Source organism: Thermobia domestica, chromosome 15 (assembly GCF_964235325.1).
Source record: "Thermobia domestica chromosome 15, izTheDome1.hap1.1, whole genome shotgun sequence".
NCBI classification, from domain to species: Eukaryota; Metazoa; Arthropoda; class Insecta; order Zygentoma; family Lepismatidae; genus Thermobia; species Thermobia domestica.
Genome location: NC_137468.1, coordinates 129,237,382 through 129,298,329, shown reverse-complemented (window position 1 = coordinate 129,298,329; position 60,948 = coordinate 129,237,382). Strand labels below are relative to the sequence as shown.

Below are 60,948 nucleotides of genomic sequence, written 5' to 3'. Positions count from 1 at the left end.
TAAATTGGAAAGTTTTATTGCTCTTTAGAAACAAATGCAAAGAATTTACATGAATCGGAAAATTTTCATCACGTTGTAGAAACAAGTGAAAACACTTTTTTAATCCGGACAGTTTTGGATATTATGAATAGTGATGTTAGGTGGAAAATTTTCCACTATATTTAACTGCGCATTGAGATATACAGGTACGATTCCTGTAGAGGAAAATTAGACAACAACAAATTTTCTAATATTTCAAGTTGGGAAGTAAAAATTTACATAGTGTTTGTCTCTCTCTCTCTTTCTTTCTCTCTCTCTCTATTATATCTACTTATTTATAAATGTTGCAGAATGTAAATCGATAAAAGTAGTAAAGCTATGAGAAAACCGTCTTATGCGTATTAAATTGACGAAATCTAATGTAAGAACAAAGGGTGATTCTGAGGGAAAAACGCATTGAAGTTTTTAAAACATTCTTGAAATGAAGAATCGTTAGATTTTCACTTCATGAAACTTTGTAAGACAATACTTATTACCAATAAATTCTGTGGCTAAACAACGATGTAGGAATAAGTGCAGTATGTTTTTATGAATCGGAAAACATTCAAGACTTTTAATAAATTGAAATTTTAAATAATGGAATTGGTTATTTGTACTCTACGAACTCATGTTCTCTGCACTATGCATACATACACACACACACACACTCACACTCACACACACAAAGAAGAGAGAGAGAGAGAGAAGAGTTGAGTAGCTTTCGAGTTTAACGTTCCTTTCAGCAGCGAGACTATATAAGACGGGACCAACTGATTAATGTGAAATCCGAACTACATTAGCTCCCGCTGGAAATCGAAGCCAGGTCTTCCATGCCAAAGGCGCGTATGCTAACTGCTTAGTAACGAAGGAGCTCGCAGATGAAGAGAGAAAGAGAAACACTGTGTAGAAGTTTACTTCCGAACTTGAAATATTAGAAAATTTTCCGGTTCCCGAAAGCTAATTGAAAAATTATACTTTGGAAAATTTTTCACCTAACATCACTATACATAATATCCAAAACTGTCCGGATTATGAAAAGTTTTCTTCCACTTGTTTCTGCATAGTGATGAAAATTTTCCGATCTATGAAAATTCATTTCACTTGTTTCTGCAGAGCAATGAAACTTTCCGATTCACAAAAAGTTATTTTACTTTTTGCTTCAAAATGATGACAATTTTACGACTCATAAAAAGTTCTTCAATTTTTTCATATAAGACAGAAAATATTTCGATTCATGAAAAATTGTTTAACTTGTTCCTACATACTACTGAAAATTGTCTGTCATGAAAATTTTCAGATTCTTTAAACGATCTTTTACATTTTTACATTTCTGTACATGAATTCAACCAATTTTATGATTGCTGAGGAATTGTTACTTGATTACTGACATTTTTTGGAACGGAAAATTTTCCGGAAATATATAACGGAAAATTTTCCGAATTGGAAAATTTTCCAACTCACATCACTATCCACGGGTCAAAAATAGGCCAGAAAGGAAAAACAAGATTTATACAACTACCTCAAGCCCCATTCTTTAGAAATAGTTTGATCCTTGTTACCTCGGCTTTTGTAATTTGAAGGGATCCTCCCCGCTGGTTCCACCTACCTTTTTTATTTCAAAGTTTATCTTGCTATTTAGTTTTATCTAGTTGTTAAAAATCATTTTAATATTTATTTATTGAAAGGATGGGTGTTAGCGGACTTAGGTAATTTCATCACCGGAATTTTTGTCACCGGTAATTTTGTCACCAAAATATTAGCATGCAGGAAATTTTGTCATGGTTATTTTTTCACCTTTGTTGAACTAAGTAGAGACAAAGTAAACGACCGAAATAGCTGACCTTATCTTAATCAAAGTTGGAAAAAGAATTCAGTTGGTGTTCGACTCTGGAAAATCAAAGTTTCGGATACTCGAAGCAAGAACAAACACCAGTAAAATAACATAATGTCAGTTTCAGCAAATGTTAAAAGCACAAGCAAAATGGGTCAGTAATGGATTTATATATCACTATTTAAAAATATTAAGTTTTGGCAATATTAAAATTTCAGAACAGAAAATTAGCAAACAAAATATAACTTGTATTAATGAAATAAATGGTTTACATGTTCATTTTCTACTATTCATAACATTATAGGAAACAACAAGCAACTTTTTTCAGTTCAACTGAAACAGTTCTTCATATGAATTTTTTGTCTTGGTGTACATTAGGGCGTATACCTAGTAAAGGAAGTCACACCTCAAATAACATATACTATTTTTCCGCCATTGAAAAGCTGGCGTTCACCATCCATGTTACACTTTTTAATAGCTTCATAAGGCTATATTTAAAGGAAACATCCAGAAATATTTATACGTTTTTCTTCCTTTATAGAAATTTGTTCTCTTCACATATATCCAATAACAATTTGCCAATGTTTACTCAGAGTTGAAATATAATATAATTCTTTTAATAGCTCCTAAAAAAAAGGCCACTCTTTTCAAATGACTCTGATAACTTGGAAGGCCCAAGAGTTTGGGCTGAGAGAACCGTACTAGAACGATGAAAATTGTCGTCTATTCTGCGGGAAAATTAACAGATTGGCGAATCTTCCCATATTTGTTTGCTATTTTCTGTTCTGAAGTTTTGATATTCGCGAAATTTAATATTTGTAAATAGTGAATAATGAACCCATTAGTGCCCCATGTTCCCTGCGCTTTTAACATTTGCTCAAGCAGACATTATTTTCTTCTACTGGTGCTTGTTCTTTCGTCGAGTACCAGAAACTTCAATTTTGCAGAGTTCAATACCAACTGAATTGTTTTCTAAGTTTTATTAAAATAACTTAAGCTGTTTGATCGTTTGCTTTATCTCTATTTAATTCACCAAAGGTGAAGAAATAACCATGACAATATTTCCTATATGAGAATATTTCTGTGATAGAATTACTGGAAACTTTTATCTCTTCTCTCAAATACGATATCTAAAATATGTAACTCTTTATTTAATAATAATAATCTATTTTGATTATGCTGCATAGTTTTGCTTCAGTTGAAGATTAAAGAAAACAATTTCAAAAACTTTTTCGAGTTCATTCATTGTACTTGTATTATGTTCTAAAAGACACTGGTGCGGAAATTATCGTGGCATTATTTTCGGTGACGAAATTACTTATATGGTAATATTTTGGTGACAAAATTACCGGTGACGAAATTGCCGTGACGAATTCCGGTGACAAAATTACCTCCGCCCGGTGTTAGCATGCGGGGTCAGGTTAAATTCAGTTCTACTCTGGTTTTCGTTTATTGCCAGTTTATCAGTGTTTATTTTCATGTTTTCTTTAAATGTAGTCTTTAGTAATTTACTGTATTAAAAATGTTTTAAACACTTAATGACTTTTTTCTTCGTTCTTGTTGTCGGGTATGTGACATGAGGGTAAAATCCACCCGAACTTGAGGGTTTCCACACATACATACAAATCAATTGAGGAATAGTAAGGGGAACTCAACATCGAATAATTTTCTTTAAATTCGAGTGATAAGTTTCTAAACTTAATACTTTTATCAGATTTCCAAGGGAAGGTTTCCGAATTTTCTTCCTATCCCCCAAAATAAAGGAAGTTCACTGATAGATGAAAATAAAAAAGGCAAACGCGATTTTATCAAAAATGACTAACGATTCTGCTCGTACATCAGTATTTCATTACCACTTTTATTATCTGGCATAAGTTATTTCTGTGGTAAAAATACAAAAAAGTTAGTTTACTCTTGCCTGTGAGTTTTTTCGAGATATTTTCTCAAACACGAGTCAGTTAATTTTGTTCGTAGTTGATAAATAAATGGTTTATTAATAACCGGACAATATGACATAACTAATTTTTCCTGAAAAGATCCACAACGGGTAGTTTACTCTTGAGGGAGAATTTTTTTCGAATTTCTGAAAAAACGCCTTAGGTGATAGTTCATATTTCATAAATAAATGTTTAATTAATAGCCTGCAATATGGAAACATCCACACGAAGCAATCTTGAAGATGAGTTTCTACTATGTTTAATATGTAATGTCTATGAAAAATATACACTATTAAGTAGCAGATTGTGTCAATTATGTCAATTCTCCTAATAATGATGCATATACTACTTACAAACATAGTAAAACTATTGAGTTGTTCGTGAAATAAATTATTTAAATGACAAGTATTGAGTGTTACATAATATTTTATGGCAATATACCTTAAGTTGACATTTATCTAGGAAGGTTTGATAGTACTCCCAACACTGAGATTGAGAAATGTTTTAATAAGTTAATATAAATTTATGAGTGTATTTCCTGTAAATGGGTGTAATTTTCAATTCTGGTCTGAGTTATGATCTCTTTTGGGCTTACATCTATTGTACTTTCCAGGTAAGTGTTCGTAAGCATATCCCCATCATGATGAGATATAATACAATGTTGAAAAATATTCAACATGGCCGGTACCTCGAATTGAACGAGAACTTTTACGGCTGGGAAGCAACCACACAAAAAAAGCTGTACAACGATTTGCTATTTGACTTAGTATGTAAGCATTAATGGTGAAATAGGATTATTATTAGATTTATATATTTGCACAAACTGAGGTTTGGAATAATATACGAAGAAAGAAACACTATATCTCGTGGTTTATTAATTCTTATTTTACGAGTAAGGTCAAGATCGCGTGAAAAATTGTTACTTTCTGAACCTATTTCGCTATAAATTCTTGTAAAGTTGAGAAAGTACTTAAAATAACAAGCAGCACATTGTCAAAATGGCAAGAATCGTAATCGAATTTCGATATTCAAACTCAATTATTTGCTCCGTGTTATTAGGGAAATATCGGATAGTATCTTGTTCAAGGTCAGGATTACTACTATTTAAACTTACTCCGTAGGTAGCTATAGCTTTAATGGTGGTGATGCTTTCTTCGAATATTTTTTTCAGAGAAGCGTCGGATAAAAAAAATATTTGCATCAGTTGGTAAAGGAGTGTCCTGCACAAGAGTGAAATGTAATTTATCTTTGTTATTGGGATCAGGTTTATTTGTGTTCAGCCGGAAGGAACCAAGTTCCTGGAAGTATGCCTGGAAGAAACATTGTTGCTGGTTGCGCTAACCTTATCTTTCACTTTTCTTTTCTTTCTTTCCTTTTCTTTTTGTCGTTTTTGTAAATAGCGTGGCATCATTTATTTATTTATTTAATTATTTATTTTTAACAGGTTTTAGATACAGCACTAGGCCATTTTACTCTGAAACATTTTAACAATTGGATAACAATTTAACAACAATTTGAGGTCAAGATGGTACAAGACAACAGCGACATTACAAAAATAGCTTATTTATTGATGATCTGAAGGCATACTCTTTTAAAAAAACGTCTACAGTTTCTGGTAACTGATTATAGATACTGATAATTTTGTTTAGAAGGGACCTTTGGACAATATTAACTCTCACCGCTGCAGTGTAAAAGAGATCACTAGACCGTGTTGTTGTAGTGGGTACGCGAAAATTGATCTGACTTAACAACTGTTCATATATGTGGCCATTTACAATTTTTTGTAAAAATATTAGGTCTGAAATTTTGTTTCTCACTAGGGGAGGTTTTGATATTGGATTTTAAAACGTTATTTTTTGGAAGTGTTCGGAGGTGAGGTACTCGGTAGGATACAATGGCTGAAAAGAAATTAATTACGGAATTTATTTTTTTAAATGAGTAGGGTAGGCCATAGACCAGATAGGAGAACAATACTCAATAGTGGGAGCAACATATGATTTATAGATAATTTTCAATTCGGCAAGAATTGGTCAATGCTATTGACAGTCATACTTTTTTTTAAAAAAATCACAACAGAGAACCACAGCGGCTCAGTGCTAAAGCACTTATCTCTGGTGCGTGGGGTCCCTAGTTCAATCCCCGTGCAAATAAGTTTGTGTGGTCAACATCATGTCCGTGGGTTTCCTCAGAGTACTCTCGTTTCCTCCCACATTTCATTTCACCAATTCTCTCATCATCGTTCACTTGCTTTAATTGTTGTATCCTTTAGTTTAAAGGGCATAATCGTGGGAAGTTAAACTCAAAGATTTCATTTCAGTATCACAACATGGGTAACTCTGACGGTGTGACCATCTTTATATGCGCCTTTACCTGTGTGGAAAAAAAACTAATGTACAAATATTAAATTAAATCTTAAACTCCTAGTCGAAAGGCATCAGGTTTGATAAGTTTAGCGAGCCTATATGAGAAGTAGAACCCGAACCGCATGAGCTCCCACCTAGAATCGAACAGGGCGCCCCGCACCGAGGACGCGTACGCTGACTATATAGCCACCGAGGAGCTCTCATAATTCGCGAATTCAGATTAGGAAGTATTGGATTTAAATACCTTTTTCTCGTACCTTGTGTGGAAAGACTGAAACTAGATTGGAATGATGATTTCTGGTGAGTCTACCAGCAAACCTCAGCAACGATTCTCGAGGACAACAAAAGAACAGGCTTTCTCTTCTGAAAACAATAAGACCATACCAGGGAGAAGGCCGTGGAAAAGGAAAGAGACCACCTGCTGCTCGAAAACCCTTTCATCTGAGCCGTTTTTACGCGTCGTATTTACGCTCGAAGTTAAAAGCAGCCAGACTTTTCCAGCGTATAAAAATTCGGTACGTAAACGTACGCCAGGTCCCATGCACTAACGTATTGACAGCTGCTAACAAGACCAGCGCATGAAATTTTATGGCTACGTCGGAAAAATACATCAATGTATGGCCGGTGTAATGTTTTGCGCCTAACCCTTGGAAAGTTGTAAACTTCCAACCTTCTGGAATTTCATCTGTTAGATCACCCAAATGGTTCCCAAGCGGTAACAAAGGTTCCTCATCTTTTTCTGTATATACATAATACTGTCGGTGTCTCAGTAAATTGCTCTGTCTGCTCCTTCATTCGCCAGTAGTTTGTACAGTTCAAGTCTAGCCTCCAAAGTAATAAAGGCAGCTAAAATTACATCGGAAAACTCAAAAGTAACATTTTAAGTTTCAATGTCTGTGTAAGTGATAATTAAATGATCATAATTAATTGGGACCACAGTTTGAATTTCATACCGTGCCATTGTTAAATACCTAAGAAACGTGACTTCATCACTAACGATTACACTATGTGACGTATCAGTGCGCTGTGTTCATTTGTCATATAATGAGTTGAGGTAAAATTTTGCACATTGCCTCAGTCCTGGGGTCGTCCTAATGTTATCATAATTCAACTGTATGCCTTCATGGGCACAATATTCCTCGATATATATCTTTGTCTTCTGTTTTACAATAAGCAAGAAAAGCGGAGGCTTTCTGCTTCCTCTGAAGGAAAAACTTCACATCAGATCCGAACAAACCATCTGAATTCCCCTCTTCAGGACCCATGAGTTCGAATTCCCATATTTCATGTATATCGAGTATTCTGTAACCTTCTTGAACAGCAAGGTGTAGCTCTGAAGTACAAAATGTTCGTATAATTGCACAGTCAGCGTCACTATGTTGCCTCCTCCATACATGTACGGCAAAGACCAAAAAGTAATCCGCCTCCCGCAACGTACGAGAGGATTGGAATATAGAAGTCTTTTGGAGGCAAGAGGGCACATTTTACTACACCATGAATACTTTCCACATCTGGAAAGTCCGGCCGTGTATGTATCTTGGGTGATTTAACAGGCATAGGTTTACGTGACATTACAAATGAGTACAACTATGTAATATCGGCATAATTTATGACGTCATCCCCCACACTCGACGTAAGATTAAAACACTTCAGTGCGCCAGCAATTGTAACAGTTATTGGGAAATAGGAAATCAGGCAGGTTAGTACAACGTTCTGTAATATACCTTTGTACTTCCTTATCCGTCTTTACCTTCGCATCCCAAGAACATACCCAGATTTCTTATAGGTTTACACCTAAACTTTTCAGTACTTCCGGTGGAGCATTGTTTCCTCGTATCTTTTTTCTCTCGTATTGTAAGAGTCATGAGCGTCATGCAAGATGGCGTCGCGATTAAAAGGGTAACACCACTTACAAGAATGCCAGAAACAGCCCATGAACTCGAAGGCAGCGATAAGTCCCTCGTGCCATCCATTGACTTTGTACCTACCAATACACTTTTCCCCACCTCTCCTAACATGCTGGATTTTTATCCCTAATTGTTCTTCCATATATATAAGCTATTGCATAGCTTTAGTACTATACATGGTCTTATGATGGAAACCCAATGCGGGATTTACGGGGTTAGTATTTTGAGGTAAGTACAAAGTACAATATGTTCGCATTGCAAGACTCGCAATGATGGATGACGTAATGAAACATTGCAAACCATTCGTTTTCTCCTGAAAAATGTGGCTAAATTTGATGATCGCTTCTGCTAAAATTCTAACGTCATTCTCACATTAAGAGAGCATTTCCTTTTGCAGGTTAAACTCCTCGCCACTTAATGCATGTTCTTTGTGCCAGGCTGTTAATTGTTCTCTTTCTTCTGTGCTTTGCCCCTCAGGGTCCAAGAATTTAAGTGGGAGATAGGGACCAACATCATTATGATTTTCTTCTGTGTTAAATAAATATGGGAAATCTCCCTTCTTTAAATTTTTACTAAGGCCTAAAATTTTGGGTAATTTGGATAATTTGCAACCGATAAACAAAAGATAATCTCTGAAAAAATACGATTTCCAATGTTAATATTAAAAATTTTCTGACCCTGAATAAGGACAGTAATGATATGCTGCTAATCTATTAGATTTCTTGACGATGACAGAAGAGACCATCGTATCTACTAGCATTGTGGCCGATGCAGACTATGAGGCTAAAGACGGGACGCTGTACTAATACATGATTAATAAAAGCCGTCATCGTCTTAAAAGAAAACGAACGATTTCCATTATTATAACCACATGTCTTACAGGGCTCATCGATACCTTTAGTTATTCAGCTGTGACAGACATCTTACAACACGCAAGCACTACTTCATGTTCCCTTTCACTGCGCGCATTTGGTGCCTTTAACATTGTTTTACGTCATAAGCAATGTACCTAAACCTATTAGAATGTACAGGTTTTTGTCTCCGTACAAAACATGTGTGGTTTATACCGACGTGTTCCACATATGTCGAACAAAAAAGTTCACCACACATAATCGGATTTTTACGCGTGTTATCAAAGATTAAACCACAATGCAGACCTTAACGTTATCACATACAGATCTAGCCGCTTTATTACGCTTCACATGATTCTCAAAGCATACACCCTCAGCAAACTATCTATTACATGCATCACATTTAATTTTCTTATTAGTATAATAGCGTTCGTGTTTGTGTTCGCAAAGAGAACATTGAGTTTCACTCTTGTGTTTATAAGACTCACCATTATACACTTCCAAACAATAATAGCAATATTTCCTTTTACCAAGAAAAGTTTTAATGTTGGGACTGGGATTGAAATGGCCAACAGTGTTACCTCTCTGATAATAAATAAAAACCTTATTTTCTGCTGGTTCTCCCGGGTAACGAACTATATATTCCCGGTTATTTTTTCATGCTCCTCATAAATTGCTATTTGATACTCTCTTTTCAAATAAGATTGGAAAATATCAACGTCCGTAATGTCACAGCCTCGCTTCGTTTCAACGTTAACTCCTGCCTTCTCGCAGAGAACTTCTGCTTTAACAAACCATGTATTACAATTCTCTCTTTTTAAGTTATACACACTTTGAGCACCTAATATATATTTCGTTATCCAATAAACTATTGCCATGGGGAGGCAATAAATATTCTTATTTTCTATGCGTATTAAACGCTTTTCCAAATAAACTTGGTGCTTTGAATATTTCTCAACTGCACTCCTTGCATTTCTTCCTTGGCTATGCATTCTGTCGGCCAAATGGAACCGAAAGAGTACTTCGTGCCCTAAAAGGAACTGCTCATTGGAATTTAATACTCGTTCAATTGAGGTAAGGACAGTCCTAGCAGAGAAATCGCGCTTTCTTCTAAATGGGACATACACAGACTTGTTATTTCTACTATTACTACTGTCTATGTATAGCCATATATAATCCGTGGGGTGCGCATTGGAGATCACATGTTCCAACGCAAAATCAATTGAACTTTCAATATAGGCCTCTGGATTATCAATGGTCCTCTCATTATCCACAGATCTAACCGCGTTTTCATGGCCCGTATAATGAAACTTACGAAACTTTTTCTGCTTTCTCTAAAAACTTTGAAGTTACTAATGCTCTGAATTGGCCAATCATTATTATTATTACTACCACTTGTTTTACTACTAGTAGTGCTACTACTAGTACCACTTGTACTATTACTATTATTGCTCTCATATCCATCCAGTACTGGATCAGGGGCGTATGACGGGCCAGCCTGAGGATCAGATTGTTTCCCATAGCCATGATTATCCTGTACATGATGTTCAGGCAGGGGATTGTATACAGGATTTTGTCCCTGGATCTGTTGCGTGAGTGCAACTACAGAATCATCCATATTCTCAATCAATCTCCTCATTTCTTCTTCAACGGAATTTAGATCAACCGAATGTAAATATGATAAATCATCATGACTTAATTGATTTATATTATTACTACTCAAGTTACAATTTTCTTGAGGGATCACGACTATGGGTGTTTCAGGTGGGATTACACATTGATTCGGAACAAACCGCGTCCTAAAATCAAAAACGTTTGACAGCTCTGAATCATTTATTCTGTGTACCTGACCCTCCCCACAAGATAATAAATACATAAGTTTATACTGAGCGCAATCAAGTTTCTTTACTACGGAAAAATTCGTAAACAAAAAAGTCCAAAGCATCAATCAGCACTGCATACACAGTACTGCAAGAGTAAAATGTTATTACCTTCAGAGTCACGAAGGGCGCGTAGTAGTGCATCGAATCTCTCCGAGCCCTGATGTCCCAAATGCTATAGTTCCATTATGGTTCTCCAAGTGCTGAAAACTATCGGATATTCGTTGAGACCGCGAGCTACTTCTAGAAAGTATATTTCTTCCATCGTGTTAAGTTCTGTAGGGCAGAAGCCCGTCTAAAATAAACAAGAGAGAATAATGCTTTTGAGTTATCAAGCACACTTTAGTAATAATGTTTAAAACTAATCACTTATTTTCAAGCACCAGTTAAATATTGAGTGTAACATCGAAACAAGTGAAAACTTTTCAAACTAGAGTTAATGTATAAAGAAAGGGTCAATTACTTATTTTCAAGCTTTACTTATATAATAATAATAATAATAAAGGTAAAAGAGAAAGACAGCAAAGAAACTTACTTTTATGTCTGCAGAAAACTGATTATAGTTAAAAAAGAGAGCCTCTCGCACTGTTCAATAATACTGAACAAAATTGAGTGTAACAAGGAAACCCTGTCAAATTTTTCAAACTGTAGTTAAGTAATGTATAAAGAAAGGCTGAATTACTTATTTTCAAGCTTTAGTTATATAATAATCATATAAGTAAAACAGAAAGACAGCAAATAAGCTAACTTATGCAGAAAATTAAGTACAGTTTAAAAAAGAATCTCTCTCACTGATCAATATTGCTGAATAAAATTCTCTGTAACAAGGAAACTAATAACACTTCAAGTAGCAAATATATAATGTATAAAGGAAAAGGCAATGAGTAATTTTCCAGCTTTAGTCATATAATAATCGTATAAGTAAAACAAAAAACAGCAGTTAACTTACTATATGTCTGCAGAAGATTGACTGCAGATAAAAAAGAGTCTCTCGCACTGTTCAATAATACTGAATAAAATTGAGTATGACAAGGAAACTAATAACTTATTTTCAAACTATGGTTAAATAATTTATAAAGGAATGGTTAGTTAGTTATTTTCAAACTTCAGTTATATAATAATAGTATAAATAAATCATGAAACACTATAGTTGATGCTAAAGAATCACTGCGGTTTAAAATAGTTTCTCTTACTGCTCATTAATACTGGTTAAAATCATACCAAGGAAAAGTGTAAATTGTATAATTTCTTTTCTTAAATATTCAATAAGTATAAGAAATATAAATTACACACCTCTTAATCTACAGTTAATCTCCAAAAAGCAACAAAACGATGTGGTGACTTTGGTACTATGGCCGCTCAACAGACAGTGAGGTAGCAGCTTCTTCTTAAAACTTAATTGTTTTTCTCTTAGTGCCGGGCTGACTAAGATTCCAGCAGGGATTAGCACACTGTAATATAATAATAATATTAAATCTGAATAAAAATCTTAACTCCTTTAAAAATTCTGTACCAATAATTTCATTCAAAAACAACTGCTTGAAAACAGTAGTTTAACACCTATACAAAACTCGTATTTGACCTTTTACGTGTGACAGCGTAAAAGGAAATGATATCAAAACCAAACAAACAGCTATTATATCAGATCGTATCATGCTTTTAGATACGTTCTAACATGTTTGCCGAAACCGCTGATATCTTGCGCGCCCTGGTGGCCGATTTTGGAACTTTTCAGCTTACTTTTAAGTGTATCAGGCCCTGGATGTACGTGTGTAGTGTCTCTCGTTTCTCTTTTCGGTTCGGATGAGTAATGTGTTCTATGCAATATACACTTGTTCCATATTACATGATTTTTTATAAATAAATAAACGATCATTTAAATCAATTGTCCTGATTTAATAATCAGAGGAACTTGCGTTCATTACGGGTGGGGTGCCCCCTACTATGAACAGACTCAAAGTCTTTAATGTATGTCTTCTACGGAAAAAGTTCCCAAACTCGTACGCCTAAATTCTGCGTCCCGGCAAAAGCATCTATTTAGTGTATCTTTTATAGCAAAAGGTAAAACTTCGAATCCCAGGGGAAGCAATTATACACTAAATCGTTTCGTGCAGTACTGATGGCGCATTAAAATTCCCGACAATATCAAGTATCGTTTGTGCTTCTACCGTAGGAAACGCAGCTGTTTAGCTTAAAGGCAAGCCCTCAAAACCTAAATTATGTCTGGTATAATACCGCAAACAACCGCGTAGCATCCTGTTAAAACTTGTGTGCATTCCGCGAGGTTTTCTCAAGGTTCCTCAGTCTATTATTTCTCAAGCACTGTAACTTAATACCAACCAATCTTGTTCTTATATCGAAACAAGTTTTTTAAGAAGCTAGGCTTATAATGTGACCCATGGATTTTTTAGGGACTCTCCTGTTTCCTTCCTATTTTAGTCCCTTATTTCATAAAGTTTCTCAAGCAGTGTAACTTAATACGGAACAATCTTATTAGGTGTCTTTAAATATCAGTTGGTTTTAACAAGCTAGGCTTGTATTGTGCTCAATGAATTTTCTCAGGGTTCTTCTTTTCTCCCCACTTTTCATTCCACTATCTTTCCAATACTGTAAAATAGAAATTAACGCTTTTATATAAAAATTTACAACATCGAAACAAATTTCTCTAACTAGATTTATATTATAGACGGGTCCTGGGAACCATTAACGACCATCATACTGCGTGGGCCATGCGCCTACGTGGGCACAACAACCATCAAGGGTCACAAAATGTCATTCATCCTTTCCAGAAAAAAAGCTTTTAGAAATCATGACTCACTTTCATATGTCAAAATTAACATCAGAGCATTTCATATGTCGAAATTACGATCGCACACTTTCTAAAGTAACGTGATTAAAAAGCCTTTGACAAACCTCTGCCGTCATTCTACTTATGCAGGATATGAGTAATTCTTGCAGCAGTAATACAGAAGATTCAGACGAACAGTTATAAGTTTAAGATATAAAAAGAAACCAATAAAAGTAAAAATCCTTCCACTAAAACGGAAATACAATAAGTCTAAGAAAATGCAGAGACAATACAGTGAAGGCCAGGGAGCTAAAAATCCTATTTTAATGTGTACAATTCTCTTTACCCTGTTCCGAAATTTAAACCACACAAAATCACATTACAGCAGTTCTTTGATGAATATGATGATTGTGTACGGTTAAATAATTGGACTGATAAGATAGCAGAACAAATTATATACACCGTGTTTGCAGGGAAACTAAAAGAACAATTGCGAACTTTGTTAAAGAGAAAGAATATTACAGATGAAACAACCTATGCGAATTGTAAAGCTGAGATAATTAAATGTTTCAAGAATGCTAGAGATAGTGAAGATTTTTTCACTACCGTACAGAATAGGATTCAGAAGAAACATGAACCCATTCAGTCGATTGTTTACGATATTTTATCCATGGTAGACAAACATGCTCCGACTTTGTCAGAAGTGCAGATCATTTCAATCATTACAGCAGGTTTGAAACCGTACAATATTCAACACCTAGGTTACCAGTCTTTTGGCACTTTAGATGCGTTTATGCAGGATCTCTATGCGTTAGAAGCAAATGAATGTAAAATTAGAAGTAGGAAAAAGAGAGAAATACATGCACGTATTAAGAAAGCGTATAAGAAGAAGTGTAGAAAAGGGAAATGTAGGTGTTCGTCATTTGATCCTGAATCAGAATCTACGGTTAATGACAGTTCTTCGTCCGAGTCCGAGGACGAGATTACGTCAAATAGGCACAGGAAAAATAAAAAGAAAGTAATTAGATAATTAGTAGAGAAACAACAAAACAGAGCTGAACACTCGGAAACTCAGAACACAAATAAACCATCATTATCTGAAAGTAGTGAGGTTACATCTTCCATTAACCAGTTACGGAAAGAAATAGAAAAATTGTCGCTGAGAATCGAAGGCGGTTCTTCAGATTCGCAAAACTTAAACACTCACTGTGCGCAAAATAATTCGTAATCCCATCAAAATAACAGAAATAATTTTCGAGGTAGTAATAGAGTCAATTTTAAGAGTAATCAGAGTAGAAACAACACTCAATACAACAATTTTAGAGGGATAAATAATTTTCGAGGCCGTGGTGGTCGTGGAAATTTTAGATGAGGACGCGCAAGTTATCATAACAACCAGTGTTGTTGTCAACATACTAATGTGTCTCATGTATAACAAGAACCTAGTTTTAATCAAATGCAGGGTGTGCATCACATGCAAAGTAATGGTACGACATATTGTAGAGGATATCAGGCTAAGCGCCTATTTTGAATTCTCCCTGTATGTAGTTATTTTGTTTTTCAAACAAGAAATTGTAATTATTAAATAATAAAGAAGAGACTTCCCTATGTTGTCACCTCATCCCAATACAAATTCATGCTTACCATTCTCTTCCTAGTTTCCGTAACTTCACCAAAACAAACTCAGCCACGCCGTTTCAGCAATTAAACTTCCCTATTGACCAAGATAATTGTGATGAGCTAGTCATCCACGTGCGGAGCACCAGGAAGAAGCGAAAGCTAGGAAGTAGAACAAAACGAGAGGACACGGAACCCTCGAGGTGAGAAGTGTGTGACAGGAGCCGCCAGAAACATACTTTGGACCCCTATTCAGAAGAGTCGTCGTAGCAGCAATTGAGAGACGGTCGGCACGCCTGGGCCCTCACCATCCACTGCATGACAGAGGTGTCATTCCGAAGAGGCCAGGACATCTGGAAGCTGTTGCCCTGAGGTCGAGAGGTTCTTCACTCTCGAACGTGAGGTCCGGGATCGATACCAGACGGAAATACTCAACGGATTGGAGGATAAGGCTTCACCCGATAATTGAAGAGGCTCATCATATCGAAATGGCTGAGGTACAGTAAAACCCTTTCCTTTCCTAACCTTTGCGTCTCTGTGATTTCTTCTATTAGAAAACATGCATTTCATTTCATTCATCCCCAATTAATTACTTCAGCGCTGTACTGCTCAGATCCCCACGTACTTTCTCTCTTGCCATGCGAAGTGCTATCCCCACATTCTTTCAGTAAAGAACTGATAATTGAGCAAATAACTGTGGTTGTAACCCCACAGTACAGTACAGCGAGATGGTGGAGATGTGGACCTTCACTTTGTGAAGATTTTTTAGGCCTTTGCCTAGCATTTAGGATTTTTTTTCCTCCTAATATAGAAATGCAGCTTCTGTGAGACATTGTTATTATAAATTCCGAACCATAAAACTTTTAAATTAATGTCAATCCAACGATTTTTATCGTATCATTTTTTTTGTTACAATTCTGTTACATCAAACCATGTCTTTCCTATTATTTATTATTATTATTTATTTTTGAAGTGACGCAAAGATTGGGTTTATTTTTAACTTTAAGTATGTTGTGTTGACACTGATTTTATATGCATGTTTACTTAGCATTTTCTGCATGTTTCGATTATTAGCTGAACAGTATCTACAACCTTTTGATGATCTAAACGATATTTCCACTACGCAGTACTTTGAACCCATAATTTGTTCATCACCGATTGCCATTCCAATTACTAGAAATTTTTATACCAATCTTAAAGACAATTTGCATTTATCTACCCCAGTTTCAAGTATTTCTTATTCTTTCACACCGGACAGTTTAAACATGGCCCAGAATAATAGTGAGAATGTAGAAGGTTCATTGACCTCGATTCATACGATAGTAAGGCCCGAACCATTTTATGCTAAATTAGGAGAAGACATCACGCGGTATTTGCAGAAATACGAGGCTATTGCCTCCATCAATAATTGGACAGGCATAAGAAAAAAGCTAATCCTATGTACATTGATGAAGGGTCCGGCTGAATTTTGGATGGACAATACTTCCAAAAAACCCGAATTTGCTAATTGGACTTACGACGAGTTCAAAGCGAAATTAATAGAAGCTTTTGGGAGCAACACCATGCCTCAGTTGACAGAAAGTGAAATGCGTGCTCGCGAACAAGGAGAAACTGAGAGCATATCTGATTATGTTTACTCTAAACTCAACCTCATTTTGAGGGTAGACCCTCAAGCCCCCCCAGCGAAACAAACACAATTAATCATAGAAGGTTTGCAACCTGAGTATTTTAGGGCTGTTATTTGTAAGGAATATGATTCAGTTGAAAAACTGATATCAGATTTAATAACTGAGGAAAAAACAAAGATCTTATTAGAACGGAAAACCATCGAGAAATATATCAAGCGTAATTCGTCAATATTGCAGTCTTCATTAGTTTCTAGTAATACGAATGTTGACCCGATGAATACGCATTCTTGCTCTCAGCCTACCACACAGTCCAGAGCTGTTGAGAAAATTTCTGCTCAGAAAAATGCTGACGTGCATGTAAATTCTCAGGTCCCTGACTCCAATGCACTGCAGCAAATACAGCAACAGTTAGAGAAACTTTCTTTAAATATTACGTCTCTCACTGCAAATCAAGGTCAATCGACAAACACAGGAAATGCAAGTTCATCTTTTCGTGGTAATAACAGAGGAAGAAGAGGCCGAGGTAGAGGGGGAAACCACGCTCGCTACTACAACAATTATGCTCAAAATCAAGGGAGTAATGGTGACAGGGGTAACGCGATTGACAATAACTCGAGTGACCAGGGTTCAAGCCCCGCTGCGGGAACTTCTAAACCACCACGTTCTCCTATTTCTGTTGGCGCTGCCAAGGATTAAATCACATAGCCCGAGATTGTCGCGCATTTCTAAACGAAGAAACGGAATAGTTGGTCGGGACACAACTATTCGTCACTCTGTGTTACAAGTCCCTATATTCAAGGAATCAGAACTCCCATACATTGTTAATCGACTCAGGATCACAAGTTTCTTGTCTCCCTGAAAATTTAGTTCCTAAAGGAGCAAAGAAAATTGCAATTACTACAAAATTAAAGGGAGTGACAGGCAACACAATTGAAGTATCTCATATTGTTTTTTTGCGTTTCTTCATAGGAAAAAAGAGCTTTACGCATCCGTTCAGAATAATTCCTCGGTTTCCATTTAAGCCCTTGCTTGGTCAGGATTTCTTAACATCCCACAATGTTTTCCTGGATTTTCAAAACAATATTTTTTCAGTTAATAGATTTGGGAAACCACCTGTAAACCAGCTTCCACGTAATAACAATGAGGGTGTAATTTCTGAAACTTTAAAAGAGAAATTAGCGTCTCTTTCTAAAGCTGTTTACACACTTTCTGAACGAATAGTGCTTCCAGCGAAAACACATACTCGAGTTTCTCTCACTAAACGTTACGACATAGGAGGGAATAAGAATCTTTTAGTGCCAAATATTTCTTTGCAGAATAAATTAGAAATTTTTATTCCTTTTTGTGTGTTGTCACCATCTCAGCCTTGTGTATGGATTACGAATCCTACTATTAATGACATAACGTTAAACGAGGGTCAACAAATAGGGTTAGCCGAAGTATTTGAAGAAATATCAGAGGAAGACTCTGCTTATCTAGTAGGTCAAATTCAGGAGGAATTGTCACCGGAAATTTTAGAAAAAAGAAAACTGTTTGACAGGTCACAAATTCAGGTTAACCCCGAACTTTCTGAAAGTGATAAAGAGAAATTTTATGATCTCGCTTATCGTTATAGTGATATTTTCATGTGGCACGACCAAGATTTTTCATTTGCTAAGGATTATGAATATCAGATCCAGCTCAAAGACCACACGCCCATTTGTAAACCAGCCCTACCTATACCGTACCATTTACGCGCTGTAGTTAAAAAACAGCTGGATAATTTATTACAAAGAGGGATCATTTCGAGAACTATATCCCCATGGAACTCACCTATTCTCTTAGTTAAAAAACGAACAGGTGATTATCGTTTTGTTTCTGATTTTCGGGCTGTAAATGTAAACTGTAAGGTGGATTCCTTTCCGATTCCTAGCATGGAGGACGTGTTAAATCGTGTTTCTGGAAAGAAATATATTACAATGTGTGACCAAAAAGATGCCTTCTTCCAAATCCGCATTACAGAAGATAGCAAACCAATCACAGCATTCTCTGTTCCGGGAGAGGGATCCTTTCATTATAATGTGGTTCCCCAGGGATTACTTTGTTCTTCTGCGGCGTTGAACCGGCTCATAAAACTGACATTAGCCGATATTCCATCGCCCCATATATTGAATTATCTAGATGACTATTTTATAGTAGCTGACACCATACCGGAAATGTTAGAATTATGCACATTACTTTTTGATGCTTTTCGCAAGCGAGGTTTAAAATTGTCTCCAAAGAAAACCAAGTTTGCACAAACTTCTGTAGTTGTTCTTGGACATAAAGTAAATAAATATGGTATTTCTGTTTCTGACAAAGTGATTGACACTATAAAATGTTACAAACGTCCTAAAACTAAGAAACAACTCAAGTCATTTTTCGGCACTTGTAGTTTTGTGAGACGCTTTGTAAAGAATTTCAGTGAAATCTCAGCTCCTCTCTTACAATTACTTAAGCGTGATGCTAAATATAGCTGGAAAAAGCCACAACAAGATGCTTTTGAAAAACTCAAAGAAGCAATCATAAATTCACCAACTTTAATGAACTATCACCCCAACAGACCATTATTTCTGTACACGGATGGATGTAAATCTGGAGTGGGGGCGGTTGCTAAGCAACCAATTGATGATAATCCTGACAGTGAATTAGTTCCTATTGGGTATTGTTCCCGGTCTCTAAACGCCACAGAAAAAAATTACTCAATATATGAGATTGAGCTTCTTGGGGTGCTTTATGCACTACATTCTTTTCGTTACTGGCTCATCGGAAGACATTTTTTTCTAAAAACGGACTGTAGAGCGATCACATTCCTGAAACAATCTAAAAATGTTAGTGGTAAGCTAGCTCGGTGGCTTTCTCAACTGGAGCAATTTGACTTTACAATATCCCATGTCTCAGGAACCGCCAATATAGAAGCTGATAATATCAGTCGTTTTGCTTCCAATAAAAGAGATCTCGAAGATGAAAAGTTAAGTTCAGAGGACCCCTGTGTTTTTTTCTAGAAGATAACACCGATATTAATATTAGCGAAGCTCAGAGAAAAGATAATGTTCTTAAGCACATTATTGACTGGCTTGAGGGCAAATCTAAAGACAATCAGTATGAAAGACAAGCTTCCTGTTATGAATTGCGCAATAACATTCTTTACAGAAAAAACAAAACACCTATGGGTATGAACTACTTGCTTGCCATTCCTTTGTCATTGCGGGAAAAAGTTTTTAAGAAGGGTCATGAGGAGATTTTGGGAGCCAATCACTCTGCTTTTAGTAAAACATAAATTATTAGTTAACAGTGTATATTTTCCTGACATGAAACGTTTTGTATATAGACGCTGTAGAGAATGTCTTCATTGCCAAATGTTAAAGAAAAGAGTTGGTTTGAGTTATGGTAAGCTGCAAACTCATCCTAGTGTTATGCCCTTTTACCGGCTTTATTTGGACGTAGCTGGGCCTTATTGCACTAACAATATTTTGAAACACAAATATTTTGTAGTCTGTGTGGATGAAGCCACAAGATTTTGTATAACAGCTAGTATTCCAGACACCACTGCCAATACCTTGGCATCATTCCTTTTTAATGACGTCATTTTAAAATATGGGTTATTTTATGAACTCTGCCTAGACAGGGCAGCTGCTTTTACAAGCGCCATATTTAAGGAATTGTGCAATATTTGTGGTGTTACGTTGAAATTTGCAGACGTGAAAGCACATTTTTCTATTGGGCTTGCTGAGGTAACAATACGTAATTTGGAACAAAAATTGAAGCTCAATATTGACCCAGATAATTCAGGAAACTGGGTGGAGTTACTTCCCAAGGTTACATTTAGCCATAATATTTCTATTAACACAAGTATGGGATACTCCAGTTTTGAATTACTCCATGGTTTCAAACCAAGGTTAATACATTAAGCTATGTTTGACACACAGTGTCAATTTCAAGACAACGCAATCAGGCTATCTCATCTTAATGATATTCGAGAGCAGGCTGCTGAAAAATTATTCAAAAGGTTCCAAACTTCTGCGAAATCATATGACAAGCGTCATAAACAAGTGCAATTTCAGAAGGGAGATCTTGTTTGGATATATGTAGATAACATGAAACGGGGCCAGACACGTGCTTTCACTGGGAAATACATTGGACCAGGTGAGATACAGGGCAAGAAGAACGAAAATAGTTACTTCGTTAAATTCACTACTGGCACAGGAAGACAGAAAATAGACTCCATTACGGTTGACCGTCTTAAGAAATATTACCCTCCGTCGCCTCTGGACGAGTTAGGAGATCACGACCATCAACGCAAGAAGCCTCCCACCAGTGACGATATTGAAGCCAGAGACTCAGCCATTCAAGGAGAGAACGTACCCCCTGAAGAGAACTGTACAGAAGATGAGGAGGACCGGAATCAGCTGTCTCCACGGAATGATGAAGACGAAACAGGCTTACCAACATCTAGGTTTATCATTGAATTCACTGGAAGGAAAGAGGGAGAGGAAGGAAAAGATGATCAAACTGACAATTACACGTGCCTAAATATCGTTAATGCCATTTCTATGCTCCATCTACCGGCGTGGGATGTCACAGCCAGACGTACGCTACATAATGCACCTAAAGTTCCTTCAAAATTTGGTGTGAACACTGAGATCAATTCTAAAGTAGCTTTGTACCATGGAAGCATTGTAGAACTCCAGGGCGATGCCATTGTAAACCCAAGGGGGCGCAGACAGGGCAATACACTTAGCAGCAGGGCCACAATTAACTCAAGAATGTGCACGCATTGGGAAATTAAAAGAAGGTTCGTGCATAATTACAGAAGGCTTCAATCTTCCAGCTAAACACGTAATACACACTTGTGGACCTAAAGGTGAAAATAGCAAATCATTACAGTCTTGTTACGAGAAAATCTTATTTAGTGTTTTAAACAATGATTTTCGTACAGTTGCATTGCCCACCATTTCAACAGGTGCATTTTTATATCCTAAAACACCAGCATGTCACATAGCCTTAAGAACTGTGAGAAATTTCTTGGAGGAAAATTTGGATTCCATAGATAAAATTATTTTTTGTGTTTACGATGTACAGAATAAACGAATCTACGAACATTTGATGCTTTAATATTTTCCTGTGGTGTAAAAAAAAAAAAAAAAAAAGCTTGAGCATATGAGTGAATAAGCTAATCTTATTATTACGATACGTTAGTAATGTATAGTGAAATATTGATACTCTATTTTTGATAATTTTGAAACTACTTTTTAGTTTCTGTGGGATATTTTCATAATCCTTTTATTTTGAGTATTATTTATTGTGTATGAGTAGTGGGTTGCATGACAAGTGTTCTTTGAATATGTTTCATATTCTTTCCTGACCTTTTTGTTGGTCGTTTTTTTTTCACTGTCACTGAACCTTCAAGGTAACATGGAAATAAATAAAAAAATATATGTACATATTAGATGAAAAATAAGGGAAAGAAGCACTCAAATGTTTCTAGTGCTGTATATAGTAGATAATTTCAATATTGTTTTATTATTGCTCATAGCTCTTCACCATGAAGTTAAGAAGTAAACACAGGAATACTGCTTCAAATCTATATTTAATTGTAGAAATAGGCATCATTTCTATTCACTTGGCGCATCTAATGTTCCACTTTTTTCACTTCGTTGCAGGCAAAACATCTCAGCATCGTATTTAAACAATTACATCCGTTATGTCTAACGTATTTTAGCTCGTGGTATCCCAGTCATTTAACTAATCTGGAATAGTGCTACTCTTCATATACCGTTACCGAGTAGTCCGCGGTATATCGGACTTTTCAGGCACTTAGTAGAGGAAATGCTACTAACCAAATTAGTTAATCTAATTGTATCCTCCCATATTCTAACCACTCCACGAATATCAATCTTAACTAACACAAACTTTTACGAATACCTAAACTTAGAGAGATTTTACTTTGCATATGTATAATATATATATTATTTATCTTATATGTTATTTATTATTTATAATTTATCTTATTATATTACATATATTCATATATTTATTTTATATATCACAATTAGGTTAAGGAATCATATAATTATTGTAGATAAACAAGTTACAATTAATTTTTCTTTCAAATGTCATTTTTTCCTTCCCACTTAACCCCTCACTTGTATCTCAGCCATAATCTATATTAATTATCCCATATTAAAATTATTATACTTACCTCCCATCAAGATTGCATAACACCACACTTCCTGATGTACTATAAACTAATTCGTTTTATTTTTCTTTCATGTAAAAAAAAAATCTGAATCAGCGCAACCTTGAATTCTATCCTTCTACATCTTCAGTTTCTACGTAGTAATGGGAGCGTCCGCCAGAGGGCAACCTTCGACAACATATTATAATTAATTCATACCTGACCGCCATCTTAAGGACATTGGAGAATTACTACAGCATCTTTGGGTCATCAACACTCTTCTCCAGGAGAACACTCCGAATTTTTTTTCAAAATCGTCGTGGAGAAATAGAGCAGGGAGTGTAGAGGATATCAGGCTAAGCGCCTATTTTGAATTCTCCCTGTATGTAGTTATTTTGTTTTTCAAACAAGAAATTGTAATTATTAAATAATAAAGAAGAGACTTCCCTATGTTGTCACCTCATCCCAATACAAATTCATGCTTACCATTCTCTTCCTAGTTTCCGTAACTTCACCAAAACAAACTCAGCCACGCCGTTTCAGCAATTAAACTTCCCTATTGACCAAGATAATTGTGATGAGCTAGTCATCCACGTGCGGAGCACCAGGAAGAAGCGAAAGCTAGGAAGTAGAACAAAACGAGAGGACACGGAACCCTCGAGGTGAGAAGTGTGTGACAGGAGCCGCCAGAAACATACTTTGGACCCCTATTCAGAAGAGTCGTCGTAGCAGCAATTGAGAGACGGTCGGCACGCCTGGGCCCTCACCATCCACTGCATGACAGAGGTGTCATTCCGAAGAGGCCAGGACATCTGGAAGCTGTTGCCCTGAGGTCGAGAGGTTCTTCACTCTCGAACGTGAGGTCCGGGATCGATACCAGACGGAAATACTCAACGGATTGGAGGATAAGGCTTCACCCGATAATTGAAGAGGCTCATCATATCGAAATGGCTGAGGTACAGTAAAACCCTTTCCTTTCCTAACCTTTGCGTCTCTGTGATTTCTTCTATTAGAAAACATGCATTTCATTTCATTCATCCCCAATTAATTACTTCAGCGCTGTACTGCTCAGATCCCCACGTACTTTCTCTCTTGCCATGCGAAGTGCTATCCCCACATTCTTTCAGTAAAGAACTGATAATTGAGCAAATAACTGTGGTTGTAACCCCACAGTACAGTACAGCGAGAATATTATGTTCCTGTACAAAACCCTTACCAAATGAATCATGTACAGGGGACTCATAATTTAAACTGACAACGTCTGTACATGTAGACGGTGGATGTACAGATAACAAGGAAAAGGGCCCACCCGTAGAGATTAATAATACTAATGAACACCGTCAATATAAACAAAAGCATGTTGAGGGGAAGGGATAGAGACTCCATTAGAAATTGAAGGGGACATGGTTAGTTAGATTTACAATACAACTGAGAAAGAAACCATTAAAAATAATTGCAGATACGGCAAGTACAATATTAGTTTTAGATAAATCATTGCTATCTCCTAAAACTAAATTGTCACAGGAAATTACGAAAGTTGTTGGTGTTTCATGTGAACCTATAGAGCTGAAACACACAGGCATAATCAAATTTCTAATCAACGAACGATCCTTTCATCACAGGTTCAGAATAGTGGAAAATTTTGGTCCTAAAGCACTTTTAGAAAATGACTTCTTTATTTTTCATAACGCCCTTGTTGATTACCTCAATAAAATGCTATCTTTGTTTAGATATGGAAATCCTCCTCGTAACACACAACAACAGAGTAATACAGGTTATCAGGTTTCAGAGCCAATATTTTGTTTATTGAGAGGCATATGATCCCAAGTTTGTTATTCATAAGAGGACGTATCTTCCTTCAAGAGCAAGAATAATTGTTCCACTTAAATGTATTAATTCGAAATCATGTCAAGAAGTGATTTTAGAGCCAGACATGTCTATAATTGAGAAACTAGGAATTTTAGTGCCGCGAGCTATTTTAAATAAAAACGAACCTGTAGTTGAAATTATTAACCCTTTAGTCACAAAAGTCGTTCTTCATAAGAATCTTGTAATCGGAAAAGCGGAAGATGTTCAAATTGAAGAGTCAAATCATTGTTGCCAATCAATAGATGAAAATTATGTGGATGAGGAATTATTACGGGAAGGACAACAGTTATTTCAAATTTCTAAATTAAATATTGGTCAAGATGCTAGTCGTGAATATAGAGAAAAGTAATAGATCTCTGCTACCGCTTTGCTGATGTGTTTACGTGGAATCCTAACAGGATCGGAAAAGCAAGACATTTTCAATGTAAAATTGAACTTTACACAGAAATTCCGTTCTCACGCAAACAATTTCCAATTCCACATGCACTGAAATCGGAAGTTACGCAATTTATAAATACGTTATTGGAACAATGGGCGAGACAAAGATCTACCTAGGTAATTCACCGTATAGTTCTTCGGTTAGGTTTCTTAGGAAACCGTCGGGAAAATTGCGCCCGATTACTGATCTGAGAGAATTGAACTCAAGAGTTTTGTATCATAGTGTTAGTTTACCTCCTGCCAGTGAAATACTGTCAACTATGTCAGGACACTTGTACTACATATACTTGAATATTTCTAATGCCTTTTTCACATTAGAAATAAAGCCACAATCAAGGAAATTTACATCATTTAGCATTCTAAATGTTGGAAAATTCGAATACCTTCGTATGCCACAAGATTATGTAAATTATCCTTTTTATTTTAATACGTTCCTGTCAGTTGTACTAGCTAATTTACAGCCCGACAATATAACCTTATATGTGGATGATATATTTCTATTTTCAAATTCTGAAGGGAAATTAGTAGAAGTTCTAGAACAACTGTTGCATAGACTGAGAATCTCTGGTTTTAGATTGTCGGTATAGAAATCATAGTTTCTCATGAAATCAATCATAGTGTTGGGAAACGAAATTTCAAAATTTGGGTTTGAAGTTTCAGAGAATTTTTAAAACTGTCTTTCTTCTTCGGACACCGTGAGTGTAAGTGCCTTATGGTTTTCTTTTTCGAACACAAAGGAATCAATACCTTTATTTTTCTTTTTTGGGACTATTCTATTTCTTTGATAAGCTACTTAGGCCGAAAACTTTCTTATTTCGCGATATAGGAATTTAGAGAATTTACTATTTATAGACATCAACAAGCTTAGAGTGATTGCATTAAAAATCTTCAAAGAATTGTTTGAATATTTACTCATATTATTTTTAATCAGTCGTTATTATATATTAAAGTATAGTACGAACATAAATTGCTTTAGCCTAATTTTTTTCTCCTTTTGTTGCAGGTCCACAAATATGAAATTACTAATTTTAATAACCATCATGACAGTACAACATACACTAGCACAACAAGACCCCTTGACACAGAAATCGCAATTCACCATTGGAAATCTGGGCATAGCATTAGCGCAGCGGGGACTTAGCATTCATGTCTATCAACCGTTGCGCATTCACTTTGATTTACAGTTCGACACGGTCAAAAAGAATTCATGCTCGCGATTCCACCAATATTTAGAATCGACTAAATAAACAGATACCAAATTTAGACAAAGTATATTAAATTTAATCTCTTGTCATTTTATTATTTCCAAAAATAATTCTGTTTCTTGCCAGCCTAAAAGAAACAAACGATTTTTATTTGCTTCGTTACTAGGACTAGGAATCTAGGCCCTTTCTTCCTATAACGCTTATCAATTACATCGTCTAAATCACGTAGTAGATAACCTTGAACGTCATGACAAAATCATGGAATTCGAACTTCAACAAATGAAAACCAATTTTAATAAAGCTCTTTGAATTCAGCATGACGTCGTTCTCGTCATTCAAGGGTCTTTTGAATCTTTGAAACTGGCAGTGACCACACAATATTGTAATTTTCTTTCCACGAAGCAAGTCTAATGGTTTTATGGCTACATACCAGCTTCATGAGAAAATTCTTCGAACTTTTGCAGATGTTCACTAAATTCACTGCACTGATGTACCACCGCACGAAACAGTTCTTCATATGAATTTTTTTGTCTTGGTGTACATTAGGGCGTATACCTAGTAAAGGAAGTCACACCTCAAATAACATATACTATTTTTCCGCCATTGAAAAGCTGGCGTTCACCATCCATGTTACACTTTTTAATAGCTTCATAAGGCTATATTTAAAGGAAACATCCAGAAATATTTATACGTTTTTCTTCCTTTATAGAAATTTGTTCTCTTCACATATATCCAATAACAATTTGCCAATGTTTACTCAGAGTTGAAATATAATATAATTCTTTTAATAGCTCCTAAAAAAAGGCCACTCTTTTCAAATGACTCTGTTAACTTGGAAGGCCCAAGAGTTTGGGCTGAGAGAACCGTACTAGAACGATGAAAATTGTCGTCTATTCTGCGGGAAAATTAACAGATTGGCGAATCTTCCCATATTTGTTTGCTATTTTCTGTTCTGAAATTTTGATATTCGCGAAATTTAATATTTGTAAATAGTGAATAATGAACCCATTAGTGCCCCATGTTCCCTGCGCTTTTAACATTTGCTCAAGCAGACATTATTTTCTTCTACTGGTGCTTGTTCTTTCGTCGAGTACCAGAAACTTCAATTTTGCAGAGTTCAATACCAACTGAATTGTTTTCTAAGTTTTATTAAAATAACTTAAGCTGTTTGATCGTTTGCTTTATCTCTATTTAATTCACCAAAGGTGAAGAAATAACCATGACAATATTTCCTATATGAGAATATTTCTGTGATAGAATTACTGGAAACTTTTATCTCTTCTCTCAAATACGATATCTAAAATATGTAACTCTTTATTTAATAATAATAATCTATTTTGATTATGCTGCATAGTTTTGCTTCAGTTGAAGATTAAAGAAAACAATTTCAAAAACTTTTTCGAGTTCATTCATTGTACTTGTATTATGTTCTAAAAGACACTGGTGCGGAAATTATCGTGGCATTATTTTCGGTGACGAAATTACTTATATGGTAATATTTTGGTGACAAAATTACCGGTGACGAAATTGCCGTGACGAATTCCGGTGACAAAATTACCTCCGCCCGGTGTTAGCATGCGGGGTCAGGTTAAATTCAGTTCTACTCTGGTTTTCGTTTATTGCCAGTTTATCAGTGTTTATTTTCATGTTTTCTTTAAATGTAGTCTTTAGTAATTTACTGTATTAAAAATGTTTTAAACACTTAATGACTTTTTTCTTCGCTCTTGCTGTCGGGTATGTGACATGAGGGTAAAATCCACCCGAACTTGAGGGTTTCCACACATACATACAAATCAATTGAGGAATAGTAAGGGGAACTCAACATCGAATAATTTTCTTTAAATTCGAGTGACAAGTTTCTAAACTTAATACTTTTATCAGATTTCCAAGGGAAGGTTTCCGAATTTTCTTCCTATCCCCCAAAATAAAGGAAGTTCACTGATAGATGAAAATAGAAAAGGCAAACGCGATTTTATCAAAAATGACTAACGATTCTGCTCGTACATCAGTATTTCATTACCACTTTTATTATCTGGCATAAGTTATTTCTGTGGTAAAAATACAAAAAAGTTAGTTTACTCTTGCCTGTGAGTTTTTTCGAGATATTTTCTCAAACACGAGTCAGTTAATTTTGTTCGTAGTTGATAAATAAATGGTTTATTAATAACCGGACAATATGACATAACTAATTTTTCCTGAAAAGATCCACAACGGGTAGTTTACTCTTGAGGGAGAATTTTTTTCGAATTTCTGAAAAAACGCCTTAGGTGATAGTTCATATTTCATAAATAAATGTTTAATTAATAGCCTGCAATATGGAAACATCCACACGAAGCAATCTTGAAGATGAGTTTCTACTATGTTTAATATGTAATGTCTATGAAAAATATACACTATTAAGTAGCAGATTGTGTCAATTATGTCAATTCTCCTAATAATGATGCATATACTACTTACAAACATAGTAAAACTATTGAGTTGTTCGTGAAATAAATTATTTAAATGACAAGTATTGAGTGTTACATAATATTTTATGGCAATATACCTTAAGTTGACATTTATCTAGGAAGGTTTGATAGTACTCCCAACACTGAGATTGAGAAATGTTTTAATAAGTTAATATAAATTTATGAGTGTATTTCCTGTAAATGGGTGTAATTTTCAATTCTGGTCTGAGTTATGATCTCTTTTGGGCTTACATCTATTGTACTTTCCAGGTAAGTGTTCGTAAGCATATCCCCATCATGATGAGATATAATACAATGTTGAAAAATATTCAACATGGCCGGTACCTCGAATTGAACGAGAACTTTTACGGCTGGGAAGCAACCACACAAAAAAAGCTGTACAACGATTTGCTATTTGACTTAGTATGTAAGCATTAATGGTGAAATAGGATTATTATTAGATTTATATATTTGCACAAACTGAGGTTTGGAATAATATACGAAGAAAGAAACATTATATCTCGTGGTTTATTAATTCTTATTTTACGAGTAAGGTCAAGATCGCGTGAAAAATAGTTACTTTCTGAACCTATTTCGCTATAAATTCTTGTAAAGTTGAGAAAGTACTTAAAATAACAAGCAGCACATTGTCAAAATGGCAAGAATCGTAATCGAATTTCGATATTCAAACTCAATTATTTGCTCCGTGTTATTAGGGAAATATCGGATAGTATCTTGTTCAAGGTCAGGATTACTACTATTTAAACTTACTCCGTAGGTAGCTATAGCTTTAATGGTGGTGATGCTTTCTTCGAATATTTTTTTCAGAGAAGCGTCGGATAAAAAAAATATTTGCATCAGTTGGTAAAGGAGTGTCCTGCACAAGAGTGAAATGTAATTTATCTTTGTTATTGGGATCAGGTTTATTTGTGTTCAGCCGGAAGGAACCAAGTTCCTGGAAGTATGCCTGGAAGAAACATTGTTGCTGGTTGCGCTAACCTTATCTTTCACTTTTCTTTTCTTTCTTTCCTTTTCTTTTTGTCGTTTTTGTAAATAGCGTAACATCATTTATTTATTTATTTAATTATTTATTTATAACAGGTTTTAGATACAACACTAGGCCATTTTACTCTGAAACATTTTAACAATTGGATAACAATTTAACAACAATTTGAGGTCAAGATGGTACAAGACAACAGCGACATTACAAAAATAGCTTATTTATTGATGATCTGAAGGCATACTCTTTTAAAAAAACGTCTACAGTTTCTGGTAACTGATTATAGATACTGATAATTTTGTTTAGAAGGGACCTTTGGACAATATTAACTCTCACCGCTGCAGTGTAAAAGAGATCACTAGACCGTGTTCTTGTAGTGGGTACGCGAAAATTGATCTGACTTAACAACTGTTCATATATGTGGCCATTTACAATTTTTTGTAAAAATATTAGGTCTGAAATTTTGTTTCTCACTAGGGGAGATTTTGATATTGGATTTTAAAACGTTATTTTTTGGAAGTGTTCGGAGGTGAGGTACTCGGTAGGATACAATGGCTGAAAAGAAATTAATTACGGAATTTATTTTTTTAAATGAGTAGGGTAGGCCATAGACCAGATAGGAGAACAATACTCAATAGTGGGAGCAACATATGATTTATAGATAATTTTCAATTCGGCAAGAATTGGTCAATGCTATTGACAGTCATACTTTTTTTTAAAAAAATCACAACAGAGAACCACAGCGGCTCAGTGCTAAAGCACTTATCTCTGGTGCGTGGGGTCCCTAGTTCAATCCACGTGCAAATAAGTTTGTGTGGTCAACATCATGTCCGTGGGTTTCCTCAGAGTACTCTCGTTTCCTCCCACATTTCATTTCACCAATTCTCTCATCATCGTTCACTTGCTTTAATTGTTGTATCCTTTAGTTTAAAGGGCATAATCCTGGGAAGTTAAACTCAAAGATTTCATTTCAGTATCACAACATGGGTAACTCTGACGGTGTGACCATCTTTATATGCGCCTTATCTGTGAGGAAAAAAAACTAATGTACAAATATTAAATTAAATCTTAAACTCCTAGTCGAAAGGCATCAGGTTTGATAAGTTTAGCGAGCCTATATGAGAAGTAGAACCCGAACCGCATGAGCTCCCACCTAGAATCGAACAGGGCGCCCCGCACCGAGGACGCGTACGCTGACTATATAGCCACCGAGGAGCTCTCATAATTCGCGAATTCAGATTAGGAAGTATTGGATTTAAATACCTTTTTCTCTATGCACTCAAAATTAATTATGAATTTTAATTAGGAAATAATGTCTCGTTTTGTGCAATAGGAAATATGAGTTTAGCCGAAATCGTACCTTGTGTGGAAAGACTGAAACTAGATTGGAATGATGATTTCTGGTGAGTCTACCAGCAAACCTCAGCAACGATTCGCGAGGACAACAAAAGAACAGGCTTTCTCTTCTGAAAACAATAAGACCATACCAGGGAGAAGGCCGTGGAAAAGGAAAGAGACCACCTGCTGCTCGAAAACCCTTTCATCTGAGCCGTTTTTACGCGCCGTATTTACGCTCGAAGTTAAAAGCAGCCAGACTTTTCCAGCGTATAAAAATTCGGTACGTAAACGTACGCCAGGTCCCATGCACTAACGTATTGACAGCTGCTAACAAGACCAGCGCATGAAATTTTATGGCTACGTCGGAAAAATACATCAATGTATGGCCGGTGTAATGTTTTGCGCCTAACCCTTGGAAAGTTGTAAACTTCCAACCTTCTGGAATTTCATCTGTTAGATCACCCAAATGGTTCCCAAGCGGTAACAAAGGTTCCTCATCTTTTTCTGTATATACATAATACTGTCGGTGTCTCAGTAAATTGCTCTGTCTGCTCCTTCATTCGCCAGTAGTTTGTACAGTTCAAGTCTAGCCTCCAAAGTAATAAAGGCAGCTAAAATTACATCGGAAAACCCAAAAGGAACATTTTAAGTTTCAATGTCTGTGTAAGTGATAATTAAATGATCATCATTAATTGGGACCACAGTTTGAATTTTATACCGTGCCGTTGTTAAATACCTAAGAAACGTGACTTCATCACTAACGATTACACTATGTGACGTATCAGTGCGCTGTGTTCATTTGTCATATAATGAGTTGAGGTAAAATTTTGCACATTGCCTCAGTCCTGGGGTCGTCCTAATGTTATCATAATTCAACTGTATGCCTTCATGGGCACAATATTCCTCGATATATATCTTTGTCTTCTGTTTTACAATAAGCAAGAAAAGCGGAGGCTTTCTGCTTCCTCTGAAGGAAAAACTTCACATCAGATCCGAACAAACCATCTGAATTCCCCTCTTCAGGACCCATGAGTTCGAATTCCCATATTTCATGTATATCGAGTATTTTGTAACCTTTTTGAACAGCAAGGTATGGCTCTGAAGTACAAAATGTTCGTATAATTGCACAGTCAGCGTCACTATGTTGCCTCCTCCATACATGTACGGCAAAGACCAAAAAGTAATCCGCCTCCCGCAACGTACGAGAGGATTGGAATATAGAGGTCTTTTGGAGGCAAGAGGGCACATTTTACTACACCATGAATACTTTCCACATCTGGAAAGTCCGGCCGTGTATGTATCTTGGGTGATTTAACAGGCATAGGTTTACGTGACATTACAAATGAGTACAACTATGTAATATCGGCATAATTTATGACGTCATCCCCCATACTCGACGTAAGATTAAAACACTTCAGTGCGCCAGCAATTGTAACAGTTATTGGGAAATAGGAAATCAGGCAGGTTAGTACAACGTTCTGTAATATACCTTTGTACTTCCTTATCCGTCTTTACCTTCGCATCCCAAGAACATACCCAGATTTCTTATAGGTTTATACCAAAACTTTTCAGTACTTCCGGTGGAGCATTGTTTCCTCGTATCTTTTTCTCTCGTATTGTAAGAGTCATGAGCGTCATGCAAGATGGCGTCGCGATTAAAAGGGTAACACCACTTACAAGAATGCCAGAAACAGCCCATGAACTCGAAGGCAGCGTTAAGTCCCTCGTGCCATCCATTGACTTTGTACCTACCAATACACTTTTCCCCACCTCTCCTAACATGCTGGATTTTTATCCCTAATTGTTCTTCCATATACATAAGCTATTGCATAGCTTTAGTACTATACATGGTCTTATGATGGAAACCCAATGCGGGATTTACGGGGTTAGTATTTTGAGGTAAGTACAAAGTACAATATGTTCGCATTGCAAGACTCGCAATGATGGATGACGTAATGAAACATTGCAAACCATTCGTTTTCTCCTGAAAAATGTGGCTAAATTTGATGATCGCTTCTGCTAGAATTCTAACGTCATTCTCACAATAAGAGAGCATTTCCTTTTGCAGGTTAAACTCCTCGCCACTTAATGCATGTTCTTTGTGCCAGGCTGTTAATTGTTCTCTTTCTTCTGTGCTTCGCCCCTCAGGGTCCAAGAATTTAAGTGGGAGATAGGGACCAACATCATTATGATTTTCTTCTGTGTTAAATAAATATGGGAAATCTCCCTTCTTTAAATTTTTACTAAGGCCTAAAATTTTGGGTAATTTGGATAATTTGAAACCGATAAACAAAAGATAATCTCTGAAAAAATACGATTTCCAATGTTAATATTAAAAATTTTCTGACCCTGAATAAGGACAGTAATGATATGCTGCTAATCTATTAGATTTCTTGACGATGACAGAAGAGACCATCGTATCTACTAGCATTGTGGCCGATGCAGACTATGAGGCTAAAGACGGGACGCTGTACTAATACATGATTAATAAAAGCCGTCATCGTCTTAAAAGAAAACGAACGATTTCCATTATTATAACCACATGTCTTACAGGGCTCATCGATACCATTAGTTATTCAGCTGTGACAGACATCTTACAACACGCAAGCACTACTTCATGTTCCCTTTCACTGCGCGCATTTGGTGGCTTTAACATTATTTTACGTCATAAGCAATGTACCTAAACCTATTAGAATATACAGGTTTTTGTCTCCGTACAAAACATGTGTGGTTTATACCGACGTGTTCCAGACATGTCGAACAAAAAAGTTCACCACACATAATCGGATTTTTTACGCGTGTTATCAAAGATTAAACCACAATGCAGACCTTAACGTTATCACATACAGATCTAGCCGCTTTATTACGCTTCACATGATTCTCAAAACATACACCCTCAGCAAACTATCTATTACATGCATCACATTTAATTTTCTTATTAGTATAATAGCGTTCGTGTTTGTGTTCGCAAAGAGAACATTGAGTTTCACTCTTGTGTTTATAAGACTCACCATTATACACTTCCAAACAATAATAGCAATATTTCCTTTTACCAAGAAAAGTTTTAATGTTGGGACTGGGTTTGAAATGGCCAACAGTATTACCTCTCTGATAATAAATAAAAACCTTATTTTCTGCTGGTTCTCCCGGGTAACGAACTATATATTCCCGGTTATTTTTTCATGCTCCTCATAAATTGCTATTTGATACTCTCTTTTCAAATAAGATTGGAAAATATCAACGTCCGTAATGTCACAGCCTCGCTTCGTTTCAACGTTGACTCCTGCCTTCTCGCAGAGAACTTCTGCTTTAACAAACCATGTATTACAATTCTCTCTTTTTAAGTTATACACACTTTGAGCACCTAATATATATTTCGTTATCCAATAAACTATTGCCATGGGGAGGCAATAAATATTCTTATTTTCTATGCGTATTAAACGCTTTTCCAAATAAACTTGGTGCTTTGAATATTTCTCAACTGCACTCCTTGCATTTCTTCCTTGGCTATGCATTCTGTCGGCCAAATGGAACCGAAAGAGTACTTCGTGCCCTAAAAGGAACTGCTCATTGGAATTTAATACTCGTTCAATTGAGGTAAGGACAGTCCTAGCAGAGAAATCGCGCTTTCTTCTAAATGGGACATACACGGACTTGTTATTTCTACTATTACTACTGTCTATGTATAGCCATATATAATCCGTGGGGTGCGCATTGGAGATCACATGTTCCAACGCAAAATCAATTGAACTTTCAATATAGGCCTCTGGATTATCAATGGTCCTCTCATTATCCACAGGTCTAACCGCGTTTTCATGGCCCGTATAATGAAACTTACGAAACTTTTTCTGCTTTCTCTAACAACTTTGAAGTTACTAATGCTCTGAATTGGCCAATCATTATTATTATTACTACCACTTGTTTTACTACTAGTAGTGCTACTACTAGTACCACTTGTACTATTACTATTATTGCTCTCATATCCATCCAGTACTGGATCAGGGGCGTATGACGGGCCAGCCTGAGGATCAGATTGTTTCCCATAGCCATGATTATCCTGTACATGATGTTCAGGCAGGGGATTGTATACAGGATTTTGTCCCTGGATCTGTTGCATGAGTGTAACTACAGAATCATCCATATTCTCAATCAATCTCCTCATTTCTTCTTCAACGGAATTTAGATCAACCGAATGTAAATATGATAAATCATCATGACTTAATTGATTTATATTATTACTACTCAAGTTACAATTTTCTTGAGGGATCACGACTATGGGTGTTTCAGGTGGGATTACACATTGATTCGGAACAAACCGCGTCCTAAAATCAAAAACGTTTGACAGCTCTTATAACAAAATACTTTGGTTAGATTAATAATTACCTGTACCTTGGGCAGAAAGTGCTCATACATGTGCACTATACTTCATAGAATGTTAATTTAATAATAACAGAAGAAGAATGTTTTTAAGATATGTAAGATATTATTATGGGATAGTTGTTGCTATGTACATGTTTATGGATACCTAGTCAGCAAGTTTGTGTGCTTGACAGTTTTAAGGAAAAGATATTATAAAGTATATAAACTAATAAACCATTTTTAACACCGTTCACCGACTTTATCATTCTTATTAAAAAGGTGAGATTAATAGTATATAATTCTTGAAGCTAATTTTTACATGCAAAGAAATACTACCACTCGAAATTTGTATATCTTACTTAGCCGAACCAGGTTAACGACTATTCTTGATAAGAACGTTCGTTAAACTCTGAATCCTTTATTCTGTGTACCTGACCCTCCCCACAAGATAATAAATACATAAGTTTATGCTGAGCGCAATCAAGTTTCTTTACTACGGAAAAATTCGTAAACAAAAAAGTCCAAAGCATCAATCAGCACTGCATACACAGTACTGCAAGAGTAAAATGTTATTACCTTCAGAGTCACGAAGGGCGCGTAGTAGTGCATCGAATCTCTCCGAGCTCTGATGTCCCAAATGCTATAGTTCCATTATGGTTTTCCAAGTGCTGAAAACTCTCGGATATTCGTTGAGACCGCGAACTACTTCTAGAAAGTATATTTCTTCCATCGTGTTAAGTTCTGTAGGGCAGAAGCCCGTCTAAAATAAACAAGAAAGAACAATGCTTTTGAGTTATCAAGCACGCTTTAGTAATAATGTTTAAAACTAATCACTTATTTTCAAGCACCAGTTAAATATTGAGTGTAACATCGAAACAAGTGAAAACTTTTCAAATTAGAGTTAATGTATAAAGAAAGGGTCAATTACTTATTTTCAAGCTTTAGTTATATAATAATAATAATAATAATAAAGGTAAAAGAGAAAGACAGCAAAGAAACTTACTTTTATGTCTGCAGAAAACTGATTATAGTTAAAAAAGAGAGCCTCTCGCACTGTTCAATAATACTGAACAAAATTGAGTGTAACAAGGAAACCCTGTCAAATTTTTCAAACTGTAGTTAAATAATGTATAAAGAAAGGCTGAATTACTTATTTTCAAGCTTTAGTTATATAATAATCATATAAGTAAAACAGAAAGACAGCAAATAAGCTAACTTATGCAGAAAATTAAGTACAGTTTAAAAAAGAATCTCTCTCACTGATCAATATTACTGAATAAAATTCTCTGTAACAAGGAAACTAATAACACTTCAAGTAGCAAATATATAATGTATAAAGGAAAAGGCAATGAGTAATTTTCCAGCTTTAGTCATATAATAATCGTATAAGTAAAACAAAAAACAGCAGTTAACTTACTTTATGTCTGCAGAAGATTGACTGCAGATAAAAAAGAGTCTCTCGCACTGTTCAATAATACTGAATAAAATTGAGTATGACAAGGAAACTAATAACTTATTTTCAAACTATGGTTAAATAATTTATAAAGGAATGGTTAGTTAGTTATTTTCAAACTTCAGTTATATAATAATAGTATAAATAAATCATGAAACACTATAGTTGATGCTAAAGAATCACTGCGGTTTAAAATAGTTTCTCTTACTGCTCATTAATACTGGTTAAAATCATACCAAGGAAAAGTGTAAATTGTATAATTTCTTTTCTTAAATATTCAATAAGTATAAGAAATATAAATTACACACCTCTTAATCTACAGTTAATCTCCAAAAAGCAACAAAACGATGTGGTGACTTTGGTACTATGGCCGCTCAACAGACAGTGAGGTAGCAGCTTCTTCTTAAAACTTAATTGTTTTTCTCTTAGTGCCGGGCTGACTAAGATTCCAGCAGGGATTAGCACACTGTAATATAATAATAATATTAAATCTGAATAAAAATCTTAACTCCTTTAAAAATTCTGCACCAATAATTTCATTCAAAAACAACTGCTTGAAAACAGTAGTTTAACACCTATACAAAACTCGTATTTGACCTTTTACGTGTGACAGCGTAAAAGGAAATGATATCAAAACCAAACAAACAGCTATTATATCAGATCGTATCATGCTTTTAGATACGTTCTAACATGTTTGCCGAAACCGCTGATATCTTGCGCGCCCTGGTGGCCGATTTTGGAACTTTTCAGCTTACTTTTAAGTGTATCAGGCGCTGAATGTACGTGTGTAGTGTCTCTCGCTTTCTCTTTTCGGTTCGGATGAGTAATGTGTTCTATGCAATATACACTTGTTCCATATTACATGATTTTTTATAAATAAATAAACGATCATTTAAATCAATTGTCCTGATTTAATAATCAGAGGAACTTGCGTTCATTACGGGTGGGGTGCCCCCTACTATGAACAGACTCAAAGTCTTTAATGTATGTCTTCTACGGAAAAAGTTCCCAAACTCGTACGCCTAAATTCTGCGTCCCGGCAAAAGCATCTATTTAGTGTATCTTTTATAGCAAAAGGTAAAACTTCGAATCCCAGGGGAAGCAATTATACACTAAATCGTTTCGTGCAGTACTGATGGCGCATTAAAATTCCCGACAATATCAAGTATCGTTTGTGCTTCTACCGTAGGAAACGCAGCTGTTTAGCTTAAAGGCAAGCCTTCAAAACCTAAATCATGTCTGGTATAATACCGCAAACAACCGCGTAGCATTCTGTTAAAACTTGTGTGCATTCCGTGAGGTTTTCTCAAGGTTCCTCAGTCTATTATTTCTCAAGCACTGTAACTTAATACCAACTAATCTTTTTCTTATATCGAAACAAGTTTCTTAAGAAGCTAGGCTTATAATGTGACCCATGGATTTTTTAGGGACTCTCCTGTTTCCTTCCTATTTTAGTCCCTTATTTCATAAAGTTTCTCAAGCAGTGTAACTTAATACGGAACAATCTTATTAGGTGTCTTTAAATATCAGTTGGTTTTAACAAGCTAGGCTTGTATTGTGCTCAATGAATTTTCTCAGGGTTCTTGTTTTCTCCCCACTTTTCATTCCACTATCTTTCCAATACTGTAAAATAGAAATTAACGCTTTTATATAAAAATTTACAACATCGAAACAAATTTCTCTAACTAGATTTATATTATAGACGGGTCCTGGGAACCATTAACGACCATCATACTGCGTGGGCCATGCGCCTACGTGGGCACAACAACCATCAAGGGTCACAAAATGTCATTCATCCTTTCCAGAAAAAAAGCTTTTAGAAATCATGACACACTTTCATATGTCAAAATTAACATCAGAGCATTTCATATGTCGAAATTACGATCGCACACTTTCTAAAGTAACGGGATTAAAAAGCCTTTGACAAACCTCTGCCGTCATTCTACTTATGCAGGATATGAGTAATTCTTGCAGCAGTAATACAGAAGATTCAGACGAACAGTTATAAGTTTAAGATATAAAAAGAAACCAATAAAAGTAAAAATCCTTCCACTAAAACGGAAATACAATAAGTCTAAGAAAATGCAGAGACAATACAGTGAAGGCCAGGGAGCTAAAAATCCTATTTTAATGTGTACAATTCTCTTTACCCTGTTCCGGAATTTAAACCACACAAAATCACGTTACAGCAGTTCTTTGATGAATATGATGATTGTGTACGGTTAAATAATTGGACTGATAAGATAGCAGAACAAATTATATACACCGTGTTTCCAGGGAAACTAAAAGAACAATTGCGAACTTTGTTAAAGAGAAAGAACATTACAGATGAAACAACCTATGCGAATTGTAAAGCTGAGATAATTAAATGTTTCAAGAATGCTAGAGATAGTGAAGATTTTTTCACTACCGTACAGAATAGGATTCAGAAGAAACATGAACCCATTCAGTCGATTGTTTACGATATTTTATCCATGGTAGACAAACATGCTCCGACTTTGTCAGAAGTGCAGATCATTTCAATCATTACAGCAGGGTTGAAACCGTACAATATTCAACACCTAGGTTACCAGTCTTTTGGCACTTTAGATGCGTTTATGCAGGATCTCTATGCGTTAGAAGCAAATGAATGTAAAATTAGAAGTAGGAAAAAGAGAGAAATACATGCACGTATTAAGAAAGCGTATAAGAAGAAGTGTAGAAAAGGGAAATGTAGGTGTTCGTCATTTGATCCTGAATCAGAATCTACGGTTAATGACAGTTCTTCGTCCGAGTCCGAGGACGAGATTACGTCAAATAGGCACAGGAAAAATAAAAAGAAAGTAATTAGATAATTAGTAGAGAAACAACAAGACAGAGCTGAACACTAGGAAACTCAGAACACAAATAAACCATCATTATCTCAAAGTAGTGAGGTTACATCTTCCATTAACCAGTTACGGAAAGAAATAGAAAAATTGTCGCTGAGAATCGAAGGCGATTCTTCAGATTCGCAAAACTTAAACACTCACTGTGCGCAAAATAATTCGTAATCCCATCAAAATAACAGAAATAATTTTCGAGGTAGTAATAGAGTCAATTTTAAGAGTAATCAGGGTAGAAACAACACTCAATACAACAATTTTAGAGGGAAAAATAATTTTCGAGGCCGTGGTGGTCGTGGAAATTTTAGATGAGGACGCGCAAGTTATCATAACAACCAGTGTTATTGTCAACATACTAATGTGTCTCATGTATAACAAGAACCTAGTTTAAATCAAATGCAGGGTGTGCATCACATGCAAAGTAATGGTACGACATATTATGTTCCTGTACAAAACCCTTACCAAATGAATCATGTACAGGGGACTCATAATTTAAACTGACAACGTCTGTACATGTAGACGGTGGATGTACAGATAACAAGGAAAAGGGCCCACCCGTAGAGATTAATAATACTAATGAACACCGTCAATATAAACAAAAGCATGTTGAGAGGAAGGGATAGAGACTCCATTAGAAATTGAAAAGGACATGGTTAGTTAGATTTACAATACAACTGAGAAAGAAACCATTAAAAATAATTGCAGATACGGCAAGTACAATATTAGTTTTAGATAAATCATTGCTATCTCCTAAAACTAAATTGTCACAGGAAATTACGAAAGTTGTTGGTGTTTCATGTGAACCTATAGAGCTGAAACACACAGGCATAATCAAATTTCTAATCAACGGACGATCCTTTCATCACAGGTTCAGAATAGTGGAAAATTTTGGTCCTAAAGCACTTTTAGAAAATGACTTCTTTATTTTTCATAACGCCCTTGTTGATTGCCTCAATAAAATGCTATCTTTGTTTAGATATGGAAATCCTCCTCGTAACACACAACAACAGAGTAATACAGGTCATCAGGTTTCAGAGCCAATATTTTGTTTATTGAGAGGCATATGATCCCAAGTTTGTTATTCATAAGAGGACGTATCTTCCTTCAAGAGCAAGAATAATTGTTCCACTTAAATGTATTAATTCGAAATCATGTCAAGAAGTGATTTTAGAGCCAGACATGTCTATAATTGAGAAACTAGGAATTTTAGTGCCGCGAGCTATTTTAAATAAAAACGAACCTGTAGTTGAAATTATTAACCCTTTAGTCACAAAAGTCGTTCTTCATAAGAATCTTGTAATCGGAAAAGCGGAAGATGTTCAAATTGAAGAGTCAAATCATTGTTGCCAATCAATAGATGAAAATTATGTGGATGAGGAATTATTACGGGAAGGACAACAGTTATTTCAAATTTCTAAATTAAATATTGGTCAAGATGCTAGTCGTGAATATAGAGAAAAGTAATAGATCTCTGCTACCGCTTTGCTGATGTGTTTACGTGGAATCCTAACAGGATCGGAAAAGCAAGACATTTTCAATGTAAAATTGAACTTTACACAGAAATTCCGTTCTCACGCAAACAATTTCCAATTCCACATGCACTGAAATCGGAAGTTACGCAATTTATAAATACGTTATTGGAACAATGGGTGAGACAAAGATCTACCTAGGTAATTCACCTTATAGTTCTGCGCCCGATTACTGATCTGAGAGAATTGAACTCAAGAGTTTTGTATCATAGTGTTAGTTTACCTCCTGCCAGTAAAATACTGTCAACTATGTCAGGACACTTGTACTACGGATACTTGAATATTTCTAATGCCTTTTTCACATTAGAAATAAAGCCACAATCAAGGAAATTTACATCATTTAGCATTCTAAATGTTGGAAAATTCGAATACCTTCGTATGCCACAAGATTATGTAAATTATCCTTTTTATTTTAATACGTTCCTGTCAGTTGTACTAGCTAATTTACAGCCCGACAATTTAACCTTATATATGGATGATATATTTCTATTTTCAAATTCTGAAGGGAAATTAGTAGAAGTTCTAGAACAACTGTTGCATGGACTGAGAACCTCTGGTTTAAGAGTGTCGGTATAGAAATCATAGTTTCTCATGAAATCAATCATAGTGTTGGGAAACAAAATTTCAAAATTTGGGTTTGAAGTTTCAGAGAATTTTTAAAACTGTCTTTCTTCTTCGGACACCGTGAGTGTAAGTGCCTTATGGTTTTCTTTTTCGAACACAAAGGAATCAATACCTTTATTTTTCTTTTTTGGGACTATTCTATTTCTTTGATAAGCTACTTAGGCCGAAAACTTTCTTATTTCGCGATATAGGAATTTAGAGAATTTACTATTTATAGACATCGACAAGCTTAGAGTGATTGCATTAAAAATCTTCAAAGAATTGTTTGAATATTTATTCATATTATTTTTAATCAGTCGTTATTATATATTAAAGTATACTACGAACATAAATTGCTTTAGCCTAATTTTTCTCTCCTTTTGTTGCAGGTCCACAAATATGAAATTACTAATTTTAATAACCATCATGACAGTACAACATACACTAGCACAACAAGACCCATTGACACAGAAATCGCAATTCACCATTGGAAATCTGGGCATAGCATTAGCGCAGCGGGGACTTAGCATTCATGTCTATCAACCGTTGCGCATTCACTTTGATTTACAGTTCGACACGGTCAAAAAGAATTCATGCTCGCGATTCCACCAATATTTAGAATCGACTAAATAAACAGATACCAAATTTAGACAAAGTATATTAAATTTAATCTCTTGTCATTTTATTATTTCCAAAAATAATTCTGTTTCTTGCCAGCCTAAAAGAAACAAACGATTTTTATTTGCTTCGTTACTAGGACTAGGAATCTAGGCCCTTTCTTCCTATAACGCTTATCAATTACATCGTCTAAATCACGTAGTAGATAACCTTGAACGTCATGACAAAATCATGGAATTCGAACTTCAACAAATGAAAACCAATTTTAATAAAGCTCTTTGAATTCAGCATGACGTCGTTCTCGTCATTCAAGGGTCTTTTGAATCTTTGAAACTGGCAGTGACCACACAATATTGTAATTTTCTTACCCACGAAGCAAGTCTAATGGTTTTATGGCTACATACCAGCTTCATGAGAAAATTCTTCGAACTTTTGCAGATGTTTATCAAAATATTCTTTCTTTTCGCATACTAGATACGGACCATGCAAAGCAAATATTTGAACAGCATAGTCTATTGAAACATTCTATTTTCAAACAGGACCTAGCTTTATTGTATTCGACCACTCATACTACACTTCTAGAATATAATATGGATTTGCTTTTAAAAATATCCATTATTTTACCTACAGATGTAAGTCCCTTATTCCAGATTTCAAATGTAGGTTATTTACATCAGGACAAACATATTAAATTAGAACTGCCAGAAATGGCCTACTTGAATGAAAAGAAAACTTTATCTCTTCCTATGTGACCTCAAATATCAACTACACCAGTTTCTAGATGTATAACTGACCTTGTGTATAGAAACACGACGCAATCATGTCCCGTAAAAGCATCTCAAACTAACTCCAAATTTATTTATCTATACACCCCAGTAGGTATTTTGTTTTTAGCATTAACAACTGTTCATGTTTCTAGAAATGTCCAAACACCGGTTTATTCAAATTATTCAGACTATCAACACAGAACTTATTTCTTATGTTACAATGCGTTCGATTCAGTGATAGCAAATCAAATAATCTTAGATAGTAGACATACCGTAGAAGTTACATATCATCACATAGTTACCTATAAATCTTTCATTTTCACAATGGGATGTAGGAAACCAATTTTACTTGGCCAAATTACAGAACCTTTCTTTTCAACTATCGAATTTGACAGTGAATCCTACTATGTCAATATGGGCTCACTTTGATACTCATATTACTTATAGCATTGGAATTATTTTTATACTAGTAGGATTTGTATTACTAATTCTTATTGTAGATCTAGTTATTAAAATGTACAAGTTGAATATGATAGTAACTGAACTAAATAATCATATTCACAGGCCTGAAAATGATTAAAGAAATAAACAATGAAATCAAATATTAAATTATTGAAACGTGAGTAGGCTATGAATATAAATTTTGCGAAGCAAATTTTCAAGTAGAGTCTATTTCACAGCAGATTAACTAGGCAATAGGCAATAGCAAAGCATCCTTCAAAGAAACTACTTAAAAAAGAAATATTTGGTTATTAAAATTATGCTAAGCATATTTCAAAAAAGAATAAACAAGTAACAACTTCATTTTCTGAATCTTTTTTTCTTTTGCCTTTCTAGGTACGCTTCACAAAGCAATCATATTATACTTTCGTCATCCCTATAATTACTATCTTAGTAATCACTTTAATAGTTTTGTCTATTGTAATATACAAACTATTCAAAATTAAATTAACCCCAAATAATGTTTCAAATTCACATATTCAATCTGTCAAATATGTTTCTTCAAAAACAGATTCACACATAACCCCAGATTGTCCTTCAATACACCTCTATGATGACACATTAAATGAATATCCAACAATTAAGACTTCTACGCCTACTATAGTTATTAATGTTAATGGTATGTCAATGATTTCTTCTAACTTCATGTTATTCAAGCATTAAATAGGGACTCATTTCACTACTTCTAAGTAATGGTGCAGACTTAACAGTTGTGCTTGCCCTAATATCTGTAAATGAATGTAATTACTATACACATAACCAAAAACACTAAATGATCGCGCCTACACAACAGCATATCAAAATCATCGACAAAAGAACAACAGCAGTAGTAGCAGTTTCCCATAGATGCCTTATCTCCAATGTAAGATATCAACAATGGACCATGTGGACTGAGCCGAACAACAGGATCCTGACGAACTTATGTTTGCACAGTATTAAATATTACTACCAGTTATCGAAGTGAGGACTTCAGTGATAATGACAATTAAATACATATGACAGAATACATACCCCCTAGTAATATGTATTCCGGTACAGCAAGGAACAGACTTCGAAAGACACAAACTCACACATAACTAGTGAAATAAACTGAAGTGCAGTGTTTTGTGACAATGTTTTTTCTTCCTTTCTTACAGACAAGATGCAGTGACATTAACCTACATTTATTGTAATATTACTTTGTTAGCAGAATACTCATGTGATACAAACAACATATATTCATGTTGTTGGTGACGGACAATACTGGTGGTGGAACGTATATACATACATAAGAGTCAAAAGAAACCTTTACATATACAGAGTGTTCGAAGATTAATGGACGAACCTAATTATTATTTTATTTTCGTGTTTATACAGGTTGACAGTAACCCTTTCTTCTTCTTTTGGCACATAGGATCGTGCTCAAAATTTCGAGGCAGGGGTAATGTAAAGTGCCCCAAAATCTTCACATGTGTTTTGTAAATTTATTTGTTTATTGTAAAACAAGGAAACGATATTCAAACTGTTTAGGAAAATAAAAACAGATAACGTAGGCATCACACCACAATTATAGCAAGTTTTCCTACACGGAAAGAACAAAGTAAGGGATTTCATAAGGAAACCTGAGCTCAGCTCTACGCTACAACCAGGACGCATCTGAATCCCGGAAAGGGGTTGTGCTGGTTGAGGACGGAGATTAAACTGGGGAGTGGTAATTAAGATCACATAGTGAAAAGACATCGATTGGAGATTATCAAAGCTGAACTATGTACCTATGAGTATTACATCTATTTACGAAGTTGGATAGTCATAATGGTTAAGTTTCTGTGCCATTACGATTTAGTAGATTTTTATAGTTAAAACCATTTCGAGTCCTGATAGCTTGTGGTATGATGTCGAAAATATCCAAAAGAATTTGATTATTTCATTTCTTATCCTAAGAAGATTAGTTAAATTCATCCTTGAGTTGTCTAAATACACGGTGTTACAAATTTCAGATGAGCTACGCTCTGACCCCAAGTATAAAAAGTTTCTAAGATACTAAGTCATTCCAGTTAGAAATTTGTAGCACACGTTAATATTGTTGCGAAAAGTCGCTTACTTTAAGGGAAGAACGTAAATTGAAAGTATTTGAAGAAAATTGACACGAATATTTTGACCCGAGAGGAACGGCAGTCGGGATTGGTGGAAACTCATAACGACGAACTGCATAATTTACATCCTTTATCAACATTGTTAGAGTCATCAAATCTGGAGGCTCAGGTGGGCAGGTTATGTAGCGAGAATGAAAGAAAGTAGGAACGCTTTCAAAGTTTTGACTTAAAATCCAATCAAAAAACGTCCATCAGGAAGACCTAGGCGCAGATGGAAGGACAATATCAAGATGGATCTCGCAGAAATAGGAATACAAAGTAGAAACTGAACTTAGTTGGGTAAGGACAGAAGTCATTGGAGAGGTTTTATGAATGCGGCATTGAACCTCCGAGTTCTATAGGCCATAGAGTTACTTAGTTAGTTCTTTTGGGGTAAAAAATATTTTGTGAAATATAACAGAAATTCAGAAGGTCTCTGTTTTGTCTGTATGTAGATAGATAAAACAGAACACAAGTGATACCTATGCACAGAAAACATATTCTGGCGATACAACTAGTCGATGGAGAAGTGATCTCAATAAATTCCTTCAAATTGGAAGCATTTCACATGTCAATGGAATAAAAAAAATCGCTGGTAGTGATTAGTCTTTGAAAAAGTCGAAATTCTTTGGGTTAAGTTCTGATCCTTTTTAGCTCCTACTCTACGATTTCAATTCCCCTTGTGTGTGTCTCTTCACTCTTCTCATTTCCATACCTTCATTCTCACCATCACGATTAATCCGATTGGGTAGAAAAGCGTGATTAACTAAGCAAACTCATCACCATTACAACGCTGAACACATATTTCAGACCTTGACCGTTTCCGATTTTGAAAACGCTTCTGCGTACCCTATAAGTCATTACTCGGTACTTTGTATATCACACCGTCATTAACAAATCGAATAACTGTCTTTAAGTATTAATTAAAAACTTGCTGTAAGTCTTATTGAAAATTTTTGGTTGCGAGCGGAGCGAGCGAGAAGATTTTTTTTTTTTTTTTACCAATGAGTCATTCTATTTCAAGTCAATCAATGATGAAAAATTCATGTCTCAGATTTTGATTATTTTTTGTACATTGAAACATATGCTTCAAAATAGTTGTTTCCCACAATAAAACTTTTACAGACCTCATAGGTAATTAGTAATTCATTATGTAATTAGCTTCAAGGTCACTATTTTGCATTCTGCTGTACAGGGAGTTCATAAAGTCCTGCAAGAAAGTAAAACTCTATAACTCGGAAACCGTTACGTTTAAGTGTATAAATTTTTGGGTTTGAAAGAAGGAAAGTTTAAAGTTTTGTTCTGGCCGCAATGTTCGATGCTGGCCACAATGCTCGATGACGTTTGCGCTGGTAATCACGTGACTTAAGATGGTGTTTATTAAAGAAAAGGCACAATGTGTTTTGTGATTTGCGGAATTAAAGCCTTGTGTTTCAGTGTGGAGAAAGATCCAAACAACGTATGGGAAAACGCTCACAGCAAAAAAAAAGTATCAAGAGGTGGTACGAGAAGTTCAAACAAACGGGAAGTGTGTCGGATTTACCACGCAGTGGAAGGCCAGGAACGAGTGAAGATGTGATTTACATATTGCAGGACAGCGTAGCCAGGAGTCTAATGAAGTCGCTTAAAAGTAAAGTCTTTCCAGCCTTAGAACAAAGTAGACGTAAACAAAGCGAAATATATTACTCCGCGGCTCACACGTGCTTCGGCAGTGAGAGACGTGAACAGCAAGATCGTCTGCTAGCTTAATGTCGTCGCTTAATTTCCAAAGTATAAGGCTACGATAGGTTGATAAATAATAAACGCACTGCCACTGACTATTGCTATGTTGGAAATATGCATTTTCTTAAATCGTTATATAAACGAGATTGTCTCTCTTCCTGTTGTCCTCTTTTGTGTTTTAGATGGATTATTGTCACTCATCAACATGAAACTCTGCATTCTACAATTTCAAATGAGTGCGGTCGGCGAGCGAACGCATACGCATGCGCAGTAAATACTATATGTTCAAATACGGATGAGGCTGAAATAAAGCTACATGTGTTGTTAAATATTACATTCACTGCGTTTCTTATCACAAAATAAAGGATAAATTCAGATATTTTTATTCAAATTAATATTTTAGTAGGGATTTTCTTGCGAAAGGTTACTAGTGCAGTGAAACCAACAACCAATCACTAGTCATCGACCCATTGGTAGTCAGGTAGGTTTGTTTACATCTACTTTTTTCTAAGGCTGGAAAGAGAATAGGTCATTGAAAGTGGGAATACCGAAATCAAAGTTACAAAAGATCGTACGCAAGAATTTGAAGGTCCGGCTCTATAAGTTAGAATATGTGCACGAGCTGATAGAGGAAGACTGTGACATGAAAATGGAATACTGTGAGTCAATGTTTACCTGCTTACAAGAAGATGGAGACCTTCTGTCTCGCTTTCTGTTTTTAGATGAAGCCACATTTCATGTGTCGGGAAAAGTGAACAGGCACAACTGCCGAATTTGGGGGGTGGAAAATCCACGTGAATTCGAGGAGCACAAGCAGGGTAGTCCCAAAGTCAATGTGTGGTGTGCTGCTTCAATGGACCACATTATCTGTCCTTTTTCTTCGAGGAAGAGACGGTAAATGGTAACAATATTATCTGAACATGCTACAGACATTCCCTTTGCCAGAACTTACTAGGTTAGGCATCCTTAATGAGGTCCACATGCAACAGGATGACACCGCCACATTATGCCCTTCAAGTTCGACAGTTTCTTAACGAAGAATTTAAGGAGAGATCGATTGGCCGAAGGCCTGCACACCTTGGCCTGCAAGGTCACCAGATTTGTCGCCTTGTGATTACTGGCTATGGGGACACGTGAAGACCAAGGTTTATTCGCAGAAGCCAGCTAATCTGCACGATCTCAAGAACAAAATAATTGATGTGATTTTGAACATTCCAGACGAGCACCGCCAACACTCAATTCTTGGTTTCCCAAAAAGACTGCAAGAGTGTTTGAATGTGAATGGTGCACAATTGGAGGTTTAGCGATGAACCTTAACTAGCTGAAACAAAACTTTGAACCTTTCCGTAAGTACGTCAAAAAGTATTTGTTAATATCTTACATAGTTTCCAAGTTATAGAGTTTTACTTTCCTGCAGGACTTTATGGACTCCCTGTATATTTCAATAGCCATAAGAGCTATGAAGCTAAAAATTTGCATCCGCATGTAATTTTTCCTGTAGATTCCAAATCTGCAATCAAGACTTATGGATATTGTTTAGGTGTAGTGTTATAGCAGCATTTATGGTCCTAAGTTCAGGCTCCGGAATGAGCATGTGGTGAAAGTTGTATAGTCAGAAACTTTAGAAAGTAGAGGTTGGATATATAAGAAATGATAGCTTTCTTCAGTAGCAGAATAGTTTCACAGTATGCCTGATAATTGGACAACCAATATGACAGTAAATACATGCCCGAAAACATAACATGCTAGGATATTCCTTCACTTGGTAGAAAAAAGTATTACTATCTGAGAGCATCACTTAGAGAAACAACCCGAAATAAATCTGCAGAAATTCCATTCACGTTAAGTTCTAAGAGATAGGAATTAATGCAAAGAGCACGAAAATAATAATACGCATCATGCGGAGTCCGAAAAAGTATGGAAAGCTAAACAAAATAAGAAAAGAAGGAAAGGGAAGAGCGAAAGATATGGGAATAAATTAAAATTTAACACTTAAGGATAAATAGTCTGCATCTTTGTCCCAGCCCCCTGTGTCGGTCTTGGGTTTTTCCTCTCTTTATGGGATAAATCTCTTTCAGTATCAATCGCGAACCTCATTTACAATGTTTAATTCCTTTTAAAAAAGTAACTCTTAATCCGGGTTGGGATTCGAAGACAAGACCCTTAGAGCGACAGTCACACGCTGTCCATTTAGCTACACAGGCAATATCAAACGTGTTCTTAAATTTGCCATTACACCCGCTACTATCAAACATGTTGTTAAATCAGCCATTGTCGTTGGGCGAGTTACCTAAGTTCCATTTGAAGTTTGAATTTTACTTACGGCCTTTAACGATCTACAGCTCGCAGGCCCCTTTCTTTCATAAAAGGCATTTGTTCTGTAAATTAAAATCGAGAATGAATTAATCTATATTCTTGGGAACTTACTGTTGTGAATATATATATCGCTGGATCCGATACGATATCGGATTGATTGAGGATTAAATGAGTGATTTCCTAACTACGAAAGGGGTCTTCAAGGTGGTGATTGCGCCAGTAACGACATTTGGTAGCGTTGTTGCGTAAATAAAGCTTCAAAACCACACATTGCATGTTCTGCCGTGGATAAGTCGGTAAGATGTCTGACTCTTGAATGGAGCAATGCAGGTTCGCATTTCGGGTGGCACGGATTACTTTTCCTTTCAAAAGACATTTCCATATGTTTATACATTTGTTCTTAATAATTACTTTCTTGCGTGTTTTGTAGATTATCTTACATGAGTAGAGATTAAGTAAAGTCAGAAGGTTAATATACATATATGACTGCTTTATCCGTGTGTGCAGTCCAGAGATGAAGTGGGCCAAGTTGGTCAAGATTTGTGAATGGGTCAGTGGGTCGCGGGTCAACAGAACGTGACCCACTGCGACTCACCACCCACTGTGAACTAATCTGACCCACCTACCCATTTTGACTCATGCTGACCTATCGATCCACTATGACTCACCGACGTATTACGACCCACCGTCCCACTCTGCTCAGTGCATTGTAGACAGCTTCTTCCGGTGAATTTGTTTACGTTTTACTTTCAAGGTCTCCCTTTTTCTTTTTTTTTACATAATTCATTATAATAGTAATAGCATGTCATTGTAATAATAACAATAGTAATTATAACTTGGCTTTTGAGGATCAGCCTGTGAGTTTTTAGAGGAGTTAACGGGGACACGGGACTAGTCCTAAACGGCACAAGACCTAAAAATCATTTCGCGGCACAAGCAGGTTCGTGCTGGCCCACCGGGACATTCCCGGTGCTCCCTCCGAAACATCACATTATATATAAAGGTACATTTTTTAATAATAAATTCTTACGGTTATTATTGGTACAGCGCGATCTTTACATAAGATACCCGTGCGAAAACACATCAAAGATAAACGGTTTCATTTATTCTTCTGTTTGGTACAGTTCCGTACCATGAATATATACTGTTACAGTTGATAAAGAACTCATGTAGGATACAGTACGCCCTTTGCAAAGGCGCCCTTGCGAAACCACATAAAATATAAACGGTTTTATTTTCCTGTGTGGCACAGTTCTGTACAATGAATACATACTGTTGGTGAAGAACTCGTGAACGGTACAGTGCGCCCTTTACGTAAGGTGCCCTTGTCATGTGATTATTCCCCTTGCTTTCATAAAAGGCATTTGTTCTATGTTTTAGAGCGGTATTGCAATAATCAGTGCCTATTGTATTTCTATAATATAGCTATATTGATTTATTAGTATATATTTAGCTTCATTTTGTTTGACAAAAAAAACTTACAAGAACTAAAAAATGTTTCTTTAGTAAAGTTTTCACAATTTAGCTATTTACGTTATTAAACAAACTTTGGCTTTTAATACATAAAATGGCGCCCGTATATATACAGGGTGTAACTTAATTAACTTAAACATCAGGAGGTGACTCCTGACATGGAGGTAAAACAAAAAATATACACCAACCTGGGTGTAAAAATGCCTCCTTTTGGGGCCTTAATCACACGAAAATTTGTCGGGAAAATGTAAAAACAGTCATAACTCAAGAATAAAACATCGGATCGAAGACGGGTAAAAGAGAATGTCCATTATTTTTAGTCGTAGATCCCATTAGCGTACAGTGGCGACACAAGGGTGCATCTCAAAGAAACTGGAGTATTCCGTCGACTATTTTATCAAATGAGGGCAATAAACAACAATCAAGTACAAGATTTCAACAATAAGAAGTAGATCTAATAGTACATCGTTCAAATTAGAACACTTAGAATTCGAAAGAAAGAGATATACACATGCGTGATTGATTTATTTCGTCTCACCACAGAATCAACTCTCGGGAGAATAATATAAACGAAAAGAATTCTTTAACGTATCACAGTTATATCTTCTAGGCTGTTGTTAACGGATGATAAATGAACGGCTTTCTGTCCAAGTTACGAGTGTGTGAAAATGGAAAAAATAACTTTGATCCAGATTAGGTTTAAAAAGATCGTGCATAGGACAGTCAAGAGGTATGTAAAGAAACATAACATGTAGTATTCAAAAATGCAAAGATCATATGTGATCAACGAGTGTACAAGGGATTTTCCAGTCTTACGTGAATATAGAGACTAGATCGAAATTTTTTAGTGTTGTATTAAACGATTAATTTCAAAAGGTGTCTAGAAAGCGAATTCACGGAAACCATCCACTTTCAGAAACAAACAAGGTGAAGTGAAAGAAAATACAGGAACTATTTATAAAATAGAAACGTATACCTGTGACAAAATATTTGTGAAGGTAGACAAGGACTTCCGTACTGACGTCACAGAAAACAACCCTTTTGTGGTTAAGATAGTCCTAAAGTAGAGAACAGAAAGATAAAAAGTGAAAAACAAATCGTGTATAAAAACTCTGGTAAAATCTACCAGAGGGAAGTTGTACTTAAACGACGAGACTATACGAGTCGCGTTCTCCGAAATCGTTAGTCGCGAATAACTTTGTACGTCTTGTCACTCTATTGTTGGATGTTCTATTGGAGACTAATCATGTAAGTTGGAATTAATCTTTATTGTTTTCTGATATGCATAAGATTACAACCAGTAGTAGCATTAGTCCAGATTACTTTCCTCAAGCACCTTAGGCCATTGTGCCAGGACTTGTATTTATATCGGTATTTATATTTGCATTTGTAGACTCATGTTCATTCTATTTAATCAGATTATTTAATTTAATAACATTTCATTGAAAATGGACAGAGTTAATTAATGACATTTTGATTTGGTTCGTAAGTATTTATGTGAGATAAGTGGCTCCCGTTTCATGCCGACATTCAGGTCGCGCACTAATATAGACTTTGATATAGTTGTAAGGGCCAATTAAGCTCAATCTAATTACTTCACTTAATTGTAAATAAAATGATAGACTAGCAATGAGTGTAATCATTGAACTTTACTACTTGTTATTAAAATCCCCGTTCTCTCTCACGTGACAAGGTAATTAGCAGGGTAAATGTAAGTTCCATCAAGTTAGTCAAATAATTACATCATCCCAACCATTATGCTATCAAGTAATCACAAACAATCATGTGATAAGTGTGTTATGGCTCCCCGGATTAATAGAGGAATTATAAGGACTATGCTGCTTTGGTTCTGATTTTATGCTATGCATGACCTTTGCTCCTAATCTTTAAGTGATATTGTATTTTCGCTGTTCTCTCTCAGTGCAATTTGCCATTTTTTGTCTATGTTTATTTGTGTATGATTGCATTAACATGGCTAATACCCGCTCTAGTAGTCGATCAAGTAGTGTCAACCCCGTTTCAATGATACTCCCTTTTGTTTCCCTAGATGTGTTTTCTGATGGACCTTCGGAAAATGTAGATAGATTTTAGCTAATTTTGAACGGTTAGCCGAGATTAACGGTTGGTCTTCAGATCGCATAAAAGCTATCTTTCCCACTCGTTTGAGTGGACCTCCCTTGTTTTGGTACAAAACCCAGGAAAATATATTGCGTACTAAAGATTGGGCAGGCTTGAAAGCGGCCTTCGAGGAACAGTTCGGATCATCGCAACTGCCTTTAACAGCGTTGAACGCTTATAGATCGCGAATTCAGGCACCGGGAGAACTTTTCACACATTTCTTGTACGAAAATAAATTTTTGGCTGACAAATACAACCCGAATTTACCATTTAAAGATTTCGTAGCAGACGCGGTCATTGCAATGCTTCCTTCGCATATGCATTACTTTTCGCAGAAGGTGTACCCTAATTTCGAAGCTTTTGTACAAGACGCTTTTACTCGCCAAAAAGCAGACCTTCTGCTTCAGAAACGTCTTTGTGATGAGCGGGAGACTGTGGCGAGTTATTCCGGGCAGCATGCAGTGGCGTTGCTAGCGATAGCCTCCCCTGTTCACAAGACGCCATCGAACCCAGTAGCGCCCGCAGATCCTTTTGCAGAAATCAAGGAGAAACTTGAATCACTCCAGTTGCAATTTAACTCGAACGTCTCAGCTTCGCATGTTCATTTTGCGGAAACTTCTTATCGTCCCCCGACACCACGAGCGCATTCACCTGCCAATGGCGGAAGCCAGCGGTACAATCGCTCTCCCAAGGCACAACCGACATGTCAACAATGTCCAGCGTGCTCTCATGGATGGCAACAGCATTGCCAAATAATGGGCAAGGTTCCGACAAAGCATCGGAATCAAACCCAGTGCGCTCCGCGAAGCAGAAACCTAAAAATAAGAAGAAAAAGCATTCGAATAAACAGCCCATTGGGAATCATTCCCAATCGTACGTAGGGCAAATTCCCCATGCATACCCTCCGTATGCACCACCGTATCCATACTATGGATACCTTCCTCCTCCTCCATATGCATTCCACCAAATTCCGCCGCCCCCGGTGGCCCACCCACCTCAACCTTCCACTACCGCCACTGAACCAAAAAACTACGAACGCCGCAGGAGCCTCCTGCTCCTGAAGTTACCTCCACTCCCACCCCTGCAGCTACAGCGATACATCACGCAACTTCTGCTACTACTTCCATCACGCTACCATTGCACCTCGATGGTCAATTAGCGTATGTGCAAGGTTATTTGGGTGACGTGAAGAAACGTTTTCTTCTTGACAGTTGGGCAGAATCATCGATCCTTCCCTGGTCAGCTTTACCAAAAAATGTGTCTATTTTTCCGCTCAAGACATATATTTACGTGATAGGTGATAAGCCGATGTGTCTTACGCACGCTGCTTACATCAAAATTACCTTAGCTGGTAAATCATTTACTGTATTGTTTAGGCTAATCCCTATTCCAAAATTCCCAATAATTTTGGCAAACAATTTCCTTCGAATGCATCAAGCTGTAATTGAATACCAAACAAACGCGCTCACGTTACGTCATCTTGGATTCCGTCCTAACAAAGAACAGCAACCTCACTCAGGCATCAATAAGTTGCCTGCTGAAGTTGCAAAACAGGTGGAAACAAATACACATCTGACTTTGGTATGTAAACTAACTACCACGGTCCCTCCACGTTCAGTGACGTTTGTTCCTCTTGAAATCTCGTTAGCTGTTAATTTTACCGATCTTCACATTCATACGCCTATTAACAGAAACCTTGAGCGTTGTTTCATTGCTCACACGGCAGCCAGCGTAGACAATCCAGCGGTTCCTATAGTAAATTTGGCTTCTAAGCCCAAACGTTTTGACAAGGGAAAGCCTCTAGCTATTGCGTCTGAGCTAGCTGACATTCTAGAAACCTCGCGACTAAATACCATTAGAAAACTATTTACTCCTACAAGGATGCATGTGCAAGAGAGGGTAAAACAGTGAATGGAAAAGATAGGACATCTCATTGACCCATCCAAATTTAACTTTAATCCTGATCTTACGGCACAGCAACAACAACTTAGAGAGAGGTTAACCAACTATGCAACTGTGTTTAAGTGGTCGGAGGTAAACTTTTCTCATATTGAGGCTTATGAAGCGTCTTTAGACCTTCAATCGCGGGAATCTTTTCGCTCTCATATGTTTACTATTCCACACCGCCTTAGGGCACGTGCACGGGAACAAATTCTCAAATTTTTAGAGATGGGAATTTTTGAACTCAGTGATTCCGCGACGAGAAACAACGTACTGGTGATCCCGAAACCTAACTCAAACGATCTTCGCATATGTTTGGATTTGAGAAAATTAAATTCCCGCTCGCTTACTATTCGGAATGCTCCAGCCAATATGGCGGACGTTATTGATAATTTGGCCGATGCCAAATATCATTGTGCATTTGACTTGACCCAGTCCTTCCAAATTCCATTGGATAAACAGGATAGACCGTTTACGTCATTTCAGTCCCTTTCTGAATTTGAAACACCCCATGTATCAGCTGACAGCTATGCCCATGGAATATATTAATAGCACGATAATGCTCCAGCGCGTTTTACGCGATATTTTCGAACACGTAGACCCTAGTAGACTTTCAATGTACGTGGATGACCTCTATATACATGCTCAAACTTTTGAGGAACTTCTTGAGAGTTTGGACAAGGTACTTGCTACTGCACAACAGTATTCCGTTCTGTTCAATCTCAAAAAGTCCGCTTTTGGTGTCACACGACTGAAATGTCTTGGGTTTATTGTTGAGAAAGATCACATTCAACCTGATTCCGCAAAAATTGAGGCCATTTTGAAAATTCCAAAACCGACGACGGTGAAACAATTGCGGTCGTGGTTAGCATCCTTTAACTTCTTTCGCGGATTCTTTGCCAATATTTCTCTCAATTTGGCACCTCTTTATGATGCTTTAAAAGGAGCACCTAAGAAATTAATTTGGACGCCGGAACGTGACCAGGCTTTCCAACAGATGCGTCAAGCTTTGACCAGCCCACCCCTCCTCCAAATTTACTCAACTACTGATACCACCCATGCATTAGCAGTGGATGCGTCAACTATTGGGGTAGGAACTTGTCTTTTGCAAAAACGTTCATCTGATACTGAATGGCATCCGGTGCAGTATGCATCATCGCGCCACCCCCCGCGAAAAACTCTCCCACCGATTTACGAACTGGAATTATATGCCGTATATTATGGCCTAAAGAAATTTTATAAATATCTTATAAGTCAAGAGTTTACTATTTATACTGACTCAACGGCAGTTACGGCTCTCAAAAGTTCCGACCACCTAAGCGGTAAACTTCAACGTTGGCGAGATTTCTTTAGTATATTCTCGTTTACGATACAGCACATCCGTGGACAGAATAATAGCTTAAATAACATGCTTAGTCGTAACCCTCTTCCGGTTTTACAGGAGACCATCGATGAAGCGGAAGAGACTCCCCAAGAATTTCAATTGTTAGCTCTTGACAAGCGAGTAGACGTTGGGGCCTTACAACGTCAAGATTCCCTTTTCGGCACTGTTATAAGAACATTGCAATCTGAAGATACATCACACCGCCAGTATAATCAATGGAAAAAAGAATTCATGATTTCACATGGTATTCTCTATAGAAAGATCAAAGCTATCCCACAGGATAGACTCGTCCTCTGTGTCCCAAACAAACTAAGGCATTCCATTTTCACAGAGCTGCATACGCATTCACTGACCCACCCTTGTTTTACTAAGTTATACCAACTACTGAAGGCAAAGTATTACTTCCCCCAGATGAAAAAATGGTTGCATAGTAAACTGCGTAAATGCCACGAGTGCTCATTATTCAAACGATCTTACCACCCTTCTGTGGAGCCAGTTCAACCATTGCCCCAGGGTCCTATTCTACGGTGTTTTTCTATTGATCTTGCTTGACGGTTAATCCCATCCGAACCAGAGAAATACCAATACTTCTACCTACGACTGACCACGCCACTGGTTACGTCATTACGGCACCTATTAAGTCCCCGACATCTGAAGCGTTTATCAATTTCTTCATGGATCACATTGTAATTCCTTTCTCGTGTCCATCTATTGTGTACTTGGACCGTCAGACCAGTCACACTTCCATCAAGACAAAGAAATTTTTGGAGAGTATGGGACTAGAACTTAAGTATGCCCTCTCAGGCCACCACCAAACATTGGGTCACGCCGAAAGCCGAATTGGAGATATCCATAATGCGCTCTGTTTTCTCACTAAAGATCAGCATTCACGATGGCCTGATTTCCTTCAAATTGCTACGGCATCCGTCAATAAGACCCCCATCACAGACCTCGTTGTAAGCCCATTCTCGATTTTGTTTGGAATTCAACCAGTGTTCGCTATTGACCGTGTGTTGAGTGCTCCGGAGGATAACCTCGACAACCACGAGAGGCTAACACAAGCACGTGAAATACGTGATTACGTTTTGCATAGAAGGAATCAAATCTTTGAGCGCCGCAAAGAGAAGGTACCCTCGCGGAAAACACCTACCGAATTCTTACTCGGTCAACAGATTGTGGTCCAGAGATTATACACCAAGCCTGGAGATTGTAAGAGCTTTCAACAACTCTATGATGGCCCTTACGATATTCACAGTAACCTTGATGGCAATTCCTACTTAGTCACCATCAACGACAAGCAAGTACCAATTACAAAAGCGCGCCTCAAACTGTATATACCGGAAGACGGACCTGGTCCCGAGTTTGTAACTAAATACCGACAATACCTGCAGTCAGCATAAGGATGGACGAACGTGTGATATTATATACATGAATGTATTATATAATGGTAACATTTATGTTTGAACTCCCAATTACATTTCGCGTTCTCACATTCGGTTATATATATGTTTCTACTACACTTCAGTTAGTAAAAGAAAAAGAAGTGATGTAGTGAAATTATATTTTTTGTATTATTCTTACTTTGTGGGAAAGTATTGTGCGTTATATGAGCCTTACATACACAGTTGGACTCGTTTCCCTTACATCCCTACATTTACTGTAGCATACTCAGTCACGACTTGCATACTTTCACTACTGCTACCTGCAGCATCAATAACAGATCATGCACCTCGCGTCATATTTGTAGTTAATGCACGGTTCACGCTATTTCAAAACATATGTATCTTAACTGCTTGCCTGAGTAATCCTACACCGTTTTTTCCTTACACCGTATGTTTCGGTGTTGACCATGTGAATATTATGCACAAGTGATATGATAAAAACCATAGAAGATTGCAGTAAATGTTAACATTATATCGCCTGTCATTTATGTTAACCCGCCGAGTGACACGGTCATGTGGGTTGCATATAAATACGGTTAGATTTAGCTATGATGAGCTAACAAAGGATTTCTACGTTATGGACACTTGAATGGTCAATTATCTCAAGACACTGGTAATTGAAAATTAAAGTGATATGATAAAAACCATCTAGGGTCCAAATCTTAATAACCCCCCAAAAATGAAAGAAATTGGTTCAGCCGTATTAGCGTGATGAGCTAACAAAGGATTTGTACGTTCTCTTTTATATATATAGATTTAATTACGGCTGTTAGGCTACATATTATGATCCAAAACGAATATGAGTATGGTAACTTCATACACTCATCCCATAATATTAATACACTTGTCCGTACATAAATCTTTGGACGCTACAATAACTCCATGGACAATACGTTCGTTCTAATACCCATGACAAACAATATTCCTGTAGGTTAATAAGTTTCAGATTCTCTGGCTGTGATAGCAGAGGAAACTCACACCGATGTCCCCCCCAATTCGTGAATCAGTCTTAACAGAACGTTGCATACATTACGGTACATACATTGTTCGCGATGGCTTTCTTTTCTTTATCCCCCAAAATTGTAGTAACACATATATGTCATTTCCTAATGATCTAACCTCAACCTAAATTCTAAACAAATATTACATATAGATTTTGCAGTAAACATGTATTTATACTTCTATTAGGCAGAAAATGCATTCTTTAGTAGATGTAGAAGTAGGAAAGAGCTTAGTGCTGATAATTTTGACATAGGCCGAATAGATACCATCGAACAATAGCATTACGCCCATGGAAAACACGACATAGGTCGTGATTAGGCCCTCTAACCCACACCCACCCTTATTTGTGGTATTCTCAATTCTTTTAGAGAGACACATTCGAATGCATTTCTTTTCTGGTAAGCATCCCTACTTGGATATATAGGTTTACGCTTTATGTTGCAGTGCATATTTAACAGAAAAATATACTACAAGTACTCACCACCAGTAACTGCATAACCTCTTCAATATTAAAACGGCGATAAATCACTCGCGATCTTGGTGCCCGGCAGAAAATATCACATACGATCGCTCGCTATATTGTTCATGGTAACTCCACTTTTGTAAGTTTAAAACTGCCACACACACACTCTGGATTTCAATTATGCATCAGTTTGGAATTTCCATGACAGGGTTTCTCACCCCTTGTGATGTCACTAGCCCCTTTCCCCCATTGTTTTTGCATGCAAGCAATTAGTTTCCACGTTTCATTTCCGGGTTTACCCAGGTGGCAACCCTGTGACGTCACTGATGAAACTATGTGCAGTTGACCTTGCCTCAGCAATTACTGTGTGGAAAGAGCTAAAATTACCTTTAACAGTTACAAATTTCTTTCGAGTATACGGAAATTGTTAACATTAGTTATCTGTATTTAGACATAGGGAAAGAAACTCGGCAATGAAATATAATCTAAAAATTATTTTTTTTTGCACACTTGCAATATGTATTTAGGCCTATAATACTATCATATAGATTTTTTTATGTATCTGCATATTCAAAACACCCCGTAACCTCCTATATCACAGATACATTTCCTTTCCAGGTATTCCCTATGGATTCTGTGGCTTCCAGTGGTACAGGCAGCACAACTTATTGATATGAACACATTTGTAATTACATGTGCAAGCCTTGGTACTTTGTCCATTATTGCCGCCTTAATTGCTTGTATTTGTATTTACAAATATACTTGCTCTCGGCCTCGATCCCGCTTCTACAATTCCAATATCACATCTCAATACAGGAATAGTCCCCACAGACGGACGAATCCCGTAACTAGGGAACATGCGATGCTTATGTCGTCTTTACTAAGTCCATCAGAAGCATCCCCGTCTACACATGCGTCCCCTGATTCCATGAATGCTCCTTTGACCAGCCCATATTATCGTCGTTCCAC

The 60,948-nt window shown here is 36.4% G+C and overlaps 1 long non-coding RNA gene across 1 annotated transcript; it reads right to left on the bottom strand.

The window, feature by feature from the left end:
- Positions 1-10,919: 10,919 nt before the first annotated feature.
- Positions 10,920-37,556, bottom strand: LOC145671902 (uncharacterized). Its single transcript, XR_014128568.1, has 4 exons — positions 37,434-37,556; positions 36,249-36,432; positions 12,081-12,238; positions 10,920-11,082 (listed from the first exon to the last, which is right to left on the bottom strand). It is a non-coding gene; the product is annotated as an uncharacterized LOC145671902 (long non-coding RNA).
- Between the last annotated feature and the right edge of the window lie 23,392 nt (positions 37,557-60,948).